The 65,399-nt window shown below is 41.9% G+C and overlaps 1 protein-coding gene across 7 annotated transcripts; it reads right to left on the bottom strand.

The window, feature by feature from the left end:
* Nucleotides 1-7,227: 7,227 nt before the first annotated feature.
* LOC143035015 (uncharacterized) lies at nt 7,228-55,144 on the bottom strand. 7 transcript variants are annotated; one of them, XM_076201412.1, is made up of 9 exons: nt 55,047-55,144; nt 48,345-48,557; nt 47,004-47,318; nt 46,410-46,631; nt 45,711-45,852; nt 44,964-45,214; nt 14,935-15,166; nt 13,284-13,503; nt 7,228-8,578 (listed from the first exon to the last, which is right to left on the bottom strand). In XM_076201412.1, the coding sequence occupies exons 8-9, from the start codon at nt 13,465-13,467 to the stop codon at nt 8,535-8,537; spliced, it is 228 nt and encodes a 75-aa protein (XP_076057527.1). In that variant the 5' UTR covers nt 13,468-13,503; nt 14,935-15,166; nt 44,964-45,214; nt 45,711-45,852; nt 46,410-46,631; nt 47,004-47,318; nt 48,345-48,557; nt 55,047-55,144; the 3' UTR covers nt 7,228-8,534. The 7 variants fall into 7 exon arrangements, 5 of the variants coding, with proteins under 5 accessions (XP_076057527.1, XP_076057526.1, XP_076057528.1 ...); XM_076201411.1 differs by lacking the exon at nt 14,935-15,166; XM_076201413.1 differs by lacking the exon at nt 7,228-8,578 and having other exon boundaries at nt 12,358-13,503.
* Between the last annotated feature and the right edge of the window lie 10,255 nt (nt 55,145-65,399).

The raw sequence follows: 65,399 nt of genomic DNA, 5'->3' as shown, positions 1-65,399 counted from the left end.
ACCGTCACTCAGTACCACCAAGCCGAGACGTGCTTACTGCTCTCCGAGTGTTGTGGTAAAGCTTATCGGTTAACGGAGCCTTAACGGTAGCAGAATTTTTGCCGGTAAGCTACCGTTAAGGTTGTTACCGATAAAACCGGTAGCTGCCCACCACTACTTCCTGCCATATCGCTTCTTTCCATACACTAAACCCCCATACCCCCCCTCCCTCCCTCTACCCCATCTTAAATAACCTTCCCTCAAACTAACAATAGAGCTACGGAAATTAGTTCCATGTTGCTCCTCTTAAGCCAGTACCACTCATTTACCAAGGTAACAAGTAACAATAGCGAATCCCTTCCGTCGTCCCCCTCTAACACTTCAAAATTCTTCTCTTCCTTATTTCCATTTTCTCCTCTTCGTCTTGCCCCTCGTTCTATTACAGCAATTTCCTGCCGTATCTATCGCCCATCCTTCCTCGTACTCTCTTCGATGTGAAGTCTTGGCAGCAAGGTCTTCGTAAACGTCTAAACTGAAGCGATAAGTGTTCCGACTCCATATTTTTATATTATAAAATTTTATTTTACTTCTCTTTTTCTATATCATGATATAAGATATCAATGCTGCATCCAAAAATATTACCAAGGAAATATTGAAGAGATGGGTTAGAAATTTCTTTCCTTTTCCGGGATGCACTCACGTCAAACATGAGGCAAACCCGTGTGCGTTTCTCGCTGTGTACGTGTTACTGCCAGTCAACAGTTGCCAGATGTCGCTAGCCATTTATAGAATCGTCCTGTTTTCAAAAAAGGATGTGTTTGTTGGATAATCATTTCACTTTGTGTTAAATTAATAATTAACAATTAGACTCTATAGGTAACGTTTATTCTAGTTCTAGTTAGGTATATAATTTCAAATATGATAATGATGCCATAAGATAGCGCTGTGCAGGAATTTGCAAATAGAAGTACGTGTATCTGCAAACATATAGTCACGTGCTGGGAGGTTGGTACGATGCATTGCATGTAGCTAGATAATGTAGTCCCTTGTGGACACTTAGTTGTAAGCCGAGGTATTTAATATATACTATAATAAGGAGCAATGTGCCTCTGTGTATACTTCTTTCTGTGTGTGGTTGTGTACGTGATGTCTGACAAATAAGATACGCTGGAAAAACGATCTTCTAGAAAAAGTGAAGATGAAAATAGTGTGATTCAAAACTTCAACATTAAAAAAGACTAGGTAATAAAATCCTTATATGTCATTTGCAGCAACTCCACTTCACTACGGGACTTAAATCTCGTGGGCAGCATTAGCTGCCAGACGTACGACGTGTAATAATACTCGCATCATAAAATATAGTCACCGCTTATATCTATCGTTCTCTCTTTCACCCGTGAATTTTGAAAACCACAGAGAATGTGATTAAGAGCAGATTAGGGAGAATGTAAAAACACAGGGGCGACTATAATAAATATAATCAAGACTCCGATATGGTAGCGTCGCGAATCCACTTGCTCCTCATGACGCCTACGTGTGCGGCACCGTATGGTAGGGGTTAAATACTTGATTTTAGATGTTTGATGTATGCAACCCACTTTAGCCTTAGATTGGAGCGTAATTTTAATGTAAATTTTTAATAATAGGAATTCTTGTAATTAACAAATTCATAATTGTAATGATTATTTCCTAATTGTGTACAGGAACAAGGCACACAACGGTGCACAGCTGCTGTTGGTAATGGCTGACGTTTACAACAATTACCTTCGTCTACGGTTGTCAGATGTCCTCCTCAAAAAGGACAGTTCTTGCGAACCTTCCACCAGCACCATTCCAATGTGCGCTGTCACTCATGCTGGAGGAACAGTTTATACGGTTAAGTCAGCTTCACAAGAGGGCATTTGTTACAATGTGGACCTCTCAATCGGCATGTGCAGCTGCCTCTGTGGAAACACAGGAAGCGTTTGCAAACATCAATTAGCAGCGTCGCAGTACAGCGCAGTTCGCCTTCCACAACTATACGCCTGCACTGTTGCTGAAAAAGAAGTCTTGTATAAGGTGATATACGGCGACAAACCGATGCCGACATCGAATTTTTTAGATGGCTTATTTGCTGATACACCTGTTAATGCAGTATCTCATGGTAATAAAGAACCAGCTGCATGTGACGATGAGCAAGGAGATGTAGCTATCGTTATCGAGACCTCCGCAGAGACAACAAATGAAAATCAATCAATTGACACCAGCATTGATGAGTTCACAAGCATGATCAATAGAGAATTAAAGAGAACTAAAAGCACCTGCATGCTCAGCTCCTTTTGCGGTATTTGAACAGAGGCTGAAAGCCTGCAGAAATCCTGCGCAGGTTACTACTTTCCTTCGGACTGCAGGTTACACTATTTTTAAGGCATCGGGGGCGGCAAAGAGAAAAATTCCTTGTCAGCCAACGACCATTGCTAGGCGTCAGTTTGGCCAACCAAGAGGCAAAGCTGCCTTACTGAAAGGCAAGATAACAAAAAGGAAAAAGAATTTAGCCTTAAACATATTAAAAATTAAAAATGTACCAAATGCTAAAATACATTGATGTTTCCATATTACTGTTTCATTTCCTATACCTAACTTATTTCAAATCAATCTAAAATAAATAATTAATGAAAACAATTTAGCATGAGGCATTCAAATAAATGTTCTCTATGTAATTGCCTTTATTTTAGAATACAGTTACATTTTTATCTATTATTTAGGAAGATTATGAAATACTAGTGTAAACGCCCCTGAAAATCACGGGATTCTGATTTCTCTTAACTTCCAAATAATTCCATCATTTATAGCTTGCTATTACAGTAATTTCATTTGCGTGTTATTCGATTTCGATCTCCTTTAACTATTTATTAATAAATCAAAATGCACATTTTTTCGAAATAAATTTATTATTTCGTTGCTTAGGCGATTACTTTTGATATAACATTTTTAATTGTTATATTTTAAACCAAAAGCGCATCCTAGTCACTGTCAAATGACATATAAGGATTTTATTACCTAGTCTTTTTTAATGTTGAAGTTTTGAATCCCACTATTTTCATCTTCACTTTTTCTAGAAGATCGTTTTTCCGGCGTATCTTATTTGTCAGACATTACGTACACAACCACACACAGAAAGAAGTATACACAGAGGCACATTGCTCCTTATTATAGTATATATTAAATACCTCGGCTTACAACTAAGTGTCCACAAGGGCCTACATTAGCTACACTTTCAGCTATAGAAAATGGACTCCGGGGTCCACTTTCCACAATAGAATATGGACCCCCTGGGTCCATTTCCCGCTATAGAAAATGGACTCCGAGGTCCACTTTTCACTATAGAATATGGACCCCCCCGGTCCATTTTCCGCTATAGAAAGTGGACCCCAGGGTCCACTTTCCTCTATAGAATATGGACCCCCCCGGAGGTCCATTTTCCACTATAGAATATGGACCCCCCCGGAGGTCCATTTTCCACTATAGAATATGGATCCCCCCGGGGTCCATTTTCCACTATAGAATATGGATCCCCCCGGGGTCTATTTTCCGCTATAGAAAGTGGACTCCGGGGTCCACTTTCCACTATAGAATATGGACCCCCCCGGGGTCCATTTCCCACTATAGAAAATGGACTCCGGGGTCCACTTTCCACTATAGAAAATGGACCCCCCGGGGTCCATTTCCCGCTATAGAAAATGGACTCCGGGGTCCACGTTCCACTATAGAATATGGACCCTCCGAGGTCCATTTTCCACTATAGAATATGGACCCCCCCCGGGGTCCATTTTCCGCTATAGAAAGTGGACTCCGGGGTCCACTTTCCACTATAGAATATAGACCCCCCCCCGGGGTCCATTTCCCGCTATACAAAATGGACTCTTGGGGTCCACTTTCCACTATAGAATATTTACCCCCCGGGGTCCATTTCTCGCTATAGAAAATGGACTCCGGGGTCCACTTTCCACTATAGAATATGGACCCCCCCGGGGTCCATTTCCCACTATAGAAAATGGACTCCGGGGTCCACTTTCCACTATAGAATATGGACCCCCCGGGGTCCATTTCCCGCTATAGAAAATGGACTCCGGGGTCCACTATAGAATATAGACCCCCCCCGGGGTCCATTTCCCGCTATACAAAATGGACTCTGGGGTCCACTTTCCACTATAGAATATTTACCCCCCGGGGTCCATTTCCCGCTATAGAAAATGGACCCCGTGGGAATATTTGACAAACTTGTTTAAATTGATGTTTGACCGTGGGATTGTTTCACAAAAGTGTCGACGTGAAATGTTTGTCGAAGATTCAAGGTTTGTCATACATTCCCACGGTCAGACATCACTTCAAACACGTTTGTCAAACATCACTTCAAACATGTTTGTCAAACATTCCCACGATCAAACATCACTTTCAACCAAACATCACCTCATACACGTCTGACAAACATGTTTGACAAACCGTTTGACCATTCACACGGTCAAACATCGCTTCAAATACGTTTGACAAACCATATGACAAACGCGTTAGACAACCACATACTCCATTCACACGGTCAAAAATCGCTTCAAACACGTTTGACAGCCACCATTCACACCAGTGCTACACTTGGAAACAAGCACTTGCATCAGATTCTAAAATTTTCCAAGTTCTTTGTACAAATTACTCTCACATTTTCCCTCGAGTATGATCAATTCTGCGTGATGCGTCGTGACGGCATAACTTCAGCATCAGCGCGGGAAGATTTTTCGGTCCTATTGTATGGTCATCGCGCGTAGGCAACTTTTTCCTTGACTCTTGGCGATGAAGACATATTTCTGTATTTTGAGGACCAAAAACTCGATGGAGATAATCAGGAAACTTTATATATATTTTATATATTTATATACACACGCACACAAAATAGCGTTTTCTACGTCACGAAAATAATGACGTCAATCGAGCGCGGTACATTGTGGGATTAATTACGTCTTTCCCAATGTGAGAATCTAAAAATTAGTGTTTTTCTTTTTCTTTTTGTCATCTATGCATGAGCACAGTTGTATGATTAAGCAGTTGTTACACATAGATTATATTTCCACCAAAATGTAAATATTTCTTTTCCAAACTCACCCTTTTCGGCGCATTTCATTTACTGCAAAGTATCTACATTAAATACAATGTCTTTGATTCCTTCCCTAAAGAACCTAATATTGCAAATTAATTTACAAAAGTAATTATAAAGATACCAAGTATCAAGATGATATAATGTTAACCATCAAAATTCACAAACACAATAGCAAATGTACTCGTACCTCCAACCTCCATTTGAATAACAATACGACTCCTGTTGCAGACATCTAGACGTCTCTAAGGACATATTCAACAGCATATGACGGAAAGATAATGTTTGGAAATTTGAAAAATTAAATTTTGTAGCCATATATCAAAATGCCAGTCAATATTATCCCATTGTTCATAAGCCCACACACATTCCAGGATGTTGATAGTAATGACAATCATTTATCTTATATTATTTGTTTTGTTATAATTTCCCAGATAGCAAACGCACATAGATCCAATATCAATTCAACGTTGGCACAAATGTCGGATCTACGTTGGCATATGACATGGGTTAAATGTCATTTTGCTCATCAACATTACGTTGAATCAACGTGGATTTCCAACGTTGTTTCAATGTGGAAATTACATCGATTCGATATTTTTTCCACTCAAATGATGCAGCGTCTCCATTCACCAACATAAATTCCACATGGATATGACGTTGCACTGACATAATTCCAACATAAATCCCTCATTTAGCAGATGTGAATCCTTCATTTTACAGATGTATATCCAACATATTTCCAACAAGAATCCAACATGAACCAGATGTAAATTCAATCTCTTTTGATGCTCATGGAACACCTCAAAATCCTCATGCGAATTTCATATTGTTCCTTGGAACACTGTGTGAAGGCTACAGCATGCTGTTGGGCTAGGTAGCATTAAAACACAAAACTATAAGTACCATTTTTCACAAAAATATAACTTTATTGCTCGAAATTGCATGCACCATAATATACTGTACTCAATTAAGGTTATACAATGTATAAATCTATAAAACCTGAGTATCTGGCTGTTTACATTGAATAAAACTGACTTCCTGGCAAATTCAGCAGGGTTCTGACAACAAATATCTTGATACAAAAATATGGAGATTCAGGAAAAGAGAGTAATATCCCGGGTAATATTTGGGGGGAGACGTTCAATACTAATTGTACACGTAGCTACGGTTGGAGTGTAGGTCCTGAAAAATATACTCCTTCAAAAATTGGTATAATTTAATGTGCTTTTTTTTCATCTTGCCATGATCGACAACTGCAATTCAGTGGTTAGCAAAGATACGACACTAACACAAAAGCATTCAAATAGAGTCCTGCTGTTTGAAAACTTGGAAAATTTTGGAATGAAAATACTGAATTTACTGCAAAATCCAAAAATATATTCCAGCTTAGAATAATTTTTCCACCATTGCATATCAAAAGTTTAGAGTGGAGTAACTCGCAGAATAGCAGCATTTCTGTTATGTTCAACATTCCCGAGTCCCTATTATACTTGTTAATCTAGTCACTGTAAAAATTTGTCCCTTGCAGTTACTTGAGGTGTGCCATATTGATAATTGACTATGCTCCACAGACCTGCTGCAGCTCAGTTTGTCAATATGATGACAACCACAAAATCTCTCAGAAGACTACAACTGACAAGAAAATGATGCATGATTGCTCCATCCAATAATCAACAAAACAAGTGCATTAAACTAAACCTGTTTGGTCATTGAAAAAGTCAATCAATGTTGCACAGGACTTGATTGATAGAAAGCACCTTCAATTTGTAAATTGCTGCCTACAAATTTGTAGGAAGGAAACATGTTTCAATTTCTAGGCTTTTACATTTATAGGGAGTGATCACTCAGTCCCCATCACTTCCTTAAAACTGCCCTCGGGAGAGCTGTCAACCCCTCCTTGTGTTAACAGAATTTCCTTTGCATTTGCCTCACTCCCTCCACATCTGCCTTCCATACCTCTTTTACTAGTCTTTCTTCACTCATTCTTTCCATGTGTCCAAACCATCCTAATATTCTTTCATCAACCCTATCTCCCAAATCCTTTTTCACCCCTGTACTCCTCCTCATTTCTCACTCTATCCAGCCTAGTAACCCCCACCATACTTCTCAGACACCTCATCTCTTCTTCTCTTATGTTCCACGTTTCTGCCCCATACAGTGCTGTTGGCACAATCACTCCTTCATACAGTCTCCTCTTTGCATCCATTCCCAAATGTCTATTCCTCATTACACTCTTTAATCCACCAAGGCATTTACTCGCTTCTCTCAATCTACATTCTACCTCCACCTTTTCCTGCTACACTTGCACCCAAGTATCTAAAACTATCCACTTCCTCCAGTCGCTCTCCCTTAATGTTCACTTCCAGTCTACTGCCACTTTCACCCCTTGTACATCTCATCACCTTACTTTTACCCACATTTATCTTTAGCTTTCTTCTATCACATACTCTCCCAAACTCTGCCACCAGCTTCCTCAATCCCTCCTCTGACCCTGCCACAAGCGCAGTGTCGTCCGCAAACAACAGCTGGCTCACCTCCCACTTTTCTCCATTTTCTTTAACCATCTCCAATCCCTGACCCACTACCCTAGCATTCACCTCTTGCACCACCCCATCCATGTATAAGTTGAACAGCCAGGGCGACATAACGCATCCTTGACGAAGTCCCACCTTTACTTCAAACCACTCACTCTCTCCATTTCTAATCCTGACACAAGCTCTACTACTCTCATAAAAACTCTTGACAGCTCCCAGAAGCTTTCCTCCTATCCCATAAATCTGCATAACCTCCCACAGTGCCTTTCTGTCTACCCTATCATAAGCCTTTTCCAGATCCATAAAAGCCCAAAAAACATTCTTCCCCTTTCCTATAGCTTTCTCACATATCTGTCTTACCACAAAGATTTGATCTACACAACCTCTACCTGTCCTAAATCCACACTGTTCCTCACCAATTACTCCTTCTGTTCCTCTCCTCTCCTAATAGAATATACAAAAAACATCTAACCTAACCTTTCAAAATTGAAACATTTCTTTTCCAAAAATATGCTTTGGATGCCTAGTAACAACTAATTTTTGAAAGAAGTCAAGTTCATGTCCTCTGAAACTGGAGACTGAGTCAGATTTCATGCATGCTGTACTGTTCAGCATAACCATTACCCATGCAGTCGACTCTGGGACATTTGAAATGGTGGGCAGGATATGTCCATGTAACTACACTTACTATATCTGTGCCAAGGTGCTCACTGTTACCATTCTCTACCAACCACGGCAGCATTCTCCAGTTCCCGCAGTCTTTTTTCCTGCCTTCCTTTCCTTTTTCTCTTTTTTTCTGTCTTTCTTCCTCCCGTTCACGCAGTTTAGCCTCTCTTCCTCCAGAACAGTTGCCCGCATAATGCAGCCAATCCTTTATTACTGTCTCCACCTCATCAGCTGTGGCAAAAGATGTGGATTTTTTTTTTTGGTATAACTCCTGAAATAAACCAATGAATACGTGTAGTCCATAATATTTTATCTAAAGGTATTTGCCAACATGACCAGAACATGTTATTTTGCAACTACGGTACATGAACTAGCAATGACTAGGCTGTATACACTGAAAAGGCATGGTAAAATCACCAATAGGACTTACTGTACAGTAATGTTGTGAATTTAGACCACCAATGCTTGGCCTGAGAAATGGTAATTACAGGTAAAAAAAAAATTTCAATGTGAGCATTTTGTGGAGTGAGAATATTTTCAAGATTCACACATTTTGCATAAATTTTCAAGTCTAGGGTTTAGAGTTGACAGCCTAACCAGTACGAAGCATTTATGGCAACAAGTTACTTGTTGTGCCACCCAGCAAATGTCATCCAAATACAGGAGTAACAATGGATGATGTCGTCTGCACAGGCTCTGTACATGAAAAGAATATTCACAGCTAATAGGACATGTAGGAAAAAGTGGAACCTTGAAACTTGACTTTTCCCCCCTTCCCATCCAGTTAAATTGGAGAGCAAGCTTTAGCATCCTCTTCGCTGCTTTGGTTCCAAGGATGCTCAGGTTTGTACATACATACATACATATACCAAGGCTTTTTCCCCCTTCCAAGGGAGGTAGCCAAAAAGGGAAAGGCATAAAAACACTCCCACCCATTTCATCCCTAAATACACTCCACACCCCTCCCACCCTTCCTCTCATCTGAGCACCTCCTGGATGACGGGTCATCCCTGCACCCTGCCCACCGCCCTGGGTCAGAAGCAGTGTCGCAAGACACAGTACATCCACAGCGAAGCCGCTTCATTTAATCGGCGACCCCCCCTCTCCGTCCCCCTTTGCATATAAGGCGAGGACGGGGAGAAATCCCTTCGGGCTGCGTCAAAATTTACTCACACATACTACCCCACCCCCACTTCCCCGCCCATTCATCCTCATGCAGTCACAACATCATCCATATACAACCATTCTCCACTCACCTCTGTCTTCCGTCCTCTCCCTTCCTTCCTCAACAGACATTCCCCTCTTCCCCAAAGCCCCCTTCACCCCATCCATCCACCTCATCCAAGGATGTCCCCTCATGTTCACTCCCTCCACATCTGCCTTCCATACCTCTTTTACTAGTCTTTCTTCACTCATTCTTTCCATGTGTCCAAACCATCCTAATATTCTTTCATCAACCCTATCTCCCAAATCCTTTTTCACCCCTGTTCTCCTCCTCACCTCCTCATTTCTCACTCTATCTAGCCTAGTAACCCCCACCATACTTCTCAGACACCTCATCTCAAACACATTCAAACTCCTTCTCTCTTCTTATGTTCCACGTTTCTGCCCCATACAGTGCTGTTGGCACAATCACTCCTTCATACAGTCTCCTCTTCGCATCCATTCCCAAATGTCTATTCCTCATTACACTCTTTAAACCACCAAGGCATTTACTCGCTTCTCTCAATCTACATTCTACCTCCACCTTCACTCCACCTTTTCCTGCTACACTTGCACCCAAGTATCTAAAACTATCCACTTCCTCCAGTCGCTCTCCCTTAATGTTCACTTCCAGTCTACTGCCACTTTCACCCCTTGTACATCTCATCACCTTACTTTTACCCACATTTATCTTTATTCTATCACATACTCTCCCAAACTCTGCCACCAGCTTCCTCAATCCCTCCTCTGACCCTGCCACAAGCGCAGTGTCGTCCGCAAACAACAGCTGGCTCACCTCCCACTTTTCTCCATTTTCTCCATCTCCAATCCCTGACTCACTACCCTAGCATTCACCTCTCGCACCACCCCATCCATGTATAAGTTGAACAGCCAGGGCGACATAACGCATCCTTGACGAAGTCCCACCTTTACTTCAAACCACTCACTCTCTCCATTTCTAATCCTAATGCATGCTCTACTACTCTCATAAAAACTCTTGACAGCTCCCAAAAGCTTTCCTCCTATCCCATAAATCTGCATAACCTCCCACAGTGCCTTTCTGTCTACCCTATCATAAGCCTTTTCCAGATCCATGAAAGCCCAAAAAACATCCTTCCCCTTTCCTATAGCTTTCTCACATATCTGTCTTACCACAAAGATCTGATCTACACAACCTCTACCCGTCCTAAATCCACACTGTTCCTCACCAATTACTCCCTCTGTTCCTCTCCTAATCCTCTCAATTAAGATCCTCCCATAAGCCTTCCCTACTACACTCAACAGGCTAATCCCTCTGAAATTACTACATTCACACTTGTCCCCTTTTCCCTTGTAAAGAGGAACTATACAGGCACTACTCCAGTCCTCCGGTACTCTACCCTCTCTCCAGCAAACATTAAATAACCTCACCAACCAGTCCACCATCACTGCACCTCCCTTTTTCAGACATTCTGCATGACATCCATCCAGACCAGGTGCCTTACCTGCTTTCATCATCTTTACAGCTGCCTTCACCTCATCCTTCCTCCATTCTCCTCACTCATCACTCTCATTTTCTTCGCATTTCCCACTGCAGCTATCTTTCCTTCCCTATCCTCCTTCACATTCAGCAACTCCCTAAAATATTCTGCCCATCTTCCCCTCACTGCCATCTCTTCCATTATCAACTCTCCATCTGTACCTTTTACCTTTTCTTCCCTACTTGATTCGCCTCCTCTTCCTCTCTTAATTTCTTTCCAAAACATCTTTTTATTACTTTCAAAATTTTCTGTCATACTCCTACCCCATTTCACATCTGCTCTCCTCTTTGCCTCCTTTACCTTTTGCTTTACTTCTCTTTTCTTTTCACGTCTCGTATGACTCCCCTGTCCTCTTTTGTAACCAATCTGTGAATGCTCGCTTCTTCTCTTCTACAGCCTTCTTTGTTTCCTCATCCCACCATTCACTACCCTTTCTTCTATTTCCCCCTGTCCTTCTTGTTCCACACACCATCCTTGCACACTTTAAGACTCCCTCCTTGAACCATCCCCATTCCTCCTCCACACCCATCTCTGCTCTATCCTTTACTCCCTCCCACTCCTCCTTCAGCTTCTTTTCGCACTCCTTCTCCTTTTCCTTTTCATTCAAGGAGTTCACTCTAAGAACCTCCCTACCTTTTGTCCCTTTCCTCCTTCTCCATCTATCCTCCACTCTCAGCTTACCTTCCACCAAAAAATGATCTGATATTCCCCCACCCTCTCCCCTTAGCACATGTACATCCTTATCTCTTCCTATCATAATCCTATTTACCACTACATAATCCATTAGCGCTCTATCTACCACCCTTCCCTCCACCACCCTCTCCCATGTGTACTTATGCTTGACTTTCTTCCGAAACACTGTATTTGCTATCATCAACTCTCTTTCTAGACACATTTCCACCATCAACTCTCCACTACGATTCTTTCCTGGAACTCCACACTTCCCAACCACTCCATCGATTGGACCATTTCCCAGCCTAGCATTAAGGTCTCCCAGTACTATTACATTGACATTTCTTCCTAAACCCTCTATGCACTCATTTAAATCTATCCAAAAGGCCTCCCTTTCTTCCATGTTCTTCTCACTGCCCGGCCCATATGCACTTACAAAGACCCACATCTCCTTTCCCAGTTTCACCTTCATCCACATTATCCTTGAGGAAACCTCCTTCCACTCCACTACCCCTTTACCTATCTCCTCACTTACTAGAATAGCCACCCCTTCCCTCCCTCGCCCTCTCTTCACTCAAACTAACCTCCCACTTACACTCCCAAACTTACACTCACCCTTCCCTTTCAACTTAGTTTCACTCAAAGCCAACACATCCAACTTTCTTCTCACAAACATACTACCTATCTCTTCCCTTTTACTCTCATCTGTACCACATCCACGCACATTAAAAGACCCAAACCTTAGGGTGCTGGCCTGAGGCCCTCCAGCACCCCTTATGCCTTTCCTTTGATTTTTAGGAATTTGCCCCTTGGGGCTACAGGGAGAAGGATGCCTAGTCCCTCTCCCCGTCCCTTTCTTCTCGCCTCTTACGATCCAAGTGGGAAAACTTGGTGGCAGTATTCTTTTCCCCCACCACAGGGAATTCCCCCAATCAGAAAGAGAATACTCAGAGAAATGGTACAGGACAGCAACAAGGGGTTGGGGGACAGCATAACGGAGGGACAGTCGTAGTATAAAAGTGTCATCATTTATTCGTATCAGCATTAACGATGTAAGCATCACTTATAAAAATAAGGCTTTTTTTATTGCCTACGACAACACTGCATTAGAAAAATTGGGACATTGAAAGTCATGTCTACTGTGAACCTAAATACTAATACCTAATAATACCTAAATACTAATGCAATTTCTTTACTTAACAAAAGTGTAGGAATGTAATAACAAAATGTGATGTGAAGTACATTCAGAAATGCAAGCCTTAATTAAGGCACCTGTCAACATGGTCAAGGACTATATCAGGCACAAAACTGACTTTGAAAGGCACATTTTGGTTACTGTCCCACATGTTGGCATGTACACTGCAATTTTTACAACGGTCATTGCATGTCAGAGACGAGAGAAAAAAAACATTTGACAGGCACGGAACAAACTCTGTCTGACACACCTTGACAGGTACTTAACAAAACTAATTTGGGATGTGGAAATGTAGACATTCTCTACAATTAAATGTGTGTTTGATAAAATCTTGCATCTCTGGTCATGCAATTGCACAGGTAAGAATTTCAGCAAAGCTCACTCACTAGATTTCGCTTGAAGGCCTCGTCTTTCAGCCTCTCTTCCAGATCTACAATTTGTGGAAGGGATGTCAAGGGCAGATTCACCCCCAATCTCTTCTATATCTTCTTCACTTGTAGCTTGCCTGTCACCAGACCGCTGAATTGCATTTAGCAATCGTGTGTTCTCCAGGGCCCATGCATTCACCATTTCTAAGAGTAGGATTATTTGGCGTTCTGCAGCTGCCTGAAAATAAAATTAATAAACTATTATAACATATGTCTGATCAGCCTGAAAAAAATGTTCCTATGGAATTATTTCAAGAATAGAAACCGTATGTCCACCGACAGCCAGTTAGCCAACAGACAATTTCTACCTGCAAAACCAGGAACCTGTTTGGGAAAAAAAAGGGGGGGTTTGAAGCCTTAGCCTTAACCCTGAGGGAGTTCTGCTTGAAAAGATAGAGGAAAATAATAATGTTATGGGTACTATACTATTATGTAGAATAAAATAAATTAACAATATGCTTTATCTTCATGTTTTCATTACCAATGTAGCTGTTTTAGGTTCTAAACATGCTTTCCAAGCCATTATGGGGTGTACTGGAAGCGAGCCACAGGATAAGGCTTGTTCCCCCACACAAGGGAGGTAGCCAAAATACAAAGGCATAGAAACCACACCCGCCTATTCCATCCCCACATACTCTACTCCCATCCACCCCACCTCCCTCCCTCTTATCTTGGCTCCTCCTGGATGACGAGTCATCCCTCACATCTCTTGTGTACTGTAAAGCCACGTCCACACGGTCGAGCACTGCCCGCCGGGCACGAGGGCTTTGCTCGACAACGGGCAATTTCATCGGGCAAACCATCAAACTGTCCGTTCCCGGCACCATTTGGATGGAGGGCTGACATCGCTGCCAAACGTACGAGGTGAGGTGCGAGCAAAGTTAGCAAACCCGCTCAGTACAGACTGCCAATTAATCGCTCGCTCAATCGCCCAATGGCAAAAGCCCTCTTTTATACACTACTATCTTTTTATTTCCTTAAGCCACGTCCACACGGTCGAGCAGTGTCCGTCGGGCACGAAGGCTTTGCCCTTGTACGAGCAGTTTCAGCGGGCAAACCATCAAACTGTCCGCTCCCGGCGCCAATAGAGGGCAGTGGATGGAGGTCTTCCGTCACTGCCAAACGCACGAGGTAAGGTGTAGACAGATCCACTGACTACCACGTTATTAGTACACCATGTCCACACCGAGTGCTAGTGCATATTGGTCACGACAAGACACTATAACTTCGATTGATATATATAAATCACATGAATGTCTGTGGAATGTAAGGTGTTTTGATTACAGAAATAGAGACAAACGTGCTGCTGGTGTAATGCTTTGCCTCATATTTGTCTCTTGCCTCTGAATATAGCTCTCCACTTTCGATACAAGAATATAAAAACTGTTTATGTCCATCCGCACGTAATTGCGGAACAAAGTTTCATTTTCCTCATGCAATTCACGTAGGATTGTCACAGAGCTACCCATTCTTTCACGTCTCTGCAACCACTCCCGGCACCAGACACGTCTCTGTGGTCTCTTGTTTTTCTTTTTAATGCAGGCACCAATTATGATAGAATATAGTGCTATCTTCTTTCGAAGTATGGAGCGCACCATGGTGATCTTACCGTAATGAACCACTCGCTCACAACAACTGCTGGCGTCCGACTGCCCTCCAACCACCACAGACAGCTGTGTGGACATCTTACGCGGGCATAGACTGCAGACTTTGCCCTGCCAGGCACAGCTCGACCGTGTGGACGTGGCTTAAGGTCTCCATTTACCAAGGGCCACTTGCCACATTCTGTTGACTCCAAACAGTTCTTGGAGTTCTCTGCCCCAGCCCCAATCCCACAGAACCTGAAATGGAGAGGAACCTGTACATTCAAACTCCAAACTGTTCTTGGAGTCTCCAAACCATTCTTGGAGTCTCTGCCCCAGCTCCCATCCCACAGAACCTGAAATGGAAAGGAACCTGGACATGCAAACTCCAAACCGTTCTTAGAGTCTTCGCCCCAGCCCCAATCCCACCCCTACACAACCTGAAATGGAGAGGAACCTCCGCATGCACAATAGGCAGTGCAGGGCTCCTCCAAAGTGCCATCAATAAATACCTGGAGAGAAAGAAAGAGAAGGTCATTTTTCCTTTCTTAGCTCAGGAAAGCTCTTTTGAAACATTTTGAAGTGAAAGGGGGGGAGGGGGAGAGGAAGGGAGGGGGAGAGTGAAGGGATGGGGGAGAGTGAGGAGATGGGGGAGAGGAAGGGGGTGGAGGAGAGGAAGAGGGAAGGGTGGGGAGACAGGGAGGGGTGGGGGAGGGGGAGAGAGGAGATAAAGGGGGAGAGAGGAGAAAGGTGGGGAGAAGGGAGAGAGGAGAGAGATGGGGGAAAGAGGAAAGGGGGAGAGGAGAAAAGGGGGAGACAGGAGAGAGAGGGGAGAAAGGAGAGAAGGGGTGAGGAGAGGAGAGGGGGAGGGAAGAGGAGGGAGAGAGGGGGAGGGAAGAGGAGGAGGGAGGGGGAGGGGAAAGGAGGGAGAGACGGGGAGGGGAAAGGAGGAAGAGAGGGGGAGGGGAGAGGAGAGAGGGGGAGGGGAGAGGAGGGAAAGAGGGGATGGGGAGTGGAGGGAGAGAGGGGGAAAGGAGAGGAGGGAGAGAGGGGAAGGGGAGAGGAGGGAAGAGGAGAGAGATGGGGGAAAGAGGAAAGGGGGAGAGGAGAAAAGGGGGAGACAGGAGAGAGAGGGGAGAAAGGAGAGATAAGGGGTGAGGAGAGGAGAGGGGGAGGGGAGAGGAGGGAGAGAGGGGGAGGGAAGAGGAGGAGGGGAAAGGAGGGAGAGACGGGGAGGGGAAAGGAGGAAGAGAGGGGGAGGGGAAAGGAGGAAGAGAGGGGGAGGGGAAAGGAGGAAGAGAGGGGGAGGGGAGAGGAGAGAGGGGGAGGGGAGAGGAGGGAGAGAAGAGGGAGAGGGGGATGAAAGAGAGGGGGGAGAGAAGAGGGAGAGAGGGGGATGGGGAGTGGAGGGAGAGAGGGGGAAAGGAGAGGAGGGAGAGAGGGGGAAAGGAGAGGAGGGAGAGAGGGGAAGGGGAGAGGAGGGAAGAGGATGGGGAGAGAGGAGGGAGAGAGAAGGAGAGGAAGAGAGGGGAGAGAGGGAGAGAGGAGGGAGAGGAGGGAGAGAGATGAGAGGAGGGAGAGAAGAGAGGAGGGAGAGTAGAGGGGAGAGAAAGGGGGAGAGAGTAGAGGGGAGAGAAAGAGGGAGAGAGGAGAGGGGGAGAGAGGAGGGGAGACGAGAGGGGGAGGAAAGAGGAGAGAGGAGGGGAGGAAAGAGAGGAGAGAAGAGGGAGAGGGGGAGGAAAGAGAGAGTTGGAGAGAGAAGAGGGGGAGAGGGGAGAGAGAGGAGAGGGGAGAGAAAGGAGAGAGGGGGAGAGAAGAGAGATGGGGAAGAGAAAGGAGAGAGAAGAGGGAGAGGGGGAGGAAAGAGAGAGTTGGAGAGAGGAGAGGGAAGAGAGGAGAGGGGGAGAGGAGAAAGGAGAGAGGGGGAGAGAAGAGGGGGGAGAAAGAAGAGAGAAGAGGGGGAGAGAGGAGAGAGAATAGGGGGAGAGGAGAGAAGAGGGAGAGGGGGGAGATGAGAGAAGAGGGAGAGGGGGGAGAGGAGAGAAGAGGGAGAGGGGGAGGAAAGAGATTTGGAGAGAGGAGAGGGAAGAGAGGAGAGGGAAGAGAGGAGAGGGGGAGGGAGAGAAGGGGAGAGGAGAGGGGGAGGGAGAGAAGCAGAGAGGAGAAAGGAGAGGGGAGAGAAAGGGGATAGGAGAGAGGAGAAAGGAGAGGGGAGAGAAAGGGGAGAGGGGAGAGGGGAGAGAAAGGAGAGAGGGGGAGAGAAGAGAGAAGAGAGATGGGGAAGAGAAAGGAGAGAGAAGAGGGAGAGGGGGAGGAAAGAGAGAGTTGGAGAGGGGAGAGGAGAGAGGAGAAAGGAGAGGGGAGAGAAAGGAGAGGGGAGAGAAAGGAGAGAGGGGGAAAGAAGAGAGATGGGGTAGAGAAAGGAGAGAGAAGAGAGATGGGGAAGAGAAAGGAGAGAGAAGAGAGGAGAAAGGAGAAGAGAAAAGGGGGGAGAGCAGAGAAGAGGGGGGAGAGGAGAGAGAAGTGGGAGAGAGAGAGAGGGGGAGAGGAGAGGAAGAGAGAAGGAGGAGAGAAGAAGGGGGGGAGAGGAGAGAAGAGGGGGGAGAGGAGAGAAGAGGGGGGAGAGGAGAGAAGAGGGGGGAGAGGAGAGAAGAGGGGGGAGAGGAGAGAAGAGGGGGGAGAGAGGAGAGAGAAGAGGGGGAGAGAGGAGAGAGGAGAGAGGAGAGAGAAGAGGGGGGAGAGAGAAGAGGGGGGAGAGAGAAGAGGGGGAGAGGAGAGGGGGAGAGAGAGGGGAGAGGAGAGAAAGAGGGGGGATGAGAAGAGGGGGGGAAGGAGAGAGGAGAGAGGGGGAGAGAGAGGGGAGAGGAGAGAGAGGGGGAGAGAGAGAGGAGAGAAGAGAGAGGGGGAGAAGAGAGAGGGGGAGAGAAGAGGGTGAGAGAGAGAGGGGGAGAGGAGAGAGAGGGGGAGAGAGAAGGAGAGAGGGGGAAGGGAGAGAGGGGAGAGAATGGAGAGAGGGGGAGAAAGGAGAGGAGAGGGGGAGAGGAGGAGAGAGGAGGGAGAGTAGGGAGAGGGGAGAGAGGATGGAGGGGGAGAGGAGGGGGAGAGGAGAGAGAGGCGGAAGAGGGGAGGAGAGATGGGGAGAGGAGAGTGAGGAGGTGAGGAGAGAGGAGGGGAGGAGGAGTGGGGAGAGAAGGGGGAGAAAGGAGAGACGGGGGAGAATGGAGAGAGGGGAGGAGGGAGAGGAGGGGAGAGGGGAGAGAGGAGAGGAGAGGGGGAGAGGAGAGGGGAGAGAGGAGAGGAGAGGGGAGAGGAGAGGGGAGAGAGGAGAGGAGAGGGGAGAGAGGAGAGAAGAGGGGGAGAAAAGAGAGGGGGAGAGAAGAGAGGGGAGAGGAGAGAGGGGGTGAGAAGAGAGGGGGAGAGAGGAGAGAGGGGGTGAGAAGAGAGGGGGAGAGAGGAGAGGGGGAAAGAGGAGAAAGGAGAGAGAAGATGGGGAGAGAGGAGAGAGAAGAGGGAGAGGAGAGAGATGGGGAGAGAGAACAGAGGGGGAGACAGGAGAGAGGGGGAGACAGGAGAGAGGGGAGAGAGGGGGAGGAGAGAGCGAGAGAAGAGAGGGGGAGAGGAGAGAGTATTGAGGAGAAAGGAGAGAAGGGGGAGAATGGAGAGAGGGGGGAGAAAGGAGATAGAGGGAGAATTGAGAGGGGGAGAAAGGAGAGGGGGAGAGAAGAGGGAGAGGGGAGGAAAGAGATGGGGAGAGGGGAAAGAGGAGAGAGGGAGAGAAGAGAGGGGGAGAGGAGTAGTGAGGAGAAGGGGGAGAATGGAGAGAGGGAGAGAAAGGAGATAGGGGGAGAATGGAGAGAGGAGGAGAAAGGAGAGAGGAGAGGGGGAGAGAAGGAGAGGGGAGGAAAGAGAGATGGGGAGAGAGAAGAGAAGAGAGGGGGAGAGAGGAGGGGAGAGAAGAGAGTATTGAGGAGAAAGGAGAGAAGGGGGAGAATGGAGAGAGGGGGAGAAAGGAGAGAGGGGGAGAATGGAGAGAGGGGGAGAAAGGAGAGAGGGGGAGAAGAGAGGAGAGGAGAGGGGGAGAGAAGAGGGAGAGGGGGAGAAAAGAGAGGGGGAGAGAGGAGAGGGGGAGAGAGGAGAGGGGAAGAGAAGAGAAAGGGGGAGAGAAGAGAAAGGGGGAGAGAAGAGAGAGGGGGAGAGAGGAGAGGGGGAGAGAAGAGAGAGGGGGAGAGAGGAGAGGGGGAGAGAAGAGAGAGGGGGAGAGAGGAGAAAGGAGAGGGAGAAAGGAGAGGGGGGAAAAAGGAGAGAGGGGGAGAAAGGAGAGGGGGGAAAAAGGAGGGGGAGAAAGGAGAGAGGGGGAGAGAGGAGGGAGAAGAGAGGGGGAGAGAGGAGGGAGAAGAGAGGGGGAGAGAGGAGGGAGAAGAGAGGGGGAGAGAAGAGGGAGAGGGGGAGAGAAGAGGGAGAGGGGGAGAGAAGAGGGAGAGGGGGAGAGAAGAGGGAGAGGGGGAGGAGAGAGGGGGGAGAGAGGGGGAGAGAGGAGGGGGAAAGAGAATAGAGGGCGAGAGAGGAGGGGGAAAGAGAATAGAGGGCGAGAGAGGAGGGGGAAAGAGAATAGAGGACGAGAGAGGGAGAGAGGAGGTGGAGAGGAGAGAGGGGGAGAAAGGAGAGAGGAGGAGAGAGTAGTGAGGAGAAAGGAGAGAAGGGGAGAAACGAGGGGGGAGAAACGAGGGGGGAGAGGAGAGAGGGGGAGAGAAGAGAGAGGGGGAGAGAGGCAAAAGGAGAGGGAGGAGAAAGGAGATGGGGAGAGAGGAGAAAGGAGAGGGAGGAGAAAGATGGGGGAGAAAGGAGATGGGGGAGAAAGGAGAGAGGGGGAGAAAGGAGATGGGGGAGAAAGGAGATGGGGGAGAAAGGAGAGAGGGGGGAGAATGGAGAGGGGGAGAGAAGAGACATGGGAGGAGAGGGGGGAGAGAAGAGACATGGGGGTAGAGAAAGGAGAGAGAAGAGGGAGAGGGGGAGAGAGGAGAGAGATGGGGAGGAAGGAGAGATGGGGAGAGAGGAGAGGGGGAGAAAGGAGAGAGTGGAGTGAGGGGGAGGGAGTAGAGAGGGGAGAGGGGGAGAGAGGGGAGAGGGGGAGAGAGGAGAGAGGGGGAGCGAGGAGGGGAGAGAGGAAAGAGGGAGAGGAGAGAGGGGGAAGAGGAGGGGGAGAAAGAGGGGGAGAATGGAGAGAGGGGATAAGGGAGAGGGGGGAGAGGACAGGGGGAGGAAAGAGAGGGGGGAGAGGGAAGAGGGAGAGAGGGGGAGGGGAGAGAGGGGAAGAGGGAGAGAGGGGGAGGGGAGAGAGGGGAGGGGAGAGAGGGGAAAAGGAGAGAGGGGAGAGAGGAGAGGGGGAGGATCGAGGAGCGGGGGGGGGAGAGATGGGGAGAAGGGGGAGAGATGGGGAGAAGGGGGAGAGATGGGGAGAAGGGGGAGAGACGGAGGAGAGATGGGGGAGAAAGGAGAGAAGAGGAGAAAGCAGAGAGGGGGAGAGGGGGAGAGACGGAGAGAGGAGAGAGTGGGTGGGGGAAGGGGGAGATAGGAGAGATTGGGGGGGAGAAGGGGGAGAGGGGAGAGTGCGGGAGAGACGGAGAGAGGAGAGGGGGAGAGGGAGGGAGGAGAGATGGGGAGAAAGCAGAGAGGGAGAGAAAGGGGGGAGAGGAGAGAGAGGAGAGTGGAGGGAGTGAACATGAGGGGACATCCTAGGATGAGGTGGATGGATGGGGTGAAGGGGGCTTTGGGGAAGAGGGGAATGTCTGATGAGGAAGGACGGGAGAGGACAGAAGACAGGGGTGAATGGAGAATGGTTGTACATGGATGATGATGTGATAGCATGAGGTGGAATGGGCGGGGGGATGGGGGGTGAGGTAGTATGTGTGAGCAAAATTTGACGCAGCCCGAAGGGATTTCTCCCCGTCCTCTCCTTTTATGTAATGGGGGGACGGAGAGAGGGGGGTCGCCGATTTAATGAAGCGGCCTTGCTGTGGATGTGCTGTGTCTTGCGACACTGCTTCTGACCCAGGGCAGTGGACAAGGTGCAGGGATGACCCGTCATTCAGGAGGTGCTAAGATAAGAGGGAGGGTGGAGGGGTGTGGAGTGTATTCAGGGATGGAATGGGTGGGAATGATTTTATGCCTTTTTCTTTTTGGCTACCCCCCTTGTAAGGGGGAAAAAGCCTTGGTATATGTATGTATGTATGGGAAGGCTTATGGGAGGATCTTGAGAGGATTAGGAGAGGAACAGGAGTAATTGGTGAGGAACAGTGTGGATTTAGGACGGGTAGAGGTTGTGTAGATCAGATCTTTGTGGTAAGACAGATATGTGAGAAAGCTATAGGAAAGGGGAAGGATGTTTTTTGGGCTTTTATGGATCTGGAAAAGGCTTATGATAGGGTAGATAGAAAGGCACTGTGGGAGGTTATGCAGATATATGGGATAGGAGGAAAGCTTCTGGGAGCTGTCAAGAGTTTTTATGAGAGTAGTAGAGCTTGTGTCAGGATTAGAAATGGAGAGAGTGAGTGGTTCGAGGTAAAGGTGGGACTTCGTCAAGGATGCTTTATGTCGCCCTGGCTGTTCAACTTATACATGGATGGGGTGGTGCGAGAGGTAAATGCAAGGGTAGTGGGTCAGGGATTGGAGATGGTTAAAGAAAATGGAGAAAAGTGATTGCCAATAAAATACATGAACAAAAAACACAAAATTGGCAAAACTTTATCAATACACTTGATCACAAAACAAACACCAGCAAATTGTACAAAACACTCAATAACATTACATTATCCAACAGTAACACTACACGCAGCTATGATCACAACAGATAATCTACCCTCAATCAGACAACAAGCAAACGCACTCATAATTCAATTTGCACAGACAAGCCATCTCACTTCTCACCCTGACGACCGACGTACCATTCGACGTAAGAAAGACTTTCCCACAGACTCAGACTATACACCCTTCATAGACAGTCAGACAAAACACATAATGCATAATCTCAAGCACTCATCTGCCTGTGGCCCTGATAACATAAGCAACATCCACCTAAAACACATTGGACCACAAGGTATGCACGCACTCACAAACATTGCAAACTACAGCTATTCACACAACACTATACCGGACATCTGGAAGCGTGGTAAAATAATCACCATTCCAAAACCGAACAAAGACCCAACAATCCCTACATCGCACCACCCAATCACACTTCTCTGCACCCCCTCTAAAGTCATTGAACGCCTAATACTTAAACTTGTCACACCACATATTCCCCTTGCTGACTCACAACACGGTTTTAGGCCACTACACTCCACAAACACTCTTCTGATAAACCTCACACAAAGAATTTTGGATGGCATCAATTCAGATGACCCCACCACAGAACACTTCTTATAACATTAGACATTAGTAAAGCTTTTGATGCTATCCCCCGCCACATCCTAACAAATAAAATATATAACACAGACATGCACAATAACACCAAAAGATGGCTGGCCAATTATCTGGCAGGTAGGAATCCTTACGTGTCATATAATGGCCAATCATCGCACATCAGAAACATTAAGAATGGGGTACCACAGGGCTCAGTTCTATCCCCCACACTATTTAATCTATACATGCATGACTTACCCACACCAGACACCTCAGAAATACAAATCTCTTCCTACGCAGACGACATAACAATCACATGCACACATCGTAACACAGACAAAGCTGCAGAAATAATCCAGCCATACCTTGATACACTCAACACATGGTTTATCACAAACAGACTCAAAATAGCTCCAACCAAATCTACAGCGACACTTCTCACCAACTGGACAAAAGAACACAAATATATACCTCATCTCTACATCAACAACACTCTAATACCACACACAAACACACCGAAAATTCTTGGTGTAACATACGATACATCCATGTCTTTCAAACAACACATCACAAACATAAAAAACAAATGCATACCTAGACTTAAGTCAATCACTGGAACAACATTTGGACAAAACAAAGAAACTAATATAACAATATACAAACAATGCATACGCTCAGTGGTGAATTATGCGAGTCCTGCATGGGCTCCTAATCTCAGTGAGACACACCACAACACCCTTCAAATCATACAAAACAAAGCCCTAAAAAACAATTACAGGCTGCACAAATACAACACCTACAGACCATTTACACCATGAAACAAAAATCCTCAAAGTCAAGGACCACCTCGACATGAGAGGCACACAAACACTTGCCGCAGCCACCACAAACACATCACACCCGCTACACTACATAGCAGAACACCCACACACACCAAGAAACATTAAAACAACACCCAAAGACCTTTATCACGCACAGATACTCTCTTCTCTTCCTCCACAACCACCAAATACCAGCGTCCGGAAACATATTCATAATCATATCACTCACCGCTCCATTAACACACTGAAAGACAACACACTGCTGCATGCCAGACCCCCTGATACACCCTTCTGAATCCTCTCTCCCACGAAAGGACAGAGTCCACCTGGCCAGTCTGCGGTACGGCCACCACCCAGCACTTCTAAGCTACCAGAAGAGGCTGGATGACTGCATTGTGAACAGCTGCCCAAGATGTAACACTTCACCCCATACCATACAACACATAATGGAAGACTGCATTATACACAATCATGCACACAAACAACACAACATACACTCTATAAAGGATTTGTGGGAAAACCCAGTTTCGGCAGTGGCATTCCTTGGGGAGACGGGACTGCTCAGACAGTCTAGGGAACAACAACAACTATAATTCAGCATTTGCCCTTGCCTCTTTTGGTGCAAATATTAGGCCTCCACCAGGACGAGGTCCATACTGCTTCAGATTACAAGGACAAATATACCATTATGCCACAAATTTGCACCCAAATTGTGAAGATAAAAGAAAATATGGACAACTATATATAATTGAAACAAATGAAGCAAATCTTGCAGGAGTAAATGCCAATCAAAATTCTAATTGTTGGTTATCTGTTTTCTAGCAAATATCCCTTGCACTGAATGACAATCCCTATATAAATCCATACAAAAACATGAGAACTGTTGAAATTCAAGAACAAGAAAGAGCTGCAATTGAAAATGTTACTCCTAGAAAGGTAAATATGCACTTTATTGCTGGACCCGATGCAAGTGGGTACAACAATCTAACTAATGACGACAAGGTGGCAGCCATATTTGTCGGTAATGACGGGGCGCCCCCAGCACATCGTGATATTGTGGTTTATCCAATAGGAGAAGCTGAGCACAGAATATCATACCTGTCATGCCATTTAGATCCAATGATATATCCTATACTTTTCCCCAATGGCGAGCCTGGATGGCACATCATTATGCCACATGTAGAACATCTACAAACAAGGACTCGAAATAAAGTAACAATGCAGGAATTTTACGGATATCGGCTGGCTATTAGAAATGGTTTCAGTGCAATCCACAGAGCGGGAAAATTATTTCAGCAATACATTGTAGACGCCTATGTTAAGGTGGAAGGTTGTCACAATTTCAAAAACAATACCAGGATGAAACTATAACTAATTTTTCAGGATACCCTCTACATAGAAGACGAAATAATGGGGAAACTGTCCAAGTTGGAACATATGAAGTAGACAAAAAGTTTGTGTCCTATAATACATATCTGTTTAGGAAATATTGCGTGCACATTAATGTTGAAATATGCACTTCAGTTAACAGTGTTAAATATATCTTTAAATATATTTATAAGGGGCACAATTGTGCAATGATGGAGGTAAACATTCACAATACAGCCAAAAATGAACAAACTAATGGAAATGTGTATGACAATGCAGTCAACAATGAACAAGCTAATGGAAACTAGTACATACATACATACATATACCAAGGCTTTTTCCCCATTACAAGGGGGGTAGCCAAAAAGAAAAAGGCATAAAATCATTCCCACCCATTCCATCCCTGAATACACTCCACACCCCTCCACCCTCCCTCTTATCTTAGCACCTCCTGAATGACGGGTCATCCCTGCACCCTGTCCACTGCCCTGGGTCAGAAGCAGTGTCACAAGACACAGCACATCCACAGCAAGGCCGCTTCATTAAATCGGCGACCCCCCCCTCTCCGTCCCCCCATTGCATAAAAGGAGAGGACGGGGAGAAATCCCTTCGGGCTGCATCAAATTTTGCTCACACATACTACCTCACCCCCCATCCCCCCGCCCATTCCACCTCATGCAATCACAACATCATCCATATACATTCTCCATTCACCCCTGTCTTCTGTCCTCTCCCGTCCTTCCTCAACAGACATTCCCCTCTTCCCCAAAGCCCCCTTCACCCCCGTCCATCCACCTTGTCTTTCGTGCAGGTATGTGTCTCCACCAGAAGCATTTTTGAGACATCAGAATTCAAAATGCACAGACAGTCCCACACAGTGTACAGACTTGCGCTGCATTTACCTGATGAACAGCAAGTGTACTACAGACCAGGAGAGCAGCTGCACGAGCAGAAGGCCGTGACACACATCTGACTGCCTGGTTTAAGATTAACCAAACTGATGAACATACTAGAAACTATTTGTATGTTAATATCCCTGAACATTACGTATTTAGCAAGCAGACTACAACATGGACTCGAAGAGTATGTTTTCAAAACATTGTCACAAGAATGTATTCAGCAAGTCCACGAAATGGTGAGAAGTTTTACTTGAGGATTTTACTTCTGCACGTTCCAGGAGCTACTTCTTTCAGAGATCTGAGAACTGTTGAAGGTGAAGTTTTTGGAGCATTTAAAGAAGCATGTGTTCGATTACGCCTTCTTGATGATGATAACGAACTACAAGCATCATTGACAGAAGCAGCAGCATACCAAATGCCTAGACAACTGCTAAACATGTTTGCAATGATGTGCATGTTCAATGAACCAATCAAAGCACTACAGCTGTGGAATGAAAACAAAAAGTTTATGATTGAAGATCTCTTACTAAGACATGACAATGCCACTGCAGAAAATGTGGCTCTTCATTTTGCCAATAATATCTTGAAGGAAAATTGTATGAACTGCATCAAGGTTGGTCTTCCTGAACCAGTGGGAGAGCCTCCAAGAAATGAGAATAATGAAGAAAATCTTGTGGTAAATGCTAACTTATCAAATGCTGAACAGAGGGATGTAATTAATTGCATTGTTCATGCAGCTGAAGCAATCGTTAGAGGAGAAGAGCCCAATAATAGATTGTTTTATTTGGATGCACCTGGAGGTTCCGGGAAAACATTCCTCTTCAATATGATGCACGGTTATCTTGTGTCAAACAATTTAACTGTATGTACTTCTGCTTGGACTGGCATTGCAGCAACGCTTTTGAAGAATGGCAAAACCCTCCATAGCATTTTCAAACTCCTAGTCCCTCTGAGTGAAAGAAGCGTATGCAATGTAGCTCCAAATTCAGAACAAGCAACCATTCTCAGGCAAATTAAAGTTTTTATAATTGATGAAGCAATTGTCAATAGCTTTCAGTGCATAGGCAGGTATCATTGACGCTTCATCAATTACACATATACCAAAAAGCCTTGGTATATGTATAATTGATGAAGTGTCAATGATACCTGCCTATGCACTGAAAGCTATTGACAATTGCTTGAAAGATATTATGAGCAACAACAGTAGGTTGGGTGGAAAAATTATTGTCTTAGGAGGAGATTTTAGGCAAATACTTCCAGTTGTTCCTAGAGCTCCACCTACTGCTGTCCTGGAAGTCTCCCTCAAGCGCTCTCCTATGTGGGATGAATTTCATCAGCTACAACGGACTCAAAATATGAGGGCAAATGAATATGATCAAGAGTTTTCCAGGTGGCTCCTTCAACTTGGAAATGGATTGATCCAAAGTACTCTTGATAACGTCTCAGAAGATACAATTGACATCCCTGAGGCATGTGTTTGCAATAACTCTTATAAGTGACTTATTTTACCATTGTACACACGAAGAAATGAAAACTCCTCGAGTGATACCATCTAAAAATTCTGATTGCTCAACTATAAATGAAGAAATTTTGGCCATGTTACCTGGTGAAACCAAAACATACTTAAGTACAAATTCTGTAACATCTGAAAATGAAGCAGAAGCAATGAACTACCCCTTGGAATTGATCAACTCTCTTGCACCTTCCGGAATGCCACCTCATCGCCTAAATTAAAAAATTGGAGCCATCATTATGCTGCTAAGAAACCTCTCAATAACACAAGGCCTATGCAATGGAACACACTTGGAGGTACTTCGGCTAAACGAGCATAGTATTGAAGCTGCAATAATAGGTGGATCTCATGCTCATACCAAGAATCAGACTCAGTCCAAGCGATGCAAACATTCCTTTCATACTTCATAGGACCCAATTTCCAGTTTGTCCTATTCCATGACGATCAATAAAGCTCAGGGTCAAACATTCAACAAAGTTGGCATTAATTACAACATCCATGCTTTACTCATGGGCAGCTCTATGTTGCCATTTCAAGGGCAAGGGCAATGGAAAGTGTAAAAGTTAAAGCAACTCATCAAAACCACTCTAATCATGGCCAAAGAAGAGGGATAACCTTTACTAGAAATATTGTTTATAGAGATGTGTTGTAAATTCATAATACCAGTTTAATCATGGCCAAAGCAAAGGAATATTACTTATAGAGAAGTGTTGTAAATTTATAATAGATCCATTTCACTTTTTTTTTTTTTCACTGAATTAAACAAATGTAAATATTGTATATATATATATTTTTTTTCTCGTCAGAATTTTAGAACTGTTTTTTTTTTCCCTTTCACAGTGATGGTAAGGTTTTACAGAAACCATCACAAGACCCCATGAAAATTTTCACGGGTTCTGCTAGTAACACATTAATACAGTTCAGTGTGGAGTGACCCACATAGAAAATGATTGTGGCAACCAGGCTAACGAGTTGCAAGTGAAAGACGCCCTAAGATGGTGGAAGGAACGAGTTAATTGGGGGGCAAAATATGCACTTCCAATGTTAAATGTAACCACTTCACTCCGGGCATTCAAACTGTGCGCGGGCCAGCAATACGGGACGGGAGGCCGGCGCGCGATTACGAATGTGTTTCAGGGAAAACTTATACGTTTCCGCTTATAATCAGGGTGCTAATTGTTCAATTGAAAATCTGATAATACTGTGAGAATCCTCATAAAATTCTGCTAATAAAAATGCATTTACCTTTGAATGTTGACTCACAAAGTTGTGAATTATTGACTGATAAAAAGAAGGCAAGTTGAAATTTTCTTTGTAGACAATTTATTCAGCGTTCAAAACTCAATATATATATTGTCGTTTTTCATGATTTTTTTGTTTGTTATGTTACTACAACTAATAACGAAGCCATTGATATAATATCCATAAGGATGAGTGCAGTCTTTGGTAGTAAAAAATAATTGATTATGGAAATACTAGAGCGGAAACAATTGAGCTTAGCCAATCACTAACTTCGATAAAGCCTAACCAATGACATCTCGTTTTTATCTGCAATTACACCTTTTGCTGCTAATTGATATTAGTCATGACAACAAGTGTTTACATAATGAACGTGATATCTCGAGGTGAGAAAAGTGAAGCTCGTCTTCTTCCAGACATGGAGCTGGAGTTTCATTTCTCTGTAAGTATTTACTTCATTACCTAGTTGAAAATAAACAATATGCTGTATAACAATAAACAATGTATATATCACTGTTTTTTTTTGTTTGTTTGTTTGTCATTTCTCTGTAAGTATTTACTTCATTACCTAGTTGAAAATAAACAATATGCTGTATAACAATAAACAATGTATATATCACTGTTTTTTTTTGTTTGTTTGTTAGGACGATTCTAATGTATCATTCTTTTTTTTTATATAGCTTGGGAATACCATTACAAAGATAAATTACCACCTACCTGAGGGTAGAGAATCCACCCCACCACTCCAGGAAGTACTTGGGCAATGGGGGGCAGGAGGAAGCCGAACCACCACCCCGCCCACCACTAACACCACCACCACCCCCACCAATTTTGAACAATAAAAAAAAAAAAATAATAAAAATGATATGTTGTTTTATTTACCTTTTCCATTGATCATGAAAATATGAGAGAGATAGAGTGTGTGTGTGTGTATTTACCTAGTTGTATTTACCTAGTTGTATTTTACGGGAAGGGGAGCTATGCTCGTGGGGTCCCGTCTTCATATCTCATTTTATCTAAACTATTTTTAAATTCATGTATTGTTTTTGCACACACCACTTTCTCATCTAACTTGTTCCAACTATCTATTACTCTGTGAGGAAAGCTGTTCTTTTTCAAATCTCTTCTATAGCTGTCTTTTTTTATTTTCTTTCCGTGTCCTCTTGTATTTCTGTCATCCCATTTTATCAGATTCTCTCTATCAGTAATTTCTATGCCTTTCATGATTCTGTAAATAGCTATCAAATCTCCTCTCTCTCTTCTTTGCTCTAGTGTCTGTAGTTTAAGTTTTTGTAGTCTCTCTTCATATGATAGTTTTGAGAGTGTTGGTGCCAGTTTTGTGATTGCTCTTTGTATTCTTTCAAGTTTTTTTATACATTTTTTTGTACTTGGTGACCATATCGTTGCTGCATATTCCAATCTTGGTCTTATCAGGGTGATTAGGATTTTCCTCACCATTTCTTCATCCAGGTATGTAAATGCCACTTTGATTGTTCTTATTAAATTATAAGTTTCTCCAAAAATCTTATTTATATGTTTCTCAGGTGACATATTATCATAACAATGACTCCCAGGTCCTTCTCATTTTCTACTTTTTTTATTCCTTCTTCTCCCAAATTATATGATCCTGTTATTCTGTTTTTGCTTTTTCCAAATTCCATTATACTACACTTTTTTGTATTGAACTCCATCTCCCACTTCCTACTCCATTCTTGTACTTTATTTAGATCTCTCTGTAGTGATTCACAATCTTCTTCAGTTTTCACTCTTTTCAGTAGTTTTGCATCATCTGCAAAGAAGCTCATATAGCTTTCAATTCCTTCATCCATATCATTAATATATATAGCAAACATTATTGGGGCCAGAACTGTTCCCTGCGGGACACCGCTTATTACTTCATTCCATTTTGAGTGCTGATCTCTTATCACTACTCTCATTTTTCTGTCTTGCAAAAAGTCTTCCATCCAATTTAGCAATTTACCTTGTATTCCTCCTTCATATTCTAATTTCTTAAGCAACTTCTTATGTGGTACTTTGTCAAAAGCTTTTTTTAGGTCTAGAAATGCACAATCAGCCCATCCATCTCTTTCTTGTATTATATCTATTAGCCTTGAATAGAAACATATTAAATTGGTGACGCATGATCGTCCTTGTCTGAATCCAAATTGCCTTGGATTTAGTACGTTGTTTTTTCCCAAGTATTTTACCCATCTACTTTTGATAATTCTTTCACAAATTTTTGCTATTGTACTTGTTAGAGAGACTGGTCTATAGTTGGTAGGTTCTTCTTTATTTCCTCCTTTATAAATAGGTACTATATTTGCTTTTTTCCAATCTTCTGGAACTTTTCCTTCTTTTAAGGAACTGCTTATTATGCTATGTATTTTGTCTGCCAGTTCATTCCTGCATTCTTTCAGAATCCAGTTTGCTATTTCATCTGGTCCATGCGATTTTCTGACATCAAAATTACCCAAGTGTGTCAATATTTCATTCTTTGTTACTTCTATTTCTTCCATAGGGGGGACTTTTTCTTTCCACTCAATCTCTTCAGGTTGTATATTTTCCCTTGTAAACACTGATTTAAAATGTTTGTTCATAATTTCTGCCATTTCCATTTCCTCAGTGTATTCAACTCCTCCTTGTCTTAATTTCTCCAAGTCTTGTTTGTTTTTCAGTTTATTGTTTACAAATCTGTAGAATAGTTTTGGTTGATCTTTACACTTTTCTATAACATCTTTTTCATATTTTCTTTTTTCCTCTCTGCACTTTTGTACATATTCATTTCTATAACCAGTATATATTTTCCATTTTTCAGGTCTTCTGTCTTTTTTCCATCTGTTCCAGGCTTTGTCTCTTTTGTCTTTTAACTCCCTACAACTTTTGTTGTACCAGCATTTTACATATTCTTTTTCTTGTTTTTGTCTTGGGACATACTTTTCCACTCCTTTTTTGTAAATTTTTGTCAAAATATTCCATTTCTCTTCCACTGATGTTTCTTCTTTGTATATTTCTTCCCAGTTTTCTTGTTGGAAGAATTCTCTTATTTTATCAAAGTTTGTTTTTTCATACATCATTCTTCCTTTTCTATATTGTTCATTTCTTTTCATATATTTTTCTTCATTAAGTTCCAGTTCAATCAATATGTGGTCACTTTTACCTATTGGTGTTTTATATTCAATCTTGTCCACTATTCTAGGTTCAGATGTAATTATTAAGTCTAGCCTCGATGGTTCTTCTTCATTTCTATACCTCGTGTTCTCTTGTATCCATTGTGTCATTGTATGGTCAGTAATCATCTCAAGTAGAGCATTTCCCCATGAGTCATCACCACTCTTTACTGTCATTTCTTCCCAGCAGATTTCTTTGCAATTAAAGTCGCCCATCATAACTATTCTTCCTCCGTCTTCCATTATTTTAGTTAATGCTATCTTTGTGTCCTCTAACATACTTTTATATTCACTCTCCTCCCATGAGGCTGTTTTCGGAGGCACATAATTGATCACAAATTTTCTGCTCTTCTTATCTCTGTCTTCCACTTCTATCATAATCATCTCTACTGTATTCTTTCCATATATGACACCTTTCACGTTTATATCCTTCTTAGTCAGGAACATAACTCCACCCCCTTGCTTTTTCTCTCTGTTTCTAATCCAATAATTGTATGCATCATGTCCTACACTGTTGGGTGGTAGTGGGCCTTTTAATTTTGTTTCTACAATTCCCATTATGTCCGGTTCTTTTTCTTTCAAATAATCATTCAGCTCATTCAATCCTGTTATTAATCCATCTATATTTGTGTAAGACACTCTTAGTTTTCTGCCACTTCCATTGTGTTCTCTGTTTCCCTTATGTTTTTCTTTTGTATGTCGAACTTCCTTAGTTTCATGTTCACTACTCTCCAATAGAATCTCTCTTTCTCTGACTCCGTTCTGTTCTCGTTTTTTTGCCTTAGCTTCCAGTCTTTTCTGCTTTTCTTCCTCTCTTTCCTCTTTATTCATTTCTCTTTTTATCCATATCTTTTTGTATTGTTTACTTGTTGCTAGTTTCCCTGTTTTGGATAAGATATTCTCTGCTGTTGTTTGTGACTTGAATTTAATCTTAATTGGTCTGGTCTTGTCTGTGCTATACTTTCCGAGTCTAAATTTCTCTTCGATTTGTTTCATAATTTCTGGTTCATCTTCCTGAACTGATTCTAGTAATTGGCTTACTTTTTCATTTTCCTCTTTGATTCTTGTGGTTCTGTGTTGTGTTTCTCTTCCATTCCTAATATAATTATACATTTCTTCTTGTCTGCTAAATCCCTTACTATATTCTCCTTTTGTCTCATCACTTTAATAACTGAGTCTTCAGTATGTTCTTTCAATTGCTGTTTGACTATGTCAGTGAATGAAACCTTATTTCCTTCTTGGGTTTTCTTCCAATTTTTACTTTCTTTAGCTATCGTTTCTGTTTTCTTTACTATTCTTCTTCAATTCCTCATTCTCCACCTTTACCTCTCTTAACTGTCTTTTTAGGTCTTCTATTTCATCAGTTAAGTTTTTATTCGCCTTTTCCAGTTCTTCCAATCTTTCAACCCTTTGTAAAATGGTGTTCATATGACCTAACCTACTCTCCAAGTCCTCGATCACCTTATCAACCTTCTTCTCTAGTCTTGTCAGTCGGGGGGGGTTTGTGTCCCCCCCACTCTCTTTAAATCCCTTGAAAATATTCTCATCACTTTCTACTGTATTGTTCCTATCTATACTTCTAATCTTTACATTCTTATTAGACATTCCGTCGTCCTCCAGCTCGTCTTGTGGTCGTTTGTTTACTTTACGGCGGTCTGTTTGGACCAAGTCCTCTACTTCCTCATTACCTTCCATTTTCCCAGCAATCCCTCCCCTTCTCCTCTTTCCTTACTTTCCCACTACCCCACGAGCAATTTCCCCCACCCTGTAAATACAAAAAGGCACTTCTCTTTGCGTTGGGATCCACAATCTGCACTTTTCTTCAGAACGTTCTTCAAGCCGTCCGTTCGTTGAAAGTGTGTGTGTGTGTGTGTGTGTGTGTTTACTTAGTCTTTGTATCACGTGTTGGACTCGTGATCGACAGCTATTTCCCTCCTGGAAGAGAGCTCAGATCTCGTAGGTCCGATCTATGGGTAATGCTATGACCTTACACACATACATCCCCCCCCAACTCCCCGCCCACGAGAGACCCAACTCCCCACCCACGAGTGTGTGTGTGTATTCACTTGGTCTTTGGATCACGTGTTGGACTCGTGATCGACAGCTATTTCCCTCCTGGAAGAGAGCTCAGTGTGTATTTACCTAGTTGTATTTACCTAGTTGTATTTTACGGGAAGGGGAGCTATGCTCGTGGGGTCCCGTCTTCATATCTCATTTTATCTAAACTATTTTTAAATTCGTGTATTGTTTTTGCACACACCACTTTCTCATCTAACTTGTTCCAATTGTCTATTGCTCTGTGAGGAAAGCTGTTCTTTTTCAAATCTCTTCTATAGCTGTCTTTTTTTATTTTCTTTCCGTGTCCTCTTGTATTTCTGTCATCCCATTTTATCAGATTCTGTCTATCAGTAATTTCTATGCCTTTCATGATTCTGTAAATAGTTATCAAATCTCCTCTCTCTCTTCTTTGCTCTAGTGTCTGTAGTTTAAGTTTTTGTAGTCTCTCTTCATATGATAGTTTTGAGAGTGTTGGTGCCAATTTTGTAATTGCTCTTTGTATTCTTTCAAGTTTTTTTATATATTTTTTTGTACTTGGTGACCATATCGTTGCTGCATATTCCAATCTTGGTCTTATCAGGGTGATTAGGATTTTCCTCACCATTTCTTCATCCAGGTATGTAAATGCCACTTTGATTGTTCTTATTAAATTATAGGTTTCTCCAAAAATCTTATTTATATGTTTCTCAGGTGACATATTATTCATAACAATGACTCCCAGGTCCTTCTCATTTTCTACTCTTTTTATTCCTTCTTCTCCCAAATTATATGATCCTGTTATTCTGTTTTTGCTTTTTCCAAATTCCATTATACTACACTTTTTTGTATTGAACTCCATCTCCCACTTCCTACTCCATTCCTGTACTTTATTTAGATCTCTCTGTAGTGATTCACAATCTTCTTCAGTTTTCATTCTTTTCAGTAGTTTTGCATCATCTGCAAAGAAGCTCATATAGCTTTCAATTCCTTCATCCATATCATTAATATATATAGCAAACATTATTGGGGCCAGAACTGTTCCCTGCGGGACACCGCTTATTACTTCATTCCATTTTGAGTGCTGATCTCTTATCACTACTCTCATTTTTCTGTCTTGCAAAAAGTCTTCCATCCAATTTAGCAATTTACCTTGTATTCCTCCTTCATATTCTAATTTCTTAAGCAGCTTCTTATGTGGTACTTTGTCAAAAGCTTTTTTTAGGTCTAGAAATGCACAATCAGCCCATCCATCTCTTTCTTGTATTATATCTATTAGCCTTGAATAGAAACATATTAAATTGGTGACGCATGATCGTCCTTGTCTGAATCCAAATTGCCTTGGATTTAGTACGTTGTTTTTTCCCAAGTATTTTACCCATCTACTTTTGATAATTCTTTCACAAATTTTTGCTATTGTACTTGTTAGAGAGACTGGTCTATAGTTGGTAGGTTCTTCTTTATTTCCTCCTTTATAAATAGGTACTATATTTGCTTTTTTCCAATCTTCTGGAACTTTTCCTTCTTTTAAGGAACTGCTTATTATGCTATGTATTTTGTCTGCCAGTTCATTCCTGCATTCTTTTAGAATCCAGTTTGCTATTTCATCTGGCCCATGCGATTTTCTGACATCAAAATTACCCAAGTGTGTCAATATTTCATTCTTTGTTACTTCTATTTCTTCCATAGGGGGGACTTTTTCTTTCCACTCAATCTCTTCAGGTTGTATATTTTCCCTTGTAAACACTGATTTAAAATGTTTGTTCATAATTTCTGCCATTTCCATTTCCTCAGTGTATTCAACTCCTCCTTGTCTTAATTTCTCCAAGTCTTGTTTGTTTTTCAGTTTATTGTTTACAAATCTGTAGAATAGTTTTGGTTGATCTTTACACTTTTCTATAACATCTTTTTCATATTTTCTTTTTTCCTCTCTGCACTTTTGTACATATTCATTTCTATAACCAGTATATATTTTCCATTTTTCAGGTCTTCTGTCTTTTTTCCATCTGTTCCAGGCTTTGTCTCTTTTGTCTTTTAACTCCCTACAACTTTTGTTGTACCAGCATTTTACATATTCTTTTTCTTGTTTTTGTCTTGGGACATACTTTTCCACTCCTTTTTTGTAAATTTTTGTCAAAATATTCCATTTCTCTTCCACTGATGTTTCTTCTTTGTATATTTCTTCCCAGTTTTCTTGTTGGAAGAATTCTCTTATTTTATCAAAGTTTGTTTTTTCATACATCATTCTTCCTTTTCTATATTGTTCATTTCTTTTCATATATTTTTCTTCATTAAGTTCCAGTTCAATCAATATGTGGTCACTTTTACCTATTGGTGTTTTATATTCAATCTTGTCCACTATTCTAGGTTCAGATGTAATTATTAAGTCTAGCCTCGATGGTTCTTCTTCATTTCTATACCTCGTGTTCTCTTGTATCCATTGTGTCATTGTATGGTCAGTAATCATCTCAAGTAGAGCATTTCCCCATGAGTCATCACCACTCTTTACTGTCATTTCTTCCCAGCAGATTTCTTTGCAATTAAAGTCGCCCATCATAACTATTCTTCCTCCGTCTTCCATTATTTTAGTTAATGCTATCTTTGTGTCCTCTAACATACTTTTATATTCACTCTCCTCCCATGAGGCTGTTTTCGGAGGCACATAATTGATCACAAATTTTCTGCTCTTCTTATCTCTGTCTTCCACTTCTATCATAATCATCTCTACTGTATTCTTTCCATATATGACACCTTTCACGTTTATATCCTTCTTAGTCAGGAACATAACTCCACCCCCTTGCTTTTTCTCTCTGTTTCTAATCCAATAATTGTATGCATCATGTCCTACACTGTTGGGTGGTAGTGGGCCTTTTAATTTTGTTTCTACAATTCCCATTATGTCCGGTTCTTTTTCTTTCAAATAATCATTCAGCTCATTCAATCCTGTTATTAATCCATCTATATTTGTGTAAGACACTCTTAGTTTTCTGCCACTTCCATTGTGTTCTCTGTTTCCCTTATGTTTTTCTTTTGTATGTCGAACTTCCTTAGTTTCATGTTCACTACTCTCCAATAGAATCTCTCTTTCTCTGACTCCGTTCTGTTCTCGTTTTTTTGCCTTAGCTTCCAGTCTTTTCTGCTTTTCTTCCTCTCTTTCCTCTTTATTCATTTCTCTTTTTATCCATATCTTTTTGTATTGTTTACTTGTTGCTAGTTTCCCTGTTTTGGATAAGATATTCTCTGCTGTTGTTTGTGACTTGAATTTAATCTTAATTGGTCTGGTCTTGTCTGTGCTATACTTTCCGAGTCTAAATTTCTCTTCGATTTGTTTCATAATTTCTGGTTCATCTTCCTGAACTGATTCTAGTAATTGGCTTACTTTTTCATTTTCCTCTTTGATTCTTGTGGTTCTATGTGTTGTGTTTCTCTTCCATTCCTAATATAATTATACATTTCTTCTTGTCTGCTAAATCCCTTACTATATTCTCCTTTTGTCTCATCACTTTAATAACTGAGTCTTCAGTATGTTCTTTCAATTGCTGTTTGACTATGTCAGTGAATGAAACCTTATTTCCTTCTTGGGTTTTCTTCCAATTTTTACTTTCTTTAGCTATCGTTTCTGTTTTCTTTACTATTCTTCTTCAATTCCTCATTCTCCACCTTTACCTCTCTTAACTGTCTTTTTAGGTCTTCTATTTCATCAGTTAAGTTTTTATTCGCCTTTTCCAGTTCTTCCAATCTTTCAACCCTTTGTAAAATGGTGTTCATATGACCTAACCTACTCTCCAAGTCCTCGATCACCTTATCAACCTTCTTCTCTAGTCTTGTCAGTCGGGGGGGGTTTGTGTCCCCCCCACTCTCTTTAAATCCCTTGAAAATATTCTCATCACTTTCTACTGTATTGTTCCTATCTATACTTCTAATCTTTACATTCTTATTAGACATTCCGTCGTCCTCCAGCTCGTCTTGTGGTCGTTTGTTTACTTTACGGCGGTCTGTTTGGACCAAGTCCTCTACTTCCTCATTACCTTCCATTTTCCCAGCAATCCCTCCCCTTCTCCTCTTTCCTTACTTTCCCACTACCCCACGAGCAATTTCCCCCACCCTGTAAATACAAAAAGGCACTTCTCTTTGCGTTGGGATCCACAATCTGCACTTTTCTTCAGAACGTTCTTCAAGCCGTCCGTTCGTTGAAAGTGTGTGTGTGTGTGTGTGTGTTTACTTAGTCTTTGTATCACGTGTTGGACTCGTGATCGACAGCTATTTCCCTCCTGGAAGAGAGCTCAGATCTCGTAGGTCCGATCTATGGGTAATGCTATGACCTTACACACATACATCCCCCCCCAACTCCCCGCCCACGAGAGACCCAACTCCCCACCCACGAGTGTGTGTGTGTATTCACTTGGTCTTTGGATCACGTGTTGGACTCGTGATCGACAGCTATTTCCCTCCTGGAAGAGAGCTCAGTGTGTGTGTGTGTGTGTGTGTGTGTGTGTGTTTACGCACAAGCATATCCTGTTTTCCTGCACGCCTTCTTATCACTCTCCCTCTCCCTCTGACCTTGTATCGAATACAGCAGAAACAGTTGAGCCTTTGACCTGGTAAGACATGAGCGAACAAAGTGATGTTGAATGGGTGCCGACCCATTCTAGTGACACGGAGAGTGAAGACACCCTTGAGGGTGATTTCACTGATGATTTATCAAGTGAGGAAGAGCAAGTGGTTAGTGATGGATGGGAATTGCTCGCTGATCCATTCAGCGATAACCGCCCCGACGAGGTGCCTCCCCTCACTGCCTTATATGAAGGCATAAATGAAGCATTGGAAGGCTATAACTGTAATACACCGTTAGATGCCTTCACATTGTTTCTTAGTGAAGAGGTGATGAACACATTATGCCAGTGGATAAATGAAAAAGCAGAATGCTTTTTCAATGTGCATCCAGAGAAAAAGAGGAAGATACACAATCTTGTATGGAGGGAAGTGACAAAAGGTGACCTGTACACTTTCATAGCCCTTGTGTTAGTAATGGGTCTGAATCAACTTCCTCAGATGCACGATTACTGGGCAAGTGACTGGATAAGAACTGGATCACCAGTGTTTTGTTCCGAGGTGATGAGCAGGGATAAATTTTTTAGCATAATGAAGTTCTTGTGCTTTTCATCACCTGCGAAGGTAGTAAAAACTGACCCTCGCACACGTATTGAGCCATTTATGTGCTTGCTTAGAGAAAACTGCCAGATGGTCATGAGACCTGGACGCCATGTGGCAGTTGATGAAGCCCTTATCTTGTGGAAAGGGCGGCTTCACTTCAGGCAGTACATAAAAAGTAAGAGAGCAAGATTTGGAGTGAAACTTTACGTGCTATGCCCATCAGACAAGAATTGGAATGGCTATTCGTGGAATATAGATCTGTACTACGGTAAAGATACCTACCAGGTACAAGATGAGTCTGCCTCCCACTTGTCTGTATCAGAGAATTGTTGTCTCTCTGATGAAAGATCTGCTAGATGAAGGAAGGCATGTCATAACTGACAATTGGTACACTAGCCTGAGATTGGCTAGGTACCTGGAGCAGAGAACGACAATGATTACTGGCGTTGTGAGGTATGGAAGAGGGCCTCCCAAGGAAGTGCAGGACATGGCACTGGAAACTTACCAAACAGCATTTGCAAGAAATGGCAATGTACTCATAGTGAAGTGGGCGGACAAAAAAGATATTGTAGTTCTGACTACCAAATACCATGCTGGTATGGTAGAAAAAACCAAAACTTATTTTGGAAATAAAACCGTATTCTACAATAAGCCACTACATATTGAGAAATATAATGAAAAGATGGGCAGTGTAGATCTAGCAGATCAATTACTTGAACCATACACTCCACATAGAAAAAGTAGGGCATGGTTCAAGAAAATAGGAATACACATGATCTTCAGGATGGTGCTGAATGCCCATATTACTTTAAAAAATTTCAGTGATGAAAAGACTCCTCTCCTGGACTTTATCACTTCACTGGCTAAAGAAATCTTGCTTGAACACAATATGGGGGTAGCTGTTCTGGCAACGTTCTTCACACAGAGAAGAAAAGAACTCAGGAGAGGGGGCCGCCGTTCATTTGAAGAAACCCACCGGTTTGTGAAGCGGGAGACAAGAACGAAGAAAAGATGCAGAATCTGTTACCCTAAACGTAGGGAAACAATCTACTTCTGCCCTGGATGTGAAGACCAACCAGGCTTGTGTTCCATGGAGTACTTCTACATCTGGCACAAGCCTGGCAGCAGCAAGCCTAAAAGAAAGAGGTACTGAGAGAGATGAGAGACAATGGGTTGTAAGGCATCATAGACAGAGGAAGAGCCCATCCCTGGTAAAAATAAACCCTCTGGTCGATGACGATGTCTTATGCTAACCCCCAGGGGGTGATGGAGTAATCCAGGCAAAGGCTAACCTCCTCCTTTCCCTTCACTGGAATCATTTGCTATTCCTACTCTGACTACACACATACCTCCTCCCTCCCTATCTCTTTCTCTCTCTCTTCCTCCCTCTCTCCCTCCCTTTCTTCATCTCGGTCTCCTGATAATGCATCACAGAATGTGTGCGTGTGTGTGTGTGTGTGTGTAAGAGGGAGAGAGAGAAAGAGATCAAACAAGTTACCAGTCGTATAGAAATAAACCCTCTTGTCGATGACGATGTCTTATGCTAACCCCCAGGGGTTGATGGAGTAATCCAGGCAAAGGCTAACCTCCTCCTTTCCCTTCACTGGAATCATTTGCTATTCCTACTCTGACCACACACATACCCCCTCCCTCCCTATCTCTCTCTCCCTCTCCTGATTATGCATCACAGAATGTATGTGTATTTATTTACCTAGTTGTATTTACCTAGTTGTATTTTACGGGAAGGGGAGCTATGCTCGTGGGGTCCCGTCTTCATATCTCATTTTATCTAAACTATTTTTAAATTCATGTATTGTTTTTGCACACACCACTTTCTCATCTAACTTGTTCCAACTGTCTATTACTCTGTGAGGAAAGCTGTTCTTTTTCAAATCTCTTCTATAGCTGTCTTTTTTTATTTTCTTTCCGTGTCCTCTTGTATTTCTGTCATCCCATTTTATCAGATTCTCTCTATCAGTAATTTCTATGCCTTTCATAATTCTGTAAATAGCTATCAAATCTCCTCTCTCTCTTCTTTGCTCTAGTGTCTGTAGTTCAAGTTTTTCTAGTCTCTCTTCATATGATAGTTTTGAGAGTGTTGGTGCCAGTTTTGTAATTGCTCTTTGTATTCTTTCAAGTTTTTTTTATACATTTTTTTGTACTTGGTGACCATATCGTTGCTGCATATTCCAATCTTGGTCTTATCAGGGTGATTAGGATTTTCTTCACCATTTCTTCATCCAGGTATGTAAATGCAACTTTGATCGTTCTTATTAGATTATAAGTCTCTCCGAAAATCTTATTTATATGTTTCTCAGGTGACATATTATTCATAACAATGACTCCCAGGTCCTTCTCATTTTCTACTTTTTTTATTCCTTCTTCTCCCAATTTATATGCTCCTGTTATTCTGTTTTTGCTTTTTCCAAATTCCATTATACTACACTTTTTTGTATTGAACTACATCTCCCATTTCCTACTCCATTCTTGTACTTTATTTAGATCTCTCTGTAGTGATTCACAATCCTCTTCAGTTTTCACTCTTTTCAGTAGTTTTGCATCATCTGCAAAGAAGCTCATATAGCTTTCTATTCCTTCATCCATATCATTAATATATATAGCAAACATTATTGGGGCCAGAACTGTTCCCTGCGGAACACCGCTTATTACTTCATCCCATTTTGAGTGCTGGTTTCTTATCACTACTCTCATTTTTCTTTCTTGCAAAAAGTCCTCCATCCAATTTAGTAGCTTGCCCTGTATTCCTCCTTCAGTTTCTAATTTCTTAAGCAACTTCTTATGTGGTACTTTGTCAAAAGCTTTCTTTAGATCTAAAAATGCACAGTCCGCCCATCCATCTCTTTCCTGTATTATATCTATTAGTCTTGAATAGAAACATATTAAATTGGTGACGCATGATCGTCCTTGTCTGAATCCAAATTGCTTTGGATTTAACACTTTGTTTTTTTCTAAATATTTTACCCATCTACTTTTGATAATTCTTTCACAAAGTTTTGCTATTGTACTTGTTAGAGAGACTGGTCTATAGTTGGTAGGTTCTTCTTTATTTCCTCCTTTGTATATAGGTACTATGTTTGCTTTTTTCCAATCTTCTGGAACTTTTCCTTCTTTCAAGGAACTATTTAGTATGCTATGTATTTTGTCTGCCAGTTCATTCCTGCATTCTTTTAGTATCCAGTTTGCTATTTCATCTGGTCCATGCGATTTTCTGACATCAAGATTACTCAAGTGTGTTAATATTTCATTCTTTGTTACTTTTATTTCTTCCATAGGGGGGACTTTCTCTTTCCATTCGTTCTCTTCACATTGTATGTTCTCCCTTGTAAACACTGATTTAAAATGTTTGTTCATAATTTCCGCCATTTCCATTTCCTCAGTGTATTCAACTCCCTCCTGTCTTAATTTCTCCAAGTCTTGTTTGTTTTTCAGTTTATTGTTTACAAATCTGTAGAATAGTTTCGGTTGATCTTTACACTTTTCTATGATATCTTTTTCATATTTTCTCTTTTCTTCTCTGCACATTTGTACATATTCATTTCTATAGCAGGTATATATTTTCCAGTTTTCAGGTCTTCTGTCTTTTTTCCATCTGGTCCAGGCTTTGTCTCTTTTGTCTTTTAACTCCCTACAGCTTTTGTTGTACCAGCATTTTACATATTCTTTTTCTTGTTTTTGTCTTGGGACATACTTTTCCACTCCTTTTTTGTAAATATTTGTCAAAATATTCCATTTCTCTTCTACTGTTGTTTCTTCTTTGTATATTTCTTCCCAGTTTTCTTGTTGAAAGAATTCTCTTATTTTATCAAAGTTTGTTTTTTCATACATCATTCTTCCTTTTCTGTATTGTTCATTTCTTTTCATATATTTTTCTTCATTAAGTTCCAGTTCAATCAATACGTGGTCACTTTTACTTATTGGTGTTTTATATTCAATTTTGTCCACTATTCTAGGTTGGGATGTAATTACTAGGTCTAGTTTCAATGGCTCTTCTTCATTTCTATACCTAGTGTTCTCCTGTATCCATTGTGTCATTGTATGGTCAGTAACCATCTCGAGTAGAGCGTTTCCCCATGAGCCGTCTCCACCCTTTACTGTCATTTCTTCCCAGCAGATTTCTTTGCAATTAAAGTCGCCCATCATAACTATTTTTCCTCCCTCTTCCATTATCTTGTTTAATGTTATCTTTGTGTCCTCTAACATACTTTTATGTTCACTCTCTTCCCATGAGGCTGTTTTTGGGGGCACATAATTTATCACAAACTTTCTGTTCTTCTTATCTCTGTCTTCTACTTCCATCATTATCATTTCTACTGTATTCTTTCCATATGTGACACCCTTCACGTTTATATCCTTCTTAGTCAGGAACATAACTCCACCCCCTTCCTTTTTCACTCTGTTTCTAATCCAATAATTATATGCATCATGTCCTACACTGTTGGGTGGTAGTGGACCTTTTAATTTTGTTTCTACAATTCCCATTATGTCTGGTTCTTTTTCTTTCAAATAATCATTCAGTTCATTCAATCCTGTTATTAATCCATCTATATTTGTGTAAGACACTCTTAGTTTTCTGTCCCTTCCATTGTGTTCTCTGTTTCCCTTTTGTTTTTCTCTTGTATGTCGACTTTCTTCAGTTTCATATTCACTACTCTCCAATAGAATCTCTCTTTTTCTGACTCCGTTCTTATCTCGTTTTTTTCCTTTGCTTCAAGTCTTTTCTGTTTTTCTTCCTCTCTTTCCTCTTTATTCATTTCCCTTTTTATCCATACCTTTTTATATTGTTCACTTGTTGCTAGTTTCCCTGTTTTGGATAAGATATTCTCAGCCGTAGTTTGTGACCTGAATTTAATCTTGATTGGTCTGGTCTTGTCTGTACTATATTTCCCCACCCTCTTTAAATCCCTGGAACATATTCTCGTCACTTTCTACTGTATTGCTCCTCTCTATACTTCTAATCTTTACATTTTTATTAGACATTTCATCCTCACTCAGTCTTTTGTTTACCTTCCGCTTGTCTGGCTGGGCCAAGTCTACTCCCTCTTCATTCCCTTCCATTTCCCTCAGTAATCCCTCCCCTTTTCCTCTTTCCCTACTTTCCCACTACTCCACGAGCAATTTCCCCCCCACCCTGTAAAAACACTAGGCACTTCTCTTTGCGTTGGGATCCAGTCTTCAGTTTTCTTCAGAACGTCATCCAAGCCGTTCATTCGCTGAAGTGTGTGTGTGTGTGTGTGTGTGTGTGTGTGTAAGAGGGAGAGAGAGAGAGGGGGGGGAGGGAGAGAGCAGAAGAAGTCAGATAAGTTACCAGTCGTATGACCTACAGCCTATAACTCACTGCTGCTGGTTGCCCAAGGAGGGAGGGACGATGCCCTGCAGCCTATACCTCACTGCTGCTGGTTGCCCAGGGAATGAGTGAGGGTGGGAGGGAGGGAGAGAATGAGTTCAGTGGGGGAAAGCAAGCGCATATCTATCTTTGTCACCACCCTTCCCGCTGCCCTACCACCCGAGCGTACAGCTCAGAGAGAGAGAGAGGGTGGGGTGGGGGGATAGGGAGGGAGTGAGTGAGTGAGGGAGGGAGAGAATGAGTTCAGGGGGGGGGAAAGCAAGCGCATATCTATCTTTGTCACCTCCACCCTTCCCACTGCCCTACCACCCGAGCGTCCAGCTCTGAGAAAGAGAGAGAGGGTAAGGAGGGAGAGAGAGGGTAAGGAGGGAGAGGGAGGGAGGGAGGGAGTGAGGGAGGGAGGGAGAGAGAGATAGAGAGAGATGAGCGAAAGAGAGAGAGAGAGAGAGATAGAGAGAGATGAGCGAAAGAGAGAGAGAGAGAGAGAGAGAGAGAGAGAGAGAGAGAGAGAGAGAGAGAGAGAGAGAGAGAGAGAGAGAGAGAGAGAGAGGAGGGAAGGAGAGAGACAGCTTTACCTAATGAGACTTCCTCAATGTAGATAGAAGGCGGGGCATATTGTAGCTCATTATTGTGATTTGTGGGAACAAGGATGGTGGGAGGAGCAACAGAATCTTTACTTACTACCAGTACAATATACGAGATAACGCAACAACAGCAGAAACAAAATTAAATCATGACGCCTACGTGTGCGGCACCGTATATGCTGTTGGGCTCTCATGACGCCTACGTATGCGGCACCGTATGGAAGTGGTTAACAACATTCTGATCAGTATCTCAAAAAAGAAAAACTTCATCCAACCTAACCTTTCCAAATTGAAACTTTTCTTTTCCAAAAATATGCTTTGGATGCCAAGTAAAAACTAATTTTTGAGTCAAGTCTGGTGCGTGTCCTCCGAACCTGGAGATTGCGTCAGATTTCATGCATGATGTACTGTTCAGCATGACCATTACCCATGCAGTTGACTCCAGGACTGTAGGGGTAATTCTGAATAACACTTGAAATGGTGAGCAGGATATGTCCATGTAACTACACTTACTATATCTGTGCCTGGCCCTCACTGTTACCATTCTCTACCACGGCAGCATTCTCCAGTTCCTGCAGTCTTTTTTTTTCCCTGCCTTCCTTTCCTTTTTTTCTTCTTTTCTCTTTCTTCTTTTTCCCATTCATGCAATTTAGCCTCTCTTCCTCCAGAACGGTTGCCCACATAATGCAGCCAATCCTTTATTACTGTCTCCACCTCATCAGCTGCGGTAAAAGATGTGGATGGGGTTTTTTTTTGTACAGCTCCTGAAATAAACAAATGAATACGTAAAGTCCATAATATTTTATCTAAAGGTATTTCCCAACATGACCAGAACATGCTATTTTGCAACTATGGTACATGAACTAACAATGACTAGGCTATATACACTGATTAGGCATGGTAAAATCACCAATATGACATATTGCACAGTAATGTTGTGGTGAATTTAGACCACCAATGCTTGGCCTGAGAAAGGCAATTACAAGTAAAACATTTTTTCAGTGTGAGCATTTTGTGGAGTGAGAATATTTTCAAGATTCACACATTTTGCATAAATTTTCAAGTCTAAAGTTTAGACTTGACAGCCTAACCAGTATGAAGCATTTTCGGCAACAAGTTACTTGTTGTGCCACCCAGCAAATGGCATCCAAATACAGGAGTACCACCAATGGATGATGTCGTCTGCTGCATGGGCTCTGTATATGAAAAGAATATTCACAGCTAATAGGACATGCAGGAAAAAGTGGAACTTAATACTACATCACTCAGAAGAAGAGCCTTGAAACTTGACTCCCCCCATCCAGTTAAATTGGAGAACAAGTTCGCTGGTCAACAGTGCCTTTAGCATCCTATTTGTTGCTTCAGTTGAATTGGCTCTTCCAAGGATACTCAGGTTTGCAACCTGGAAATTAAACAAATTATAACTTGTATCAGCATTGACGATGTGAGCATCACATGTAAAAATATGACTTTTTTATTGCCTAAGACAACACTGTATAAGAAGAAGTGGGACATTGAAAGTCGTGTATACCGTGGACCTAATAACTAATACCTAATCATACCTAAATACTAATGTAATTTTTTTTTTACTAAAAAAAGTAGGAATGTACATGTACGTCATTAATAACAAAATGTGATGTGAAGTACGTTCAGAAATGCAACATGGTCAAGGACTATATCAGGCACCAAACTGACTTTCAAAGGCACATTTTGGTTACTGTCCCACATGCTGGCATGTACATTGCAATTTTTACAACAGTTAGCCATTGCATGTCAGAGACGAGATAAAAACACAATTTGACAGACACAGAACAAACCGATACCTTGACCGGTACTTAACAAAACTAATTTGGGATGTGGACATGTAGACATTCTCTACAATTAAATGTGTGTTTGATAAAAGCTTGCATCTCTGGTCATGCAACTGCACAGGTAAGAATTTCAGCAAAGCTCACTCACTAGATTTCCCTTGAAGGCCTTATCTTTTAGCCTCTCTTCCAGATCTACAATTTGAGGAAGGGATGCCAAGGCCAGATTCACCCCCAATCTCTTCTATATCTTCTTCACTTGTACTTGTAGCTTGCCTGTCACCAGACCGCTGAATTGCGTGTAGCAATTGTGTGTTCTCCAGGGCCCGTGCATTTACTGTTTCTAAGAGTAGGATTATTTGGCGTTCTGCAGCTGCATGTAAATAAAATTAATAAACTATTATAAAATATGTGTCTGATCAGCCTGAAAAAAAATGTTCCTCCAGAATTATTTCAAGAATTGAAACAGTATGTCAACTGACAGCCAGTTAGCCAGTAGACAATTTCTACCTGCAAAACCAGGAACCTATCTGAAAAAAATGGGGGTAGGGGTGTTGAAGCCTTAGCCTTAAGCCTAAGGGAGTTCTGGTTAAAAGATTGAGGAAAATGGAAATGTTATGGGTACTATGCTATTATGTAGCATAGTAGCTGTTTTAGGTTTTAAACATCCTTTCTGAGCTATTTCGGGGTGTACTGGAAGCGAGCCACAGGATAGGGCTTGATACTGCAGTGAATATAAACACACCTATGAGTGCAAGCAACTGGTGCAAGAATGGCTTCTCCCACTTCTGAAGATTGCATCGTGCAGCAGGTTTGTGTGGAGTAGAAATTTCTGGCAGCTTTGGAAGCTGTGCACCTCCAGGACAGGCATGACTGGTGCTTGCGATTTCAAGACTTGGAGGTACTCTTTGTGGCAGTGTTGGCAGCACTACTATCGATCTTCTTCAAGGATTTGGAGGAGGGCTTGGTGGTGATGGTGGCAACTTTTTTTTTTTTTATGACATGTATGTTATCATCCTCTTCTTCACTTTTGCTACTTGTTAGATAGTGAGCAGCAGGTCTGTTATACAATGAGACAAAGGATCAATTAATTACAACCAGTAAGATGAACTTTGCATCAGGAAATTGTTCAGATATCAAGTACATACATGTATAGTAGTATATACATTAGCCTACTTGTACATGTACACTGTCAACAATAATGGGTTAATCAAAATACTTGTGCATATCACGTGAACATGACAGAAGGACAGCAAAGTGATATCCTGCATTGGAGCACTCTTAAATCTATTGTGTTGTAGGAGGGCATATCAATTGTGAGTACAAATCTAGTTAAATGTAAATGCATACAATTTTGTGCTAAATTTATTTAGATTCCACCAGAAATATTGCATTTTAAGAATGTATGATTTACAGACCACATCAGCATGCCATAGTTTCAATGTATAGAAAACTATACCGGTACAGGTAAAATACAGCACAAATCCTGCATCACTCTTGTCAGGCAGTTGACACCGAGCAGTTTATTCGATCACATTCACTTTTAGAATTTGGTTTTAATGCTATCACATGAATACGATAATTCTCGAGATGCCTTTAGCTATTGCTCAGCTGCCTAGTTATCTTTGCTTCCTTTTGGGGGGGGGGAGGATGTCATTCTCCTCATCAGCTGTAGAAAGCAAGGTCTGATGTAATTTCGGCTCTAGAGAGCTTTTTCCGACATGCCTCGTAGATGCCTTAAAATAAAGAGCATTTGAAAGGCTTAAATAAATTGGATACTATGTTATAAAAGATAAAGATCCAACCTCAATGTCATGAAACTGTCACTTGTCGGGAATGAACTGTGGCCAGACCATTGTCTTGCAATGTGGTGAATACAATGTGTATTATTGTCAGGCCCTACATGTAACACAACCTTCAGACTGCCTTGCAAATGGCCAACTTCATGAAACTTTGTTTTAAAGCTATGCCTATGTCCATGCTTTTCTGAAGGCCAAGGCAGTGCATTTACATGTACATCAAAAACCTACCCCTGCATGCAACAAGCGTACAACACGAGGAACACAACTGAATCTATTCAACTCACCTGCTTGATGAATAACCCTTACTTCATACGTTTCCCATCCTTGTATCAGATCTGCCTGTTCTTGTACTGCTGCCCTGGGCAATTTCGATTCTGTAAGTTTGCTCGGCCAGAAACAATACGACTTTTTCTCCTTTGCAAAGATCAATTTTGTCGGGACCATGTCTACGTTAACCTCGTCCACAAATACCACTACAGAATACAATTCATCTTCACCTACAATACAGAAAGGTACCCGCTGTCAGATTACTTGCAATTATCAATAAAGATGGAAATTTGATAATTTCAGCTTCCATGTAAGGCACCAAAACTGAGAACTAATGGATGAGGACTAAGAAGTTTCATTCTTGTTCAAGTGACTCCAAGCAATTTATCATATACAGCAACATTCAAAGGGATTGTGATGATCTAGGCCTATATCACATGGCTCCTACAAAATTTTAGTTAGCAACAAGAGTCCAGCCCTACAATTTAGGTTGTGAAAATTAACCCAAGTGTCCATATGACCACAGTAGTGAAGAAAAAAATGACAGACAATGGTGAAAAAATGACCAGATGGCTTGTCTGGAGATACTGACTGAGAGCTGAAACTACCAATTTACACTACACGTAAACACACAATTTCTACATGCACCTACTCTAACCAACAGACTTAGTATAGGCCTATATTGGGAGAGGGATAAAAATACTTAAGTGCTCTTCAGATTCATCAAAGGTACATGTACATCATGTACTGGGTACATACATGTACTGACACTATTGTTCACAAAATGCATTTTTTTAAACGGGCATGCATGCTCTGACATCACATTGATGTTTTCCAATAACATGAATAATAGACGAGAATTTTGCCCATCTGGGTAAAAGAAAAGTTTTGAAATTCAAAGATATCCATCCACAAACATGCAACCTTAAATTAAATGGAGTGCAAAAATGGGATGCAAACCCATTCATTATGATATGGAAAAAAAAAAAAAAAAACTTAGCTGTGACATCCCGAACAGGTACAGTGCAAAGCTCACGAGACAATTTGGAAACCCCCATGTATTCCTAAATCCTGCAAACTCAGTGGATAGGTAAAAAATGCTATTTTCTTGTTGAGCTTGTTTACAATAAGGTAGTAGCCAGATTCATTCTGAAGGATATTCTTGACAACTGTGACATTGTTTCCAACCTTGATGCAGTTGTTACCCTGGTATGTTGAAATCAATTCTAGGTTGCTGCCTAGACTCGCATGTACTTCTTTGTACTGAACACTGCAACAAAAACCAGCTGGAATAGGGCCTGCAAAATACATTATTATTTATTTTTTTATTTTTTTATCAGTAACAGCTGCCTGTTCTTCCTTGGGTGAATTGCAGAACATGCTGTACTCAGAAAGGCGTCGAATAACCTGCTGAGGAGGGAACTTGGGTTTTCGAACCAACTTCTGAAGGAAGTGTTTAAGTGGGAAGGCTGAGACATTATTTAAATTGCCAAACAACCTGACATCTTCAGCCAGGTGAATTAGTCCATGCACATTATAGACAATTTGATCCTTACCATACATGTCTGACAATTTTTTTTACAAACAATAGAATGAGCTTATGGGCATAATTAGAGTACTGCATTGAAAGTGAAGGGCTCAACATAATGTAGATAGCAACAGAAAACAAAAGGAAGTTTTTGTACATCTTGTCAGGTAGCTCATCAGCTAAAACAACAGGCTCCGTAAAGTAAGAACTGATGAAATTCAGTAGCTTTCCAACAATCTTTCTCCTGAATTCATCTGGGTTTTCTAGCAAACCCTCTTGGAACATAGTTCCTCATATTGCATAACAAGTCTGACAAAACTGCAGCAGTCCTTGAACCTAACCTAACACTTCGAGGACCTTTGCACCAAAGATTAAGCAGTCGTCTAGTGACACCAAGGACACAAGGTGCATATAATCTAGTGGAAATTCAGAGATGCCTACAAGGGGTGATGGGCCAAGGTGATGCTCTTCATCAATTTGATGGGCAAATTCATAATCAGTCCTGTGGGGTGCATCTAGTACCAGAAATGTCATCTTCTTCAACCAGACACCGACTTGTTTGCATCTTTCACAGCCACTCGAACCAGAATGCCCCTTACAGTTCTTTAAACAAAGGCTCGGGCTGGTGCATCACAAATGAATGCTGAAATACGAACTGGTATGACTCTACCATCAAATGTAACACCTTCACATTGGACAAGTTTCATATCTTCAATGAACTGTTTCAAGAATGCTGACGGTGGATCACTTGGCTTAGAAGAACCATAAACCAACCCTACAATAAATGGGTCTTTGTGAACTGGATGCTCTAGCATGCCTAAAATAGGCCAGAACTGATCAAGTGAACTCTTCCATATTGGAAGTGATCAAGTTTGAGCTGCCAATGATGGATACATTTTCAATCTTGAAATTATTCCTGGTTCCAAACCAAAATGATAGTATGACCCACCAGCAACCTCTCTTATACCTGTTACTGTCTCAGTGCGCATTGATGTCCTCGGGTCTTTGGGAAGGTCACGATGACTTTCCCATAATATGCCAAGAAGGGAATACAGGGCAATGTGTGAAATTTTAAATTTACTGGTCCATTCTGCCAAATTTTCACAGATACATTCAATTTCTCCCACTTTGTCCTCCAAAGTCAGATGAAGAATAAAAAATTTCATCTGAAAAAATTGCTTAATGAACTTCCTGCATAATCATTGTCAAGGTCACCCATATCACCAACCAAATAGCAAACTGCATTCTCACATGTTGAAATGTAATCATACAAGGAACCAGTCATGCCAGTACTTCCACTAGTGACTATACGTCATGGCTGTTTAAATTATCAAAACCTTTCTGAACAAAAAGTGAATTAATCATCAGCAATGTTCTCACAGCTGTCCAGACTATATTCAGATACAGCAGGCATGGTAAGAACTAAAGGCATTTCACTTTCATCATTATTTTCACAGCTATCAGCAATTTACAGAAGATGCCGTGAAACCCCAGCTAAAATCCTTCTATGCTATGTTGAGTCCAATAGGACACAGGTTTGAACTCAGCCATTTTCAATTTAAAAACTGGCTCTAAATCCAAATGCAAACCAATACAGTTATGTATATATGCCAATATCATAAAATGTTAAATATATAAAAACCCAAGCCTAGGCATGCTAGATTTAGGCATAGCGCCTATACCGTAGCCTATACTGCAAACACCATTGATCCAATCTTGCTGTCTTTAAGGCAGAGATGCCTAATCCCAGTGACGGGCCCAAAATAGCTTGAAATCAAGTGCACAGATGGATGGATGGGGGGGGGGGGCACCTTTCTTCTGTAGCACACAGCAGTCAGTATGTGGATATATTTAGTTTTGATAAAAGGATAGAATTAAGTAATAGAATAAGTGAATTGGAAAATACACCTCATATCATAGCTCTGCAGGTCAAACCAAAAATTTTTAGATATGAAAGGACCAATGCAGATTATAACATGGAAGGACACGATCTTATTGAACAGAACTTACATAATAACATAGGAAGGGGACTTATTATCTACATTAAGAAAGGTACAAAGTTTAATCTAGTTGATCTGAAAACCAAATATTGTGAATACTGTGACGTACTGATAGAATGCGGAAATGAGAAGTTAATGGTCATATCTATATACAGAAGCCCAAACAGCGATGAAAGCAATAATGCTGGGCTGCTCCAACTGATGCAGGAAGTAAGTGATATGAATGTGCAATATACGATACTACTAGGGGACTTTAACCTTCCCAACATTAATTGGAGCAACTATACAACAGAATCTAGTCATATGGATTACAACAGTCAATTTATTGAGAAAGTGAGAGATTGCTTTTTTACCCACCAGCACATACTTGATATCACCAGAATAAGAGGGGACAACACTGGAAACACAATAGACCTAATATTTACTGATGATGAAACAATAATTGGAGAAATCAGTGTAGAAAGCCCGCTGGGAAAAAGTGATCACGCAAGCATTCTGTTCACTTGTGACACTCAGGAGCAGATGGATAACAGTAAGCGACAAATATATGTGTATGAGAAGGCAGATTATCAGCTCATGAAAGAGAGGCTTGCAATTGACAGGAACCAGTATTTACAGGATTTGGGTACAGAGGAAATGTGGAAGAAATTCACCAATAAATTACACGAAGTGATTGAGGAAGGTGTTCCCAGGAAACATATTTGAGCGGTAAATAATAATAGTACAAGAATAAATGAAAACCTACCAATGACCAGGAAACTATGGGTTAAGATTAAAAGGAAACAAAGAATGTGGGAAAAATTGAAGAAAATGAAACAGGAAAATGACAACACTAAACAGGACATACCAGGACACGGTACAGAAGAGTCAATAACCAAGTCAGAAGACAAACTAGGAATGTTGTGAAATCAAAAGAGAGGGAAATAGCAAGGTGTGTGAAAGAGAATCCGAAGGTGTTCTGGAAGTATGTAACATTGAAGACGAGAACAAAGGCCTGCATTGGAGAACTGTATAAGAATGAAGAAAGAACTCAAAAGGCATCAAGTGACAAGGAAAAAGCTGACATACTCTCAGAGCACTTCTCAAAGGTTTTCATACATGAATCAGATGAAGATCCACCTAGGGCGGCTACAAGGGAGGCAACAACACTAGATAGTATGGAAATCACTGAAGACAAAATAAGGAATGCCCTGCAAAAGCTGAAGAGAAACAAATCACCCGAACCCAATGGGATACATCCAAGGGTAATTAAGGAACTGATGGAGGACTTACTGGAACCACTGAGAATTATATATAACAGCTCATTGCAGGACGGAGTGGTACCCGAGGACTGGCGTATTGCCCATGTCACGACCATCTACAAGAGAGGCAACAAATGCAATCCAGGAAACTACAGATCTGTCAGCCTAACAAGTGTCCTATGCAAGGTTATGGAGTCACTGTTGCGGGAGGAGATAATTAGACATATGAAGGAGAATAAGTTATTTAGTGAGAAACAGTTTGGCTTCATTTCTGGGAGATTAACTACACTACAGTTAATAAAGGTACTGGATGACTGGACTGAGGCAATGGATGAAGGGTTGGCTGTGGATGTGGTATATTTGGACTTTATGAAAGCCTTCGACCGAGTACCACACAAATATCTGATGGAAAAAAAATATCAAGCTACATGGTAGAAGGTAAAATATTAAGATGGATTCAGAACTTTCTAACAGGGAGAAAACAGAGGGTGTTGATAAATGGAGAGCCCTCTAGATGGAAGGAAGTAACAAGCGGAGTCCCGCAGGGCTCTGTTCTTGGCCCCATGCTCTTTGTAATATTCATAAATGACCTGCCAGAAGCAGCAGTGAATGGAAGTAAAGTGTATCTATATGCAGATGACACTAAGATATACGACAATACAAAGCAATGAAGACTGTGATAGGTTACAATGGGACCTGGGCGAACTCAAAGAATGGACAGAGAGGTGGCTCCTAAGTTTTCATACAGAGAAGAGCAAGTATATGAGGATAGGGAGGACCACAATGGAAGAGAAGGGTTATAGTTTGTACAGCAAAATCAGTAAGACAAGAAATGAAAAAGACATAGGGGTGATCATAGATGATAAACTAAATTTCTCCAGCCACATGGCAGAAAAAATCAATAAAGCCAATATGTTAGTAGGGCTGATCAGAAGGACCTTTCAACATTTAGAACCAAACATTCTCAAGCCTCTGTACACAGCTCTTGTAAGGCCACACTTGGAGTACGCCAGCCGGTGTGGTGTCCCCATCTGTTGAAGGATTTGGAGGCTGTGGAGAATGTGCAGCAGAGAGCAACTAAATTATTGCCATCCCTCAACGAGTTATCGTATGAAGAGAGACTGAGGAAGATGAACTTGCCCACCTTGGCGTACAAGAGATCCCAGGGGACCAAATTGAGACATACAAAATTGTCACTGGTGTATATGACAGAAACTGCACTGAGGGTCTCTGAATTTAGAGAGGGGTCCAGTACAAGGGGAAATAGTCGGAAAATATTTAAGGAATAAGCCAGGAGCACGGTTGGACCTGAGAAAGTACTCCTTTAATAACAGTCATTAATAATTGGAATGAGCTGCCAGAATGGGTGGTAAATGCAGACACAGGCACAAGTTTTGAGGCAAGGCTAGACAAATTCTGGGAGGGACAAGAGCAAATATATTATATAATTATAGAGCACAAATTAACACTGCACGCGGCCAGCACCAACATCATACTAGAAATCAGGTTGCCACACTGGTCCACTGGAGTCACAGGCCACATAAGGCCTCTTCCAGTAAACTTCAAATGTTACTGTAATCAACTGTATTAATCAGTGACCTAGGACTAGGCTACATGCATCCCTACATAAACATGTTAAAACTAGAACGCTAGACCTAAATAGTTGTTTACGTAGTGTAAATGTACTCTACAACAGCAATCATAGCAGCGTGACTAATCATTTGGCCTACATAACGTCATAACCCTGCATGCCTACACTCGCGCTGAACAATTACCAAGTGTAGTTGCACGCATGGACGACACAGGCTTCGATCATGAATGATTAAGGTATAAACAATTAACAGGAATAATTCAAATCAAAGCATATAGACTAGTAAGTTACGACGAATTGTCAAAAAGATTATCCCAAAAACCTTAGTGACTAAAAAGGCAAGACGTCCATTACTTTACCAGAGAAAATTTACAGAATTTGAAATGCTGAGGCAGTTGACTCACAGACAGTTCCACAATGGCGCATTGGCTGGCTGCGGTTTGGTGGCGCGATTCGAACAGTTCAACAAATTGCATGATTTCGCGTAGGTTTGAAATCAAATGTCAACATAAAGGTATTTTAAAATATAAAAAAATCCCTGTGACTAAACAACTGTAGGCCTAGAGGTGGAAAATACGTAGCATGCTTTACCACATTCGGAAACTGTCAGATTTGATCGGCACCAAAGACTATTATATACGAAAGACAGGAAGGCACGGAAAAGGTGTGTAAATAGCCTAACTGATTACTCAACGCTAGAAATCGCTGTGCTTCATTCGGAAAGAATTAGCGGGCTTTTTTTATCGTCTGCATATTTACATTTCAGCCATCTGTCACTTGGAACACATGGTTAGTTAAAGGTTCTCTGACGGACGGACGGCGTGACTGTCGGTCAAGATGACGTCTGGGGATTTTCACTTTTCTTTTTTTTCCGTGGTTGGGCAAGTGGGTTGTTTATCATATTTCATAGTTATTTTTTTGTCAACAGGCATAAGAAATGGAAGCTTCCTTTTCGTGTCATTTTGCGATGAGAAAGCGTACAGGCTGACGAAGGGTTGCCCGTCCGTCCGTCCGTTCGTTCGTGACCACCTGGTCGGGAGCGGGAAGGCCAAGAGTTCGCTCGAGTGGAAACTACTTCACCGACGATATTTTTCAAATTTCCAAACATCAATTTATTTTTTATTCCTGTAGCAAAACTGAATGATCGACTTTAATTACATTTCCTTGAAATGTTCTTAAGATCTAGGTATCTGTAGGCGAAATAGTATCGGCTCTTCCAATGGAAAGTGACACCTTTATTATTATTGGAACAAAGACCAACGTAAACAGTAATATCGAAATTGACAGAAGTAGGGAGGAACAATGACAAACGAACAAGAACTGTAACGGCGAGATGAACAAAATGGAAACAAAACCGCAGGAAAATAGAGAGTAAAATGCCAACACGTAACTGCAACAATAGCAGCGTTAACAGATGCAAACAGCAACAAGAATGCTGCAGTATTGACGTTCAGATTAATGTTCTACTGTTAGGTTGGAAGCTGGTAGCTACTTGCCTTCCATTGCTGTCAAAGTGGCAAGTTTCCCAAAATGTTTAACCATTGAGCGAAACTATTCGAATCTAGCCGATCAGATTCAGTCCTTTCACTTACTATTTCTATCTATCTATGCAGTGTGGCGGCGACACGAACACATCTTTAATAGGAGCGCAATTATTTCGTCACGTCGCGTCGGTCTCTCGGGGGTTTGGAAAACTTATTTACGATCCATTAAAATCCTGCATGTGACGTGTGCAATGCTTTTCAATAATATATTGAAAGTGTAACATTCTTTAACTTGGAAATTGGTATTTTTCTTCCATTACGCAGAGATAAAGCTTGAAAGAAACTAGTTACTGCTGAGCACACTACTTATTTTTCCTTCCGGTCCTTCATTCTGTACTCAAGTCTCTATGGAAGAAAATATTCATCCTGCAGCAGGTTCTACCAGTGTATAACATTGCAGCAAGCAAGAAGCAAATACTGGTTCAAATGTAGGGTTATTCGAAACAAGTTTCATTGCTTCGCATCTACCTGTCGAGCATTTTTTGCAGTCCACAACTACAATATCTATTCAGCACGAGCCAACAACCTTGACCATTAGCATCAAGTTTTTGCAAGGACATAAATGGAATAAAACATTAATAGTACAACTATATATTATGATAAAATTACATGTTCATACATAACATACATCTCCCTTACAAGGGAGGTAGCCAAAATCATATCCACTCCCACCCATTTCATCTTCACATACTCCACTCCAATTCACCACCCTTCCCTCCGTCTTTACAATGTACATGCATATACAAAGGGGTTCCCCCACCCCTTACAAGGGAGGTAGACAAAGTCGAATCAATTCCCACCCATTTCATCCCCACATTCTCCACTCCCATTCACCACCCCTCCCTCCCTGTTTTCTTGGCCCCTTCTGGATGACAACGGGTCATCCTTGCATCTCGCCCACTGCACTGGGCCAGAAGCATTGTAGCAAGACTGCACATCCACAGCAAGGCACTTTCATTTAACCAGCGACGACCCCCCTCCCCAGAAAACTGGGAGGAATCCCTTCAGGCTGTGTCAAAATGTTGAAATATCTTTGCAACGTACAATGTTTAAAAAACTGAAGCAAGCTTTTCAGCCTAACTCCTACGAAATCCTTATCTTGAACTAATGACAACTAATGATCTCGTCAAAACTTTGTATTATCACTAAGGTGCAGATTCCATCTACACCCACAATCAACTGATGTTTACTCCCCTTGTAGTACTAAGCCAGTAACAGTTCATAGGTGAAGGCAATTCAAGGACCATTGTCAACCACTGCAGGGCAGTTTCCTCAGTGAAACTTGCAGCAACTACTTTTACAATTACAAAAAATTGTCCTAGTTCAACTTCACATTTCTTCAGTTTCCACTGGCATTTATTAATTATAGTTATATTTTATATAACTATTTTAGCAAAGCAATGGTACATGACAACAGAAGACATTACATACACCGCTTGACGAGCCTTACTGACTCGACTGGGGTTGGGGTGGGGGGAGGGGGTCTAAAGACCGGAAGTAAGGAGTGTGTCCACAGCGGAGCCATAGGATATTGGTGCTGCTGCTGCTGGTCCGTCCACTACGGCAGTCCCAGGTGTGGCAGCTTGAGGAAACCATTTCCATCATCATCAAGTATGGAAGGATGCATCTGATCAATTGCAGTCCCAGGTGGCTGAAAAAGATGGAAGCTTCTGTATTTCTCAAGCAATAGATGAAAAAAAAAATGGTGCCAAGTTTTACCTCATTCCCAAATATAACTACAAATTTGTCCAAGCTGAATTTCTAGTTGCAATAAAGTGTTTAAGATCTTTCTGCTGCGCATGCTTAGAATGAATCGACAATAACTAGATGGCTATTATGACGGGCACTGCCACATGTGCACAGTATGCACGCATCTTCCAGACCTACCTTGCTTGCTTGCTTGCTTGCACAGGTTCCTTATCCTGTTTGGCTGAAGATTCCAGAAGAGAGGATGGGGCAGGAAAGTGCCCAGCAGGGCATCTGCCAGGTGAAGAAGGTACAACAGGTGCTCTGCAGGGCAACAGAACAGCAATGCTTTACAACTCCCAATCCCAGAGGTGGCTGGAAAAGGGGCAACGTGCGTCAGATCTGTCATCTCTAATGTCACCCAAATATAAAGGTTGTCAAATTCGCATAAACTAACGAAATGCTATCCCCATTGAACAAGGAAAAAGTATCTACAGTTTTGTACTATGTTGCCATCACATTATGCTATACAATTAGCTTATTTTCAGAAATACAAATCACAACACTCACTTCAGACAGACGAACACCAAACTGGGAGCCTTCCTTGAAGTAGTCTGTCAGAAACCACTTCTGCTTTGAGAGGCGAAGATCCTTCCCATGGCGCGGCTAATTCTTGATCACCTCCTGTTACCAAGGCCCCCCCCACCCCCATCGTCCTCCCACGCAACCTGACCAACAAGAACTCTTCCCCCACCCCCACATACACCCAGCGAGTACCTCACCCACTTAACCGAACATCTCCCATTTTAGTTCCCAAACATGGATCACGTCCCCATAGTATCTCCTGCATCTGTCTACCAACTCATGGCTATCTCTCCCTCACCAGATCCTCCCTCCCTCCTTCTCAATCCCCAACTCTCCATCTCTCCTCCTCCATCACCAACTCTCTCCCCTTCCTCCTCAGTCACCAACTCTCCTCTCTCTCTCTCTCCTTCCTCAATCCCCAACTCTCCTCCCTCCTCATTTCCCAACTCTCCTCCTCTTCCCCCTCCCCAGTCACCAACTCTCCTTTCTATCTCCTCCCCAGTCACCAACTCTCCTCTCTCCTCCTCCTCAGTCACCAACTCTCCTCTCTCTCTCTCTCTCCTGGCCACCACAAACTCCTGCATCGGACAACAGATTGAGAAAATGGCCCACTGGACCAACATTGGACAACAGATTGAGAAAGTGGCCCACTGGACTAACATTGGACAACAGATTGAGGAAATGGCCCACTGGACCAACATTGGACAACAGATTGAGAAAGTGGCCCACTGGACCAACATTGGACAACAGATTGAGAAAGTGGCCCATTGGACAACAGATTGAGAAAGTGGCCCACTGAACCAACATTAGACAACAGATTGACGAAATGGGCCCGCTGGACCAGTTTGGACAACACTAGACCAATATTGGGCTACACTGCTCGAACTCAAGTTACTAGATTAACCAATTCCATGTTAAGTTTAAACTTAAATTTTCATTAAAACACTTAACATTAAATACTAATCATAAAACTTCATTGAAACGTTTTTAAAAACATTAGATATTGCAATCTTGAATTTTTTTTTTTGCATATAATTAACTTATTACCAGCTTGTCTACTTTTCAAATAAGGCTTTGGCTTTGGATACAAAATTAATTAGTTACCAACCTGTATTTGAAGCTGCCACTCTTCCAAGACCATCCATGCCTTCTCACTTTTCAATTATGATATTGAACGATATCTCTCGTTTATGATGTTGAACGATATCTCTCGTTACAACTACCAAGCTCTGAAAAACAATTTTCATTAATACAGAGAATATTACAGATATTTTTATACGGCAAACAGCACCGTGAAAGAAAAGTCCAAAATATTTACCTCTTGTAAGCTTTGCCTAGGCAGTCTTCCAAATCTAGTCGAAAAAAAAAGAAAAACGAGCAGAAATTGTCGGTAGTGGGGGGGGGGGGTTAGTGTAAACGCGAGAGCAATCCGAAATAGGCGCTTTCAAACACGAAAAAGTTTACATCATCGCACGCACGACGCCATCTTGGTTTCTGGTCTAGGAACGCAACCGAAAAATCCCTTTGACGCCAAAACACCACCTTGCCTTCATCATCACGAAACAAACTCGTTACTCCGTTAATTACGAAATATGGGTTAGTACTACTCACCCCCGCAGGAGCGCTTGGCCTTGCGTACGTCCTCCTCTTCATTGTACCTAGAAGTGTAAATAGGTAGACGCTGCAGCGCGTAGTCTGTATCTTGAATTGAATTGAATTTTATTCGGATACAATCATACATACAATAAGTACAATACATACAAGACTCAATATTATACACAGTATATAAAATTGTACATCCGAGGATGGCACAGAAAGTCAAAAGACTAATTATTTCCACTGTGGTCCTCATATTACAATTAGGAAAGGATTATCATAGAAAAGCTAGGTTATACGAAGTGTAAATTAGGATTATAAGAAGTGTAAATTAAACATATAAACTATTTTCTTCAGAGAGAACAGTGTCTAAAAGATAACATTTAACTGATTTTTTAAAACTACTTTTAGATACAATTGATTGAATGTTGGTCGGTAAAGAGTTCCAAGCAATAGCACCAGTGTATTTGAAAGTACTTTTCCCTAACGAACTGTTAAACCTAGGTACAATGACAGATGACCTACTAGAACGAGTTCTCAGGGAACGAGCATTTCTGACAAGTGTAAACGTATCTGACAAATAACTGGGACAAGAGTTGTTCACAATTTGGTGAACATGATTAAGCTTTAACTGAGCAACACGTTTCTCAACAGGTAACCAATTTAACAGTTTAAAATGCGTATAATCTAGATGAGTACGTGGATGAATTTTCAAAACGGTCCTGATTAGTTTGTTTTGACATATTTGAAGATTACTCTTAGATTTTTTAGATAGGTTGCTATACCAGGAAGAACAAGCATAGTCAATATGACACTGGACCAGGGCTGAAGCTAGTAACTTCATTGTCTCTACATCTAGGTATTTTTGTATTCTTGCCAAAAATTTTGTTCTGGAGCTGACCCTTTTAATTATTTTTTGTGCCATAACTTCTCCCGACACATTTTGATCAATTTCTGTTCCAAGATATTTGACAACAGACCTAGGTTGAATACTAGTATCATTACATTGGATATTGAAGTTGGGAGCATTTTTGAGTTTTTGATTGGAGCCAAAGAGAATGGATTCTGTTTTACCTAGATGTAGAGACAATTTGTTATCCAACAACCACTTGCTGACATTCAATAACTCTTCACTGAGTAACGTCTCAATCCTATTTACATCTTTGCCAGAAACTAGTAAGGCTGAATCATCGGCATACAACAGCAGTTTACAGTTCACAGCAGCTTTCATGTCATTCACATACAAAAGAAACAACAGCGGACCTAAAATGCTACCCTGTGGGACACCACATGTTATTTTTGCTGCTTTTGATGTTGAACCATTTACATTCACAATCTGTTCTCGACCTGTTAGATAAGACCTCATCCAATTAACAACATCTGATTTGAAGCCTAACGCTTGTAGTTTGAATAATAGAATATCATGATTTACAGTATCAAAGGCTTTCTGGAGATCTAGCATAACCATTCCACAGTAATTACCTCTGTCAATTTCACCTTTGATGTAATCAGTCAAATTGATCAAACATGCATCAGTAGAATATGATTTTCGAAAGCCTGATTGTAAATCATAGAACAAGTTATTGCTTTGAATATATTCATAAACCTGGTTATAAACAACTCTTTCCAAGACCTTCGATATAATACCGAGCACTGAGACTGGCCTATAGTTACCGGAATCTGTTTTGCTACCCTTCTTGTACAAAGGAGTAATTTTTGCTAATTTAAAATCTTTGGGAACTTTGCCCTGTTGAATCGAAGTATTGATTATGTGAGTGATACAGGGAGTAATCTGCTCAGCTGAGTCATTCACAAATCTGGCTGGAATATTATCTAGTCCGGTAGCCTTAGACCTGTTAACAGTCTTCAACATTTTATACACATCTACATTAGCAACCGTAGACAGAGCAAAGGTGTCATAGGATACACCCTTATTCCAATAATAATTGTTAGTGTTCTTGGCCAAAATGACCTGAAGGTACTGGTAAATTATTTACGAGGGTGGTAGCAATGGTGGTGAAAAAGGAGTTAAATTTTTTAGCCACCGCTACTTTGTCGAAAGTAACGATCCCATTAACATTAAGACCAATGTTACTACTTTTGGATTTTAGATTTTTGGAAGAACCTAACTGTTTGATTGTTTGCCATAGTTTTTTGGGATTGTTTTTGTTGGTTTGGAGAGAATCTTTGTAATATCCTACCTTAGCTCTGTCTACCATAACCTGAACCTCGTTCCGTAACTTCTTATACATAGCGAAAACAGATTGATCTTTTGTTTTCTTATACTCTTTTAAAGCCTTATCTCTCCTGTTGATCATTTTCAAGATGTCACCAGAAAACCACGGCTCGGAACGTTGTTTTATTCTGATTGATTTTACTGGAGCTAATTTGTCTAATACCCCCTTGAACAGTGCTTTAAAATTATTCCAAGCTTGATCAACATCTGTACAATTGACGACTGAAAACCAGTTAACCTCGGACAACCTTTCGCAGAACAATTCCTTGCTGTAATGCTTAAGAGAACGAACTTTTATGGTTTTATGCTGATTGATTTGTTGTTTGGAAACTTTCCTGATACAATACGTTGCTCTATGGTCACTCAAACCAATATCAATTACTCCACTAGAACATATTTTCTGAACATCTGATACCAAAATAAGATCAATTACAGAATTAGCAGTGGCACATACTCTGGTGGGTTCTGTGATAATTTGTTTCAGATCATTCATTGAACAGAATGACTTTAGCGCATTATGCAGAGTATTCGAGGTTGATTCTACATGAGTATTCAAGTCGCCAGTTATAATCACTTCATTGTTCAGAAAGTCTGTGGAATTGGAACACAAATCCTCAAGCTTACTATAGAAGTCATGTTGCCAGGGCGGTCTATAGCAGGCACCTACGAGGATAGGCTTAGATTTTGGCAAGAGAATGTTTATCCACAATGCCTCTAACTCACTGTTCATGTCTGTCCGTTGCTCAAACGCGATGTCGTTGCGTATGTAGACAGCCACGCCGCCTCCAGCCCGGTTACGATCTCTCCTCACGATGGTGTAGTTGTTTATCTCTACCTCCGGATCCGCTATCGTATCGTCCAGCTTGGTCTCGGTGAAGCATAATACTGCAGGGGTAGTCCTCCGGGTAATCTCTCTTACCTCGTCCAATTTTGACGTCAGGCTGCAAATGTTCAAGTGAACAATTTGTAGGCCCTTGCTCGACAAACAGGACAGCTTGGCATCCATCTCATCAGCCCTCACGGGGCCAGGGCATTGATGAATGTCGCCAGATAATAGCAAACATATTGCTATTATAACACTGTTGCTTCCGGGTTTGATGTTGCTTACCTCGGAAGTACACGAATGTGTTCCGACCCTGACCTTGGTGCTGCGCTTGGTAATGGAAGAGGGCGATAGTAGGTGTTTGTATATAGTCCATCGGCCAAATCCAAAGTGTTTGCAACAGCCCTCACAAGTCAAATAGTTCTCAATCCGATCTTTAACCTTATGGTCGTATTTTGGAACCTCTGAACTTCTCAACCGACCCGAAAAGTTGATGAAAATCACTAATACCTGGAGGGCCAAAATGATGCCAACTTTACCCTTCATCATGATGTTATATATTCGAATAAAGTACGTACGTTAGGTTATAATACAGCTGACGACATGCAGCTAGAATTATCTTGGACGAGGCATACAGATCGAGTTCCATAAACACCGTATTGCTCGCGGTGGATGCGAGGGAGGGGGAAGAGGTTAATAACTGGGAGGTTAATAACTGTTGATCTCAAGTCCAATGCGTGAGGTAGCCATGATGCTTTGTGCGAGGGACGCTTGGTCGCTTGGGTTTGTTTACGAAATTGGGTTTGCTTACAAAGTTGGATTTACGGGATTTCGCTTAGATGATACACTTCACTTTCACTTTCACTCGATTGTGTCTTTGTTTTTGTGCGTGTGTGTACTAATTTATTGAATAAACTCTTCAATAAACCTTAAATACGAAGATAAATACGGAGCACTGTGTATGCGTCTGACCTGACCTGACCTCCCTCCCTCCCTCTATATACCGTTAGCTCGAATCCTGGTACCGGGAACACCACCGCCATTGCAAACAAGTACCTCACGTCCCCTGGGCACTTGAAGGTCTATCATATACAGTGACGGTGGCATCGTGACCTGGATTTGGTTTTACCCCCCCCCCTCCCTCCCCACCTCGGGGCTCGATCGACTTGCCCTGCCTGGTCTAGAAGGTTCGACAACCCCCATTTAGGCATACATACACAAGAGGTCTCTACTCGCATCTCTAACGAGAATACAACAACGAAAATAACTTTCCTATCGGCGATACGGGCCCTGCCACGACTGTGTGCCCTGCTGCATGTAGTCGTGTTTTTCAGACCTACCTTCCTTCCTTCCTTCCTTGCCCTCACGATGCGGAGAGGAAGAGGAGGCGCCGCCCTCCTGAACGGACTTCATTCCGTACAACAACACTACCGAGGCTCCTTTGCACAAATTCACTGTTATATTTTGTACAAGTTGTTTAAACTTACAAACTTAATGTATCTAAACTAGTGATTTTCCCGTCCTGGTAGTAGGCCGCCTTCCTTTCGAATGACGACGGTGTCGCGAGTTCGCGACCCGCCTTTCAGGCAGCCCGGGTAGGAAGGGGTCAATTTTGATTGGTCGAAAGTGATCTCGTGTTTTGACGTTGACGAATCACTGTCGTCCTTCCCTCCACCACCCACCCACCCACCACCTTCATGGCGGGTTTTCCCAAAAAGTGTCGTCGACAATTGCTTGTTACCAATTGTCTGCTTCCACACATAATGGCCAGTGAGCACGATGCAATTGCTTTCCAGATGTAATCGTGCATTGGTAAAGACGTCGTGGCATGTCAGATGTAATGTCATGATACGATAGTATGCGATAAGTATTCAGAGCATCAGTTAGTTGTAAGTGGCCATTTGCAAACAGGCTCTTTTAGTGGGAAGGCGCAAATCGTTCCTGGTCGGTGCAGATCCCTACTCGTATAGTTAATAACAAAATGATAAATAACGGTATCCGGTCGTTTCGCTACATGGCCAGTTCGATACCAACCATTTCGCTTCATTGTTCGGTCGTTTCGCTACACTGTTGTTTTCGCATTTGAGATCCGAATATGAAAAAAAAAAATACAATGTGTGCAGGTTTATAAAGTAACTTTATAAGCCACAGAAGAATTTGCTTAATGAGTCGATTCGGCGATAGACAAAATTGTTTTTATTCAATTTATCTTATGCAATCGTCAGGCACATTATCCGGCAGA

This window comes from Oratosquilla oratoria, chromosome 18, assembly GCF_046742065.1.
Source record: "Oratosquilla oratoria isolate Oo_2021 chromosome 18, ASM4674206v1, whole genome shotgun sequence".
Classification (NCBI taxonomy): Eukaryota; Metazoa; Arthropoda; class Malacostraca; order Stomatopoda; family Squillidae; genus Oratosquilla; species Oratosquilla oratoria.
Note: the sequence above shows the minus strand (reverse complement) of the source record. Positions and strands in the feature narration are given on the sequence as shown.

Excerpts from the sequence above, each read along its gene's own strand:
- LOC143035015 (XM_076201409.1), bottom strand. The coding sequence starts at position 15,010 with ATGTCCACACAGCTGTCTGTGGTGGTTGGAGGGCAGTCGGACGCCAGC.